The sequence below is a fragment of the Salarias fasciatus genome, unplaced genomic scaffold, assembly GCF_902148845.1.
Source record: "Salarias fasciatus unplaced genomic scaffold, fSalaFa1.1, whole genome shotgun sequence".
NCBI classification, from domain to species: Eukaryota; Metazoa; Chordata; class Actinopteri; order Blenniiformes; family Blenniidae; genus Salarias; species Salarias fasciatus.
The window spans coordinates 1-70,314 of NW_021941383.1; the positions used below are offsets into that span (position 1 = coordinate 1).

Below are 70,314 nucleotides of genomic sequence, written 5' to 3' on the forward strand. Positions count from 1 at the left end.
AACTAGCTGGTGAGTATAACTAGCTGATTAGTATGACCGCTAGCTGGTTAGTATTATCACTAGCTGGTTAGTAGGACAACTTCCTGGTTAGTAGGACGACTAGCTGGTTAGTAGGACAACTAGCTGGTTAGTAGGACAACTAGCTGGTTAGTAGGACAACTTCCTGGTTAGTAGGACGACTAGCTGGTTAGTAGGACAACTAGCTGGTTAGTAGGACAACTTCCTGGTTAGTAGGACAACTAGCTGGTTAGTAGGACAACTAGCTGGTTAGTAGGACAACTAGCTGGTGAGTATAACTAGCTGATTAGTATGACCGCTAGCTGGTTAGTATGATCACTAGCTGGTTAGTAGGACCGCTAGCTGGTTAGTAGGACAGCACAGCTAGCTTGTTAGTATGCCAGCTAGTTGGTTAGTATGATTACTAGCTGGTTAGTATGACAACTAGCTGTTTGAGAATTTAGAAGCTGTTCTATGCAGGGCCTGATGAGGAACCTGGGGAGTGTGAGTCACTTTGAGATGATTACCTGGTTAGTCTGAGATAACTAGCTGGTTAGGGTGGCACTGACCTGGTTAGAATGAGATAAGTAGGGAGAGCGGGGTCATTTGTGCCGAGGGGCAGGTAGTGCCGCCCCTGTTATTTAGAAAACCGCGGTGGTTCTGGTCATGTGACCTCGGGCGTCACGTGGCCGGAGAGGTGAGCACGTTTAGGTTCAAAAACATTTTTTTTGCCTTCCAAAGTAAAATTTCCATGGTTGAGGTTGTTTGATTGCTGTGTTTGAACAATTATAGAAAACTTTGAAAACATTTCACAGGTTTTACTGCTTCAGTGAGCTGCTTCATGAGTCTGTACAGCTCACATGATGCTCGCTCAGAGCAGCTTGTTTTCAAGATGGTGGGCCTGGGGTCATTTGTGCCGAACGACCTGCCAGCGGCACAACTTAACCCAACTGATGATGATCTACTATATATGACTTTATTGTATTTTACTGTTATTGTACATCTTATTCTTCCATTTGATCACTAAAACTATGAGTCATTCTTCATTTCAGATCAGAATCCATCATGTCACAGATACAAACGGAGACAGACAGGGATCCGACTTTTCAGAGTTTCTGAAGCGAAGTGATGAGGCCTGTTGATGGAAAGTCCATCTTCACATTTAGAGAGAATGATGAAGGAGCGTGTTGATAGAGCCAGAAGGGAGCGCAGGTTCATGTTCCACTGCAGCAGCGACCAGAGGAACGTCCAGGAGGTCCAGTCTGTGAAGACATGCAGACGCAGTCCGCTGCTCATTTTAGATTCTTGATTTTGTTCTTGGCAGGTGTTCGTGTGGCGCTGGGCCTTGTTGAAGCAAACTGGCCTTTGATGATGTTAAAACTTTAAATTAACATTAAACAAGTACTTTTGTGTTGAATTTGTCTTGTTTTTATCCAGCATTGTCATTTTTGATATTAAAATGATCTTTTTCACTTCAGTTATCAGCGGCACAACTTACCCCGCACTCGGGGTAAGTTGTGCCACAAAACCACTTTTTTTCCAAAGCTGTATTTCTCACACAGTTAATTTCAGATCCACAGTGACAGCTCCCAGGATGCACAGCGTCCTGAACCACAGGGACATTTTCTCGCTGCAGGCGTCCTGTGATCCCCGGCTGTTAAAGGCACTTTAAGTGAAAACTGGCACGACTTCCCCCACTATGTGATCAGTGTCACAATGACTTGGTTATTGTGGGATAACTAGTTAATAAGATAATTACCTGCTCAGTGAGATAGCTGTCTAGTTCATGTGGTAACTACCTGGTTAATGAGATGACTACCTGGTTAGTGTGAAATCACTTCCTGGTTACTGGAACTGGAACGGTCCATGTTGCATTGCAGCCTTCTCTGTGGAGTGCTGACAGTAATCTGATTACTTCTGCAGTACCTGGTAATGGATTACTACGTGGGCGGAGACCTGCTGACGCTCCTCAGTAAGTTCGAGGACCGCCTCCCGGAGGACATGGCCCGGTTCTACGTGGCCGAGATGGTTCTGGCCATCAGCTCCGTCCACCAGCAGCACTACGTCCACAGGTACTGCCCCGGTCCCGGTTCTGCTCCCGGTTCTGCTCCCGCCCGACCTGCTCCCGGTTCTGGTTCTGGTTCTGGTTCCGTACTTGTCTTCTCCCTCCTTCCCACAGGGACATCAAACCGGACAACGTCCTCCTGGACGTCCACGGACACATCCGCCTGGCGGACTTCGGCTCCTGTCTGCGTCTGATGGAGAACGGAACGGTAAGCTGACCGGCTCACCCCGGACCGGTTCAGGTTCCCGGGGGGCCTGGGGGTCCAGGGGGACAGGGGGTCTCTGGTTGGTGGCAAAATGGACCAATCAAAAGCCTCCTTTCCACCGAGCTGGTTCCAGGTCTGTTCCAGATCCAGGTCCTGCCTCAGATCCAGGTCTTCGTGTTTTAAGATTTGTCTCAAAACTTTACCTCACGAGTCATCGTCTGGGGGCGGAGTCATCAGCTGGGGGCGGGGCCATCGGCTGGGGGTGGAGTCATCTGCTGGGGCGGGGCCATCAAGACAAATGACAAGACACATCAGATCCAGGAACAGATCCAGGACAGACCCATGGACAGATCTCGAGACCGAAGGAGGACCTGGTCCCAGAAGTTCAGCTGGGACATCACAGAAAGACCAGGATGAGTGGACGAGGACTTCACTGGTCTGATTAGGGGGACGGTTCTGACCGTTCCGGATTAGAGGCTTGTTAGTTCAGATCAAAGGCTGGAAACTGGTCAGCTGTGTTAGTCTGGGTCCAGGTCCGGTCCTGGGTGGGTTCAGCTGTCGGGTCTGGGTCCAGGTCCGGTCCTGGGTGGGTTCAGCTGTCGGGTCTGGGTCCAGGTCCGGTCCTGGGTGGGTTCAGCTGTCGGGTCTGGGTCCAGGTCCAGTCCTCGGTGGCGGTCGGGACCCCGGACTACATCTCCCCGGAGATCCTGCAGGCCATGGAGGACGGGCAGGGCCGCTACGGGCCGGAGTGCGACTGGTGGTCTCTGGGGGTCTGCGTCTACGAGATGCTGTACGGAGAGACCCCCTTCTACGCCGAGTCCCTGGTGGAGACCTACGGCAAGATCATGAACCACCAGGTCAGAGGACCCCAGTAATCTGATTACTCTGCAGCTCTGTGTGTATGTGTGTGTGTGTGTGTGTGTGGTGTGTGTGGTGTGTGTGGTGTGTGTGTGTGTGTTGTGTGTGTTGTGTGTGTTGTGTGTGTGTGTGTGGTGTGTGTGTGTGTGTGTGTGTGGTGTGTGTGTGTGTGTGTGTGGTGTGTGTGGTGTGTGTGGTGTGTGTTGTGTGTGTTGTGTGTGTGTGTGTGGTGTGTGTGGTGTGTGTGTGTGTGTGTGTGTGTGTGGTGTGTGTTGTGTGTGTGTGTGTGTGTGTGTTTGTGTGTGTGTGTGTGTGTGTGTGTGTGTGTGTGTGTTGTGTGTGGTGTGTTGTGTGTTGTGTGTGGTGTGTGTGGTGTGTGTGGTGTGTGTGTGTGTGTGTGTGTGTGGTGTGTGTGTGTGTGTGTGTGTGTGTGTGTGTGTGTGTGTTGTGTGGAACTAACATTGAAGAAGAGGTTAAAGGTCTCTGTTGAATGAATGAATGAAATTTATTGAATACATGCTTCTGTTTTGTACAATCACTATATTCCACAATTAACACATATATGTATATATATATGTGTGTATATATGTGTGTATATATGTGTGTATATATGTGTGTATATATGTCTCTATATATTCAAAAGCAATGGCCGGAGTTTCAGCGTTCAGCCGCTCCCGAACATATTTCATGTTACGCTGAAGTCGCATCCAGTTCCAGTTCTTTTTTTGTTTTTCTTTTGCGAAGCTGCTCCTGCGATGTCATAATATAGATGTATGTATATACATACATACACATACATACATGAACATATAAATACACAAACATATCTATTATAATTATTAATACTATGACTACCATTATTATTAACATTATACCGTAATTATTAGGGGTGTAACGATACACAAAAATCTGGGTTCGGTCCGTACCTCGGTTCTGAGGTCAGGGTTCGGTTCGGTTCGGTTCGGTTCGGTTTCGATACAGTAGGGAACAAAATGCAGAACCTGAATGTTCCTGTTGTTGTCATGCTCCCCGTGTCGGTGTCGGTGTCGGCTGTGCGGCACATCACCGACGCCAACGCTCCTCTCTGCTGCTGCATTTGGGCTCAGCTGTGCACGTTCCATGCAGCGCACTGAAAACATGATTTGTGAAATTTTGGGGGGGGCCTAAATATTGGAAAAATGCTGTTTCCCCATGTATTTAATTAATTTATTATTATTGGTTTAGTATGATCATAATCACGGATTATATGCAGAATTAGGCCAGTTTTAATGGATGATTTGAGCATCACTATTTCACTTAATAAAGATGGCGACCTGCATGCAGTACTGGTCCTCACCATTGGAGCGTGGGGGCGCTATGCCTTAAGCGTCACTTAAAGCAGACATGTTCCCTCCGAGGCACGCGCCCCCCCCAGTGAGCCCCCCGCCAGCCGGTACGGTTCCACACTGCTTCTCTTCAGTGCCAGCCCTCCTCCTCCTCCTGACAGTCTGCTCTCTCCTCCTCCAGCTTCTCTCTGAGTTTCTTCAGACGGAGTTGCAGCCTGTTCGCTTCAGACTCACTTTTCAAAGTTCGCGTCTGTCGCGGTTTGTTTGCTGTGGCGCTCTGGCGCATGCGTGTACCGGCGCGACGTGCGCATACGCGCAACGCGGTCACAGAATCTGTTCTGCGCGCGGACGTCCGTGGACAGAAGTTGATGACGTGACGTCCCAGGGACCAATGCGCCACGCGGACATGTGGAGCCTGGAGGAAGCTGCTAGCAGCAGCAGTCATGGCTGCAGGTGTAGCTGCTCATGCTAGCGGCAGAACGTAAACACACGCACCATCCGGCCGTGAGCGGGAAAAAACAAACTTTGGCCCGTGAACTCACCCGGGGACAGTCCTGTACCGAACCGAACGGCCCGGACCGGAACGGTTCAGTACAAATACATGTATTCTTACACCCCTAGTAATGATCATAATCATGATATTTTTCTTCTTTATTGAAGAATACTTACTGAGTAGTAGATCCGTATTGCCTTCTGAACTCCACCACATCACCATCAGCAGCAAGACTCTCTTTATAAATTATTATTAACAGTTACTTACTTTTAACTATGTATAATTTAGATGTACTCATTAGACAGACTGGTATTGATGGTTACAGTTACTTGCAGTTGTGAGTGGTGCTGAGGAAGGCCTGGACCGTGTCCGATACTGCGCTTTAAAGGAATACTCCGAAGATTTTGGACCCCCGCCCCATCCCGATCATCACAGAGTGAGATCAGCTCATAAATACCTTTTTATGTCCGTTGGTCCAGTGCCTGGCTAACAGCTGTTAGCATCAGAGTTAGCTTAGCTCCACTGCTGCAGGTGAAGAGGAGACAGAGCCAGACTGAGAAAGTGGACAAAATCCTCCTTCCAGTGGTCCAGGGGACGGCGTGTTAGCACGCCAAGTAAATCTGAATGGTTATAAAACTTTATAAAAGACGTGTTTTCTTTTCAATCCCTTAAAGTAGCGTTTTGATCCACAGACCTGCACAAGCATCGTGCGCTGCGGGAGGATATACCGGCGCCCAGCGGCTGAGTCTGAGCTGCCGCTGTGCTCCGGTGTATCCTTCCAGAGCGCCGCCATGCGCAGGTCTGTGGATCAACACGTTATTTTCACGGATTGAAAAGAAAAACTTGTCTTTTAAAATGCTTTATAACCATTCGGATTTACTTGGCGTGCTAACACGCCGTCCCCTGGACCGCTGGAAGGAGGATTCTGTCCACTTTCTCAGTCTGGCTCTGTCTCCTCTCCACCTGCAGCAGTGGAGCTAAGCTAACTCTGATGCTAACAGCTGTTAGCCAGGCACTGGACCAACGGACATAAAAAGGTATTTATGAGCTGATCTCACTCTGTGATGATCGGGATGGGGTGGGGGTCCAAAATCTTCGGAGTATTCCTTTAAGAGAGACGAGGTCTCTGGAGGCCTGCAGCCAGAAGGCGGTGGCCTTGGTGCAGCAGACCCCCCACTGGCCCGCCCTACACTAAATTTTATTTATTTATTTATTTATCTTTAATGTCCACCAAAGACACCATCATGTCCATGAAACAGTTAATCCAAAAATATCTGAATTCAGCATATAGGTAGGTGTATTAAAGTATTACTCTGTTTGCATTTCTGAACCTCATTCTGGTCTCTGCTCCTGGTCTCTGGTCCCGGTCCTGGTCTCAGGAGCGGTTCCAGTTCCCCTCCCATGTGACTGACGTGTCCCTGGAGGCCCGGGACCTGATCCAGAACCTGCTGTGCTCCCGGGACCGCCGCCTGGGTCTGAACGGGATCTCGGACTTCAAGAGCCACGCCTTCTTCTCAGGGATCGACTGGGACCACATCCGGTCCGCCGAGGCCCCCTACGTCCCCGACGTGTCCTCCCCCACCGACACGTCCAACTTTGACGTGGACGACGACGTCCTGAAGAACCCCGTGAGTCTGACCTCTGACCCCTTTATTTTTGACCCTTGTCCGTGACCTCTGACCTGTCCGTGACCTCTGACCTGTCTGTGACCTCTGACTCCTGTCTGTGACCTCTGACCTGTCTGTGACCTCTGACCCCTGTCTGTGACCTCTGACCTGTCTGTGACCTCTGACCTCTGTCCTGCAGGAAGTGTCTCCTCCTCCGTCGCTCTCCGGCTTCACCGGGCAGCACCTCCCCTTCGTGGGCTTCACCTTCACCACCGGCAGCCGCTTCTCCGACCGCAGCCAGGGGGCGGGGGGGGCGGGGGGGGCGGCAGAGGAGGGCGGGGCAGGGGGCGGGGCAGGAGGCGGGGCAGGAGGAGGGGCAGGAGGAGGGGAGGTGGAGGCTTTTGAGAAGAGGATCCTCCGACTGGAGAAGGAGAAACAGGAGCTGCACCAGAAACTACAGGGTGAGAGCAGGAGTGTGTGTGTGTGTGTGTGTGTGTGTGTGTGTGTGTGTGTGTGTGTGTGTGTGTGTGTGTGTGTGTGTCAGTGACCCAGTTTACATGGTGTTTTTTCAATCTGATAAACGCCTGTGCAAACATGGACGGCAGACAAAGCGATCCACCATGAATCCTGGTCCTCCAGGGTCCTGGTCCTCCAGGGTCCTGGTCCTCCAGGGTCCTGGTCCTCCAGGGTCCTGGTCCTCCAGGGTTCTGGTGAAGCGGATTATCCAGCATCCTGGGACATGAGGACAGGGTCTCTGGAGGACCTTCCAGGTCTTGGTCTCTGCAGGAGCTGCTGCTGCAGGAGCTCCTCCCGGCTGGAGCGCCGCCGCCGAGCGCCACGTCTCGGTGCAGCTCTGCTGCTGATGCTTCTAATGAACTGGCGCTCGTGTTAAAGCTCGGGTCGGCAATCTTGGAAAACTAGCATGTAGCACGAATGTAGCGTCTCCTCAAGGCTCCGCCCAGCTCCCGCCCCATTGGAGGAGCTCCCGTTGGGAGCGAACGCCCTGGACGCGGGAGCGCCACTCGCACGGAGTTTGTGACGGCCTCCAGTGTTCTGAACCTTCCTGACTGCTGCGCACCACGCTCCCAGCAGCGCAGCGCGCCGCGCCGCTCCCTTCCTTCTGTTTCTCACGCGAGCGGCGAGCGGCGAGCGCGGCGTGGCTCTGAGCCAGGGCCGGAGCACGCCACTGAAATGAACGCAGGGGGCTGGTAGAACGGAGAAGGGATTTGATTGGCTCCTGAAGAGCGGTCCGCGCCTTACGATTGGTCGGAGTTTTTACTGTCCTGTGGCCGCGACAGCGGTCAGATTTTTTCCGTCCACATAAAGCATTGACTTCTCCCAGGGGGGGGGGGGGGGGGGGAGCGTTTCACTCAGGATGACAGGAAGTGCTGCTGGACAACACCGTCTACCGTCTACCTGAGCTTTAGCTGGTGACCAACAGACTGAAACGTGGTCGTTGTGGCGAGCGTGGGCTCTCTCCAGCTCCAGTGACTGAACACGTTCAGAGTCTTTCGTGAGTCTGACTGTCACAGCTGCTGTTATCAGCAGGTGTTCACACAGAACGCCGCCGCCACTCGTTAACACGGGAACCAGTTAGTCCATAACACCGGCCGGACATCGCTGCGTTCTGCCACGGAGCTCTTTCTACAACTCGCTGTCGCGCGATTTGGTTCCATCTCGCCGCTCCACGGATTTTTAATAAAAACCCCGAGAGAACAAAGTGTTTTTCAGCCACCGTCGTGTTCTTCTGTCTTCCTGTTTCCTGTTTCCTGCTTCCTGTTTCCTGCTTCCTGTTTCCTGTCACGTCATCACGTCACTACGTACGAGGGAACGCATGGCGGAACAAATAAACCCGTTTAATCCGCTCCGCTGTCAGGCGGCGTTTACATGAACCACGGAGCGGATCCTGGACCGGTGTAGACCAGCTGGTACAGCCGGATCCGACTGACGCAGATCCTCTCGGGGTGTGTGTGTGTGTGTGTGTGTGTGTGTGTGTGTGTGTGTGTGTGTGTGTGTGTGTGTGTGTGTGTGTGCAGACCTCCCTCAGGAGAAGGAGGTGAAGAAGCTGAGTGAGGAGATCGAGCGGCTGAAGAAGAAGCTGGCAGGTAGAGTCTGGACCGGTTTACAGTCTGGACCGGTTTACAGTCTGGACCGGTTTACAGTCTGGACCGGTTTACAGTCTGGACCGGTTTACAGTCTGGACCGGTTTACAGTCTGGACCGGTTTACAGTCTGGACCGGTTTAGAGTCTGGACCGGTCGAACTAGTTAAGCACTAGTTCGACCCGGGCCCGGCTGACCCCGGCTGACCCCGGCTGACCCCGGCTGACCCCGCCCCCTGTGCCGTGGCAGACTCTGATAGGCTGGAGACCCAGCTGGAGGAGGCGGTCTCCCTCAGGCAGGACTACGAAAGCTCCGCCTCCAGAGTGAAGACACTGGAGAGACAGGTGAAGACGCTGCGGCAGGACAAGGACGACGTCCACAAGGTGAGGCCGTCCCACCCGGTCCCACCCGGTCCCACCCGGTCCCACGAGGTCCCACCCGGTCCCACCCAGTCCCACCCGGTCCCACCCTGACGTCCCCCTGTCCCCGAGCAGCAGCTGACCGAGTCCCTGGACCGGCTCCGGACCCAGACCCGGGAGCTGAAGGAGGCGCACTCCCAGAGGAGGCGGGCCCTGCAGGAGTTCTCGGAGCTGTCGGAGAACCTGGCCCAGCTGAGGGGGGACCGGACCCGGCTGAGCCGCCAGCTCCGGGACAGGGAGGACGAGAACCAGGTCCTGGTCCAGAGGGCCGAGGCCAGCCGGCAGGAGGCCCGCGGCGCCGAGGAGGACCGCAAGGAGGTGAGGGGGCCGGCGCCGGCGCCGGACCGGGTCCTGGTCCTGCCGGTCCCGACCCTGACCCGGTCTGGCTCTGGCAGATGGAGGTCCGGCTGGATGCGGTCCAGGCGGAGGTCTTGAAGGAGCGGAAGCTGAGGGAGCACAGCGAAGTCCAGAACCAGCAGCTGGAGGCGGAGCTCCAGAGCCTAAAGGTCAGAGGTCACCGGCGTCCTGGGCCCACTGAGGACCAGGTCCAAGAACCAGGACCACCAGAGAGAGAAGGACCAGGACCACCAGGGACTGAAGGACCAGGACTACCTTAGACTGAAGGACCAGGACTACCAGGGACCGAAGGACCAGGACTACCTTAGACTGAAGGACCAGGACTACCAGGGACCGAAGGACCAGGACTACCAGGGACTGAAGGACCAGGACTACCAGGGACTGAAGGACCAGGACTACCGGAGACTGAAAAACCAGGACTACCAGAGACTGAAGGACCAGGACTACCAGAGACCGAAGGACCAGGACTACCAGGGACTGAAGGACCAGGACTACCTTAGACTGAAGGACCAGGACTACCAGAGACCGAAGGACCAGGACTACCAGGGACTGAAGGACCAGGACTACCTTAGACTGAAGGACCAGGACTACCTTAGACTGAAGGACCAGGACTACCAGAGACCGAAGGACCAGGACTACCAGGGACTGAAGGACCAGGACTACCAGGGACTGAAGGACCAGGACTACCAGGGACCGAAGGACCAGGACTACCAGGGACTGAAGGACCAGGACTACCAGGGACTGAAGGACCAGGACTACCAGGGACTGAAGGACCAGGACTACCAGGGACTGAAGGACCAGGACTACCAGGGACTGAAGGACCAGGACTACCTTAGACTGAAGGACCAGGACTACCAGGGACTGAAGGACCGGGACTACCAGGGACCGAAGGACCAGGACTACCAGGGACTGAAGGACCAGGACTACCAGGGACCGAAGGACCAGGACTACCAGGGACTGAAGGACCAGGACTACCAGGGACTGAAGGACCAGGACTACCAGGGACTGAAGGACCAGGACTACCAGGGACTGAAGGACCAGGACTACCAGGGACTGAAGGACCAGGACTACCGGAGACTGAAAAACCAGGACTACCAGAGACTGAAGGACCAGGACTACCAGAGACTGAAGGACCAGGACTACCAGGGACTGAAGGACCAGGACCACCAGGGACTGAAGGACCAGGACTACCAGGGACTGAAGGACCAGGACTACCAGGGACTGAAGGACCAGGACTACCAGGGACTGAAGGACCAGGACTACCAGGGACCGAAGGACCAGGACTACCAGAGACCGAAGGACCAGGACTACCAGGGACTGAAGGACCAGGACTACCAGGGACCGAAGGACCAGGACTACCAGGGACTGAAGGACCAGGACTACCAGGGACTGAAGGACCAGGACTACCAGGGACTGAAGGACCAGGACTACCAGGGACTGAAGGACCAGGACTACCAGGGACTGAAGGACCAGGACTACCAGGGACTGAAGGACCAGGACTACCTTAGACTGAAGGACCAGGACTACCAGGGACCGAAGGACCGGGACTACCAGGGACCGAAGGACCAGGACTACCAGGGACTGAAGGACCAGGACTACCAGGGACCGAAGGACCAGGACTACCAGGGACTGAAGGACCAGGACTACCAGGGACTGAAGGACCAGGACTACCAGGGACTGAAGGACCAGGACTACCAGGGACCGAAGGACCAGGACTACCAGGGACTGAAGGACCAGGACTACCAGAGACCGAAGGACCAGGACTACCAGGGACTGAAGGACCAGGACTACCAGGGACTGAAGGACCAGGACTACCAGGGACCGAAGGACCAGGACTACCAGGGACTGAAGGACCAGGACTACCAGGGACTGAAGGACCAGGACTACCAGGGACTGAAGGACCAGGACTACCAGGGACTGAAGGACCAGGACTACCAGAGACTGAAGGACCAGGACTACCAGGGACTGAAGGACCAGGACTACCAGAGACTGAAGGACCAGGACTACCAGGGACTGAAGGACCAGGACCACCAGGGACTGAAGGACCAGGACTACCAGGGACTGAAGGACCAGGACTACCAGGGACTGAAGGACCAGGACTACCAGGGACTGAAGGACCAGGACTACCAGGGACCGAAGGACCAGGACTACCAGAGACCGAAGGACCAGGACTACCAGGGACTGAAGGACCAGGACTACCAGGGACCGAAGGACCAGGACTACCAGGGACTGAAGGACCAGGACTACCAGGGACTGAAGGACCAGGACTACCAGGGACTGAAGGACCAGGACTACCAGGGACTGAAGGACCAGGACTACCAGGGACTGAAGGACCAGGACTACCAGGGACTGAAGGACCAGGACTACCTTAGACTGAAGGACCAGGACTACCAGGGACCGAAGGACCGGGACTACCAGGGACCGAAGGACCAGGACTACCAGGGACTGAAGGACCAGGACTACCAGGGACCGAAGGACCAGGACTACCAGAGACCGAAGGACCAGGACTACCAGGGACTGAAGGACCAGGACTACCAGGGACTGAAGGACCAGGACTACCAGGGACCGAAGGACCAGGACTACCAGGGACTGAAGGACCAGGACTACCAGGGACTGAAGGACCAGGACTACCAGGGACTGAAGGACCAGGACTACCAGGGACTGAAGGACCAGGACTACCAGAGACTGAAGGACCAGGACTACCAGGGACTGAAGGACCAGGACTACCAGAGACTGAAGGACCAGGACTACCAGGGACTGAAGGACCAGGACTACCAGGGACTGAAGGACCAGGACTACCAGGGACTGAAGGACCAGGACTACAGTCTTTCACCCCCCTTCAGGGTCCATCGGTTCTGTGTTCTTGAGGGTCCGTTCAGGTTCTTTCAGCCCACGTCCCTGACCCCCTTGGTCCTGGTTCTGGTCTGGGCCTGCAGGGTCGGGGAGCGGCCTCGCGGGGCAGCGAGGTCCAGCCGGAGCTGTCCCGCCTGAAGGCGGAGCTGGACCAGAAGGTCCGGTTCTACGAGGAGGAGCTGCTGAGGAGAGACTCCGCCCACATGAGCGAGATCAAGACCCTCCGCAAGGACCTGCAGGAGTCCCAGGAGGCCCAGCTGTCCACCAACCGGGACCTGCTGCAGCTCCGGGACAAGCTGGACCAGGCCAGGACCGACAGGTGAGGGTCTCCGTCCCGGGCGGGTCCCGGTTCTGCCTCTGGACCTGCAGGACGGACTCTGGTCTGTGGTCCTTCGCAGTAGAACGTCTGTAGACCTCTGAGCAGAGGAACCGGAACCCAGTTCAGGACAGGGTCTACTGCAGAGACCCTCAAACATCCCCCCAGGTCTGAGTCCAGGTCTGTTAGTCCAGGTCTAAGTCCAGGTCTAAGTCCAGGTCTAAGTCCAGGTCTAAGTCCAGGTCTGTTAGTCCAGGTCTAAGTCCAGGTCTGTTAGTCCAGGTCTAAGTCCAGGTCTGAGTCCAGGTCTGTTAGTCCAGGTCTGAGTCCAGGTCTAAGTCCAGGTCTGTTAGTCCAGGTCTGTTAGTCCAGGTCTGAGTCCAGGTCTGAGTCCAGGTCTGAGTCCAGGTCTGAGTCCAGGTCTGAGTCCAGGTCTGAGTCCAGGTCTGAGTCCAGGTCTGGACCCTCCAGATGAGACTCGCTGCTGATTCAGACCTTCAGCTGTTTTCATGCAGTCCTCCTGGATCTGGTCTGAGCGGCCCTGCAGGACTCGGGTCTTCACGTCACACCGGCTCGTCCGGCGGGCGGACGGCGCAGCGACCCCTGCTGGCCGCCCGCCGCTCCACGCCCGCAGGCATTGTCCAATATTTAGTTTCCTCTTTTTCCATTTTTTTCAATCCCGCCCTGTGCAGACCATCACCCTGCTGGGGCCACGGCTCCCCCTGCTGGTCGGGTCGCTTCCTGTGAAACCAGTTGATCCTTTCTAACCTTTAACAACAATAATAATAATAATAATAATAATGATAATAATAATAATACATTTCATTTCAAAGCGCCGTTCTGGGCAGTCAGGACGCCTCACAATAGAGATGAAAACATTACAGATGAACAGAACAGCAGAACAGACGAGACGGAGCGGCTGACGCAGGAGGCGGAGTCTGGACTGAGGAGGAGAGTCCAGAGCGGCGGAAAGCTCTGCTCCGCATGGAGCTGAGGGGGGGGGGGGACCTGAGGGGGCCGGGGGGGCGATTAGACGGGGGGGGCTTTAAATGTCGCCTTTGCAGACGGACCGCCGCGGCTTTGCGTGCCACGACTCCATGCTGGTTAAAAGTCACTTGTCAAATCATTTCTTTAACACAGGCTGTGCCAGCCTCCGCACACCCGGCGAACAGCCGCCATGCCGCCACCGTCAGCCCCCCCACCGTCACACCACAGCCCCCGCCCACCCCGAGCCAGCCTTCACGTCCACACTCCAGACTCCCAGCGTGCCGCATCATATACTTAAAGGTTACTGGAGGATCCTTGGAACCAATCAGAATGGTCTGGTTCCAGATCGTGATTGGCAGAGTTGGGTGTGTAACGACAAGTAACGAGCGTTACAAGTAGTTAAATTACTTTTGATGGGAACGAGTAGTGTAACGCATTACTCCTTCTAGACTGGTAGTTAAACTGGCGTTACAAATGAAACGCTACGATCGTTACTTTTACTATGACTGCAAACAGAGCAACCAGAATATTATTATTTAAGCGGAGTTTTTTTATCACCAGCAGCAGATGAACGGCGGCCGTTCGAGCAGCTGCTGGCTCTCTCTCTCCTCCGGGTCGGGGCTGATGGAACCGTCACAGGAAAACTGGTTGCCTGATATAAACCTGTGCCCCACTGACACACTGCACTCCCTCCGGCTGTAAACGCCGCTTTTAAAGGAACACTCCGGAGGTCAGGGCCCCGCCCCCTTCCCCTGTCACTGACAAAGTCAGACAAGCTCAGAATCCCTGTGTCTCTGGCTCCCAGCCGTTAGCATCGCAGCAGCTTAGCTCGAAGCTCAGCTGGAGGTCAGTCAGAGCCGGACTGCGCAGTGGACAGAATCCTCCTCCCGGTGGTCCAGGGGACGGCGTGTCAGCACGTCAAGTCAATCCCAGTGGCTATAAGACATTTTAAAAGGCGTGTTTTCTTTTCAATCCATTAAAAAAAAAGCGTTTTGAGACACAGACCTGGCATGGCGGCGCTCCGCGGAGGGATGTACCGCAGCACAGCTCCGGAGCGCTATGCAGTGACGAGGAGTGTAACTTCGTTACTATTTCCATGGAGTAATCAAGTAGTGTAAGGCACTACTTTTTTCAAAAGTAACTAGTAACGGGTAACTCTTTACTTTTTTGAGTAACGGACCCCAGCTCTGATTGGGCAGTCGTAAAGCCAGTCCATGTGGGAAGGCGCCAGCGTGACGACGCGTCCTGTGGACTCGCCGCCTCTGGCGCTCTGGTTCGGAGCTCCGTGCGCAGAGCGTCGTTCAGGAAGCGAAGCAGGGAGCGACCAGCGCGCCTCGCTCAGCAGCGGCGTGCTCCTCCGGAGGTCGCCAGCCGCACAGAAAGAACATTGTCTGAGACGGCAGAGGGGAGAAGGAAGGCCGCAGAAAAGAAGGCAGAGCGAGTTTCTCTGGGAGGTTCCTGTACGAGGCGGCGGACTTCTTCTTTTTTTTTTTGGTTTGGTTTATTTGGGCATATCCCGTTACAAACATCTCGGACAACAGCGTGCAGCCGATCAGTGAGGCCGAAAGGAGCAGGCTGAGCAGAGGCGTGTCGCCAGGTGTGTCTGCCTGGACGCGGACTGTAACGTTCACCATACAGAACCATTCTTCATCACTATTCAGGCCGAGCAAACTAAATGACGTATTATTCCAGCGTTCCCGGTAGTCAAGCTGTGTCTGACGGCTTTCAAAGCAGGAAGGATTCAGGCGGATCAGGAGGAGGGGCTTCCTGCTGCACAGGCGACCTGCTGGTCGTCCCGTTCAGACGGTTCTGCTGCGTGAACGCGTCAGACGCTGCCGTACGGGCCGTGTTCTGATGTGCGAGAGGAAGAAGCGTCGACGTGATTACAGATGTTTTAATCCTGTGAAAGACGACGCTCCGGCTGCGCCGATGGAAACAAAGTGCCGTGCGGCTGCCGTGCGCGCTCCCACAGGCCTCATGGAGGCCGCCGCGCACGGCAGCGCTCCGGAAGGCAAGTCGGCCATGTTGTACGAAATCGGTGGAGAATCCTCGAATATGTCTTTGAATTCAAACAAGAACAGTCCACAGTCGCACACACCGGAGTTCTACACTGTTTTCACACGTGTTCCGAGCGAATATCGTTTCTTGTACCTTGATTTGAACCGATGAATATTAGGACGTTGCTGAGCTCTAAACTCAGTCAGTTCCAGAGCTTCACGCCTCTGATAGAAACAAACACTCTTCCTCGTAGTTCTCACTGCTTGGACCTTAAAGTCCTCAAACCCCCTTAGATTATGTCCACCTTCCCTCTGCGTGAAGCGTTCTGGAAGATTCAGAGGAAGTACATTTGTACTTGCTTTATGTACAAGTTGGACACTGCAGAAGTCGATCAAATCATTCGGTTTTCAAGCTTTGACTTCAGGAACAGAGAATTGGTGTGATCGTAACGACCTGCGCGGTGCGTCACTCACTGCTCGTTTCTGGAGTTCAACGAGGGAATGCAGGGAACTTTTGTAAGTGTTGCCCCAACTCTCTATACAGGAAGTGGAAGTGAGGTGGGGTAATGTTAGTGAGCAGCACAGAGTTCTGAGCGCATCATGATCAAGAAACATGTTGACTTTGTTTAGAACTGCAATACTTCTGGAGATTTTAGATTGTTTGTGTCTTCTATGTGACTTCCAGCTGAGCCTGTTATCAACCGTCACGCCTGAAAACTTCTGTTCAGACTCCATTTCCATTTGAACGCCTTCCGGATTTAATATTGATTCAGTTTATTTTGCTGTTCCCAAAAACCACGGCTGTAGTTTTGTTTGGATTCGCTGATCGTTAGGTTTTGTCCGTCCAAGCGGTGATTCCGCTTCGCTCCGTGTCCACAGCATCGAGTGGAGGAACGATCGTCCCAGCAGGACGGGTCGGTGGCGTCTGCACATGAGACCAGTTTTAAAAGATCAGACTCGTTGAAAATGTCATTAATATATACATGAAACAACTGAGCACCCAGAACAGAACCTTGGGGGACACCACGGGACGTCTTCACACTACTAGATTCATTCTCACCCACTTTCACAAACTGTCTTCTCTGTCAAAAAGCTTTCTGTCCATTTCAGAGTCTCTCCTGAGACACCTTAAAGTCCTCATTCTGTTAACAATAGTCCAGGGTCTGAAACCAGGGTCTGCTGGTCCAGCTTCACAATCCAGGTCCAGAATCCCGGGTCTGTTCTACTGTGTCCTCTGTCTGTCCTCTGAGAGTCCTCTGTCTGTCCTCTGTCTGTCCTCTGAGTGTCCTCTGAGTGTCCTCTGTCTGTCCTCTGAGAGTCCTCTGTCTGTCCTCTGTCTGTCCTCTGAGTGTCCCCTGTCTGTCCTCTGAGTGTCCTCTGAGTGTCCTCTGTCTGTCCTCTGAGAGTCCCCTGTCTGTCCTCTGAGTGTCCCCTGTCTGTCCTCTGAGTGTCCTCTGAGTGTCCCCTGTCTGTCCTCTGAGTGTCCCCTGTCTGTCCTCTGAGTGTCCCCTGTCTGTCCTCTGAGTGTCCCCTGTCTGTCCTCTGAGTGTCCTCTGTCTGTCCTCTGAGTGTCCCCTGTCTGTCCTCTGTCTGTCCTCTGAGTGTCCCCTGTCTGTCCTCTGAGTGTCCTCTGAGTGTCCCCTGTCTGTCCTCTGAGTGTCCCCTGTCTGTCCTCTGAGTGTCCTCTGTCTGTCCTCTGAGTGTCCCCTGTCTGTCCTCTGAGTGTCCTCTGAGTGTCCCCTGTCTGTCCTCTGTCTCCAGGCAGTGGGAGTTGGACGAATCAGTTTCTGCTTTGAAAGAAAATCATGATCGAGAAAAGAAACTTCTGATAGAAGAAAACCGGAAACTAACGACAGAAAGTGACAAGGTGAGAAACACTGTAGTCTGACTGTAGTCTGACTGTACTCCCCCTGACTGTAGTCTGACTGTAGTCTGACTGTACTCCCCCTGACTGTAGTCTGACTGTAGTCCCTCTGACTGTAGTCTGACTGTACTCCCCCTGACTGTAGTCTGACTGTAGTCCCTCTGACTGTAGTCTGACTGTACTCCCCCTGACTGTAGTCTGACTGTAGTCCCTCTGACTGTAGTCTGACTGTACTCCCCCTGACTGTAGTCTGACTGTAGTCCCTCTGACTGTAGTCTGACTGTACTCCCCCTGACTGTAGTCTGACTGTAGTCCCTCTGACTGTAGTCTGACTGTACTCCCCCTGACTGTAGTCTGACTGTAGTCCCTCTGACTGTAGTCTAACTGTAGTCTGACTGTACTCCCCCTGTACTCCCCCTGACTGTAGTCTGACTGTAGTCCCTTTGACTGTAGTCTGACTGTACTCCCTCTGACTGTAGTCTGACTGTACTCCCCCTGACTGTAGTCTGACTGTAGTCTGACTGTAGTCCCTCTGCCTGTAGTCTGCCTGTAGTCTGACTGTACTCCCCCTGACTGTAGTCTGACTGTAGTCCCTCTGACTGTAGTCTAACTGTAGTCTGACTGTACTCCCCCTGTACTCCCCCTGTCTGTAGTCTGACTGTAGTCCCTTTGACTGTAGTCTGACTGTACTCCCTCTGACTGTAGTCTGACTGTACTCCCTCTGACTGTAGTCTGACTGTAATCCCTCTGACTGTAGTCTAATCGTAGTCTGACTGTACTCCCTCTGACTGTAACTGTACACGCTCTGACTGTACTCACTCCGGCTGTAGTCTGACTGTCCTCTGGGCGACCCCCACAGCTCCTGTCCCTGGTGGACTCCCTCACCGTTCAGACCCAGCAGCTGGAGGAGCAGCTGCAGCAGATCTCCTCCAAGAAGGAGAGCGTGGCGCACTGGGAGGCGCAGATCACCGAGATCATCCAGTGGTGAGGGGGCGGGGCGTGGGGCACTGGGAGGGGGCGGGGCATGGGGAGGGGGCGGGGCACGGGGAGGGGGCAGGGCACAGTCTGACACTGGTGTGTGTGTGTGTGTGTGTGTGTGTGTGTGTGTGTGTGTGTGTGTGTGTGTGTGTGTGTGTGTGTGTCTCCAGGGTCAGTGATGAGAAGGACGCCCGGGGCTACCTCCAGGCTTTGGCCTCCAAGATGAACGAGGAGCTGGAGACCCTGCGAGGCTCCAACCTGGGGAGAACAACGGTAACACACTCATACACACACTCTCACACACTCACCCCGCCCCCCTGCAGCACCCCGTTCCCCCCTGAGACCCCTGAGACCCCTGTGGCCCCCCAGGACCCGCTGTGGAAGCTGCGGCGCAGCCAGAAGCTGGACATGTCGGCGCGCCTGGAGCTGCAGTCGGCGCTGGAGGCGGAGCTCCGGGCCAAGCAGCTGGTCCAGGACGAGCTGCGCCGGGCCAAGGAGGCCGGCCTGGGCCTGGAGAGGTCAGAGGTCGCCGCCGCAGCCGCCCGGGCCCGCTCCCGCTCCCGCCCGGCCCGTCTCACCCCGTCTCACCCCGTCTCCCCCCGTCTCCCCGTCCCGCAGGAAGCTGCAGGAGTCGGAGCAGCAGCGCCGGCGGGCGGAGCAGCAGCTGGACAGCCTGAGGAGGGAGGTGGAGGACGGACAGCCGGCCAGAGGTCAGTGCTGCTGCCGGCCTGCAGGGGGGGCTGCTGCACCGCAGCCAGGCCAGCTCCGCTCTGGCAGCTCATCCCCCCGTCCCCCCGTCCCCCCGGTCTTCACTGGTCTCCGGTGTGTCCTGGTCCCCCCCGTCCCTCCCTGTCCCCCCGGTCTTCACTGGTCTCCGGTGTGTCCTGGTCCCCCCCGTCCCTCCCTGCCCCTCCGGTCTTCACTGGTCTCCGGTGTGTCCTGGTCCCCCCCGTCCCTCCCTGTCCCCCCGGTCTTCACTGGTCTCCGGTGTGTCCTGGTCCCCCCCGTCCCCCCGTCCCCCCGGTCTTCACTGGTCTCCGGTGTGTCCTGGTCCCCCCCGTCCCTCCCTGTCCCCCCGGTCTTCACTGGTCTCCGGTGTGTCCTGGTCCCCCCCGTCCCTCCCTGTCCCCCCGGTCTTCACTGGTCTCCGGTGTGTCCTGGTCCCCCCCGTCCCTCCCTGTCCCTCCGGTCTTCACTGGTCTCCGGTGTGTCCTGGTCCCCCCCGTCCCTCCCTGTCCCCCCGGTCTTCACTGGTCTCCGGTGTGTCCTGGTCCCCCCCGTCCCCCCGTCCCCCCGGTCTTCACTGGTCTCCGGTGTGTCCTGGTCCCCCCCGTCCCTCCCTGTCCCTCCCTGTCCCCCCGGTCTTCACTGGTCTCCGGTCTGTCCTGATCCCCCCCGTCCCTCCCTGTCCCCCCCTGTCCCCCCGGTCTTCACTGGTCTCCGGTGTGTCCTGGTCCCCCCCGTCCCTCCCTGTCCCCCCGGTCTTCACTGATCTCCGGTGTGTCCTGGTCCCCCCCGTCCCTCCCTGTCCCCCCGGTCTTCACTGGTCTCTGGTGTGTCCTGGTCCCCCCCGTCCCTCCCTGTCCCCCCGGTCTTCACTGGTCTCCGGTCTGTCCTGATCCCCCCCGTCCCTCCCTGTCCCCCCCTGTCCCCCCGGTCTTCACTGGTCTCCGGTGTGTCCTGGTCCTGCAGGTCTGAAGCTTCCGGACTTTAAGGACTCCATCTTTGAGTACTTCAACACGTCTCCTCTGGCTGCAGACCTGAGCTTCAGGGTAAGCCCCGCCCACTCCGTGATGTCACACGCTCTCCTCCAATCACACTGAGGACGCACGAGGACTCATGTGTCTCTTGTCTTACAGGCGGGTGACTTTGACTCCTCCCCACCGAAAACAGAGACGCCGTCCCCGTCCTCTGCTGCTTCTGAGCACGAGGTGTGTCCCCAGTGTCCCCTCAGGTCCCCAGTGTCCCCTCAGGTCCCCAGTGTCCCCTCAGGTCCCCAGTGTCCCGTCACGTCCACTTTGTCCAGAGTGTCTTCCTGTCTCATTCTGGTGTCTTGGATCCACAGGAGGTTCAAGCCCCGCCCCCCCCTGCTGCCCCGCCCACCAGTGTCCAGAACTCAGCAAAGGTACCAGAGTCCAGTCCAGCTTTATTCATACAGCAGAACCTGCAGAACCAGGTCCAGAGGAGAACCTGCAGAACCAGGTCCAGAGGAGAACCTGCAGAACCAGGTCCAGAGGAGAACCTGCAGAACCAGGGTCAGAGGAGAACCTGCAGAACCAGGTCCAGAGGAGAACCTGCAGAACCAGGGTCAGAGGAGAACCTGCAGAACCAGGTCTAGAGGAGAACCTGCAGAACCAGGGTCAGAGGAGAACCTGCAGAACCAGGTCCAGAGGAGAACCTGCAGAACCAGGGTCAGAGGAGAACCTGCAGAACCAGGTCCAGAGGAGAACCTGCAGAACCAGGGTCAGAGGAGAACCTGCAGAACCAGGTCTAGAGGAGAACCTGCAGAACCAGGTCCAGAGGAGAACCTGCAGAGCCAGGTCCAGAGGAGAACCTGCAGAACCAGGTCTAGAGGAGAACCTGCAGAGCCAGGTCCAGAGGAGAACCTGCAGAACCAGGTCCAGAGGAGAACCTGCAGAACCAGGTCTAGAGGAGAACCTGCAGAACCAGGTCCAGAGGAGAACCTGCAGAACCAGGTCTAGAGGAGAACCTGTAGAACCAGGTCTAGAGGAGAACCTGCAGAGCCAGGTCCAGAGGAGAACCTGCAGAACCAGGTCTAGAGGAGAACCTGCAGAGCCAGGTCCAGAGGAGAACCTGCAGAACCAGGTCTAGAGGAGAACCTGTAGAACCAGGGTCAGAGGAGAACCTGCAGAACCAGGGTCAGAGGAGAACCTGCAGAACCAGGTCTAGAGGAGAACCTGCAGAACCAGGTCTAGAGGAGAACCTGCAGAACCAGGTCCAGAGGAGAACCTGCAGAACCAGGGTCAGAGGAGAACCTGCAGAACCAGGTCTAGAGGAGAACCTGCAGAACCAGGTCCACAGGAGAACCTGCAGAACCAGGGTCAGAGGAGAACCTGCAGAACCAGGTCTAGAGGAGAACCTGCAGAACCAGGTCTGGAGGAGAACCTGCAGAACCAGGTCCAGAGTAGGAGAAACTGTCCTCAGGCTGTCCTCAGGCTGTCCTCAGACTGTCCTCAGGCTGTCCTCAGGCTGTCCTCAGCCTGTCCTCAGGCTGTCCTCAGCCTGTCCTCAGCCTGTCCTCCTGTCTCCGGGTGTCTTTCAGCCTCGCTCTCACCAGCTCAGCATCCGGAGCTTCTCCAGTCCTGCTCAGTGTTTCCACTGCAGCTCTCTGATGGTCGGTCTGACCCGGCAGGGCTACGGCTGTGAGGGTGAGTGACCCGCTGCTACACCTGCTGCTGCTCCACCCTCTGCTGCTCCACCCACTGCTGCTCCACCCCCCGCTGCTCCACCCCCCGCTGCTCCACCCCCCGCTGCTCCACCCACTGCTGCTCCACCCCCTGCTGCTCCACCCCCTGCTGCTCCACCCCCCGCTGCTCCACCCACTGCTGCTCCACCCACTGCTGCTCCACCGCCCGCTGCTCCACCCACTGCTGCTCCACCCCCCGCTGCTCCACCCCCCGCTGCTCCACCCACTGCTGCTCCACCCACTGCTGCTCCACCCCCCGCTGCTCCACCCACTGCTGCTCCACCCACTGCTGCTCCACCCCCCGCTGCTCCACCCCCCGCTGTTCCACCCCCCGCTGCTCCACCCTCTGCTGCTACTCCTCTTCCTCCTCCTCTTCCTCCTCCTCCTCCTCCTCCTCCTCCTCCTCCTCCTCCTCCTCTTCCTCCTCCTCCTCCTCCTCTTCCTCCTCCTCCTCTTCCTCCTCCTCCTCCTCTTCCTCCTCCTCCTCCTCCTCTTCCTCCTCCTCTTCCTCCTCCTCTTCTTCCTCGCTGCAGTCCCTGACCTCTGTCCTTCTTCGTCCTCAGTCTGCTCCTTCGTCTGCCACGCCTCCTGCAGAGGCCACGCCCCCCCGGTCTGTCCAATCCCAGCAGAGCAGAGCAAGCGGCCGCAGGGCGTGGACGTCCAGAGGGGCATCGGGACGGCCTACCAGGGCTACGTCAGGGTGAGCCGTCCCCCACCCCGTCCCCGCTCCCTCCGCCCGTCCGTCCTCGTCTGTCCCCGTCCGTCCCCGTCCCCTCCCCTCTGATGGACTCTGTCCCCTCAGGTCCCGAAGCCCAGCGGAGTGAAGAAAGGCTGGCAGCGCGTCTTCGCCGTCGTCTCCGACTGTAAACTCTTCCTCTACGACGTCCCGGAGGGGAAGTCCTCCCAGCCGGGGGTGGTGGCCAGCCTGGTCCTGGACCTGAGGTAGACCGGGGCGGAACCACCACCAGGGGTGGGGGCAGGTGTCTCGTGGCCTGGGGCAGCTGTCTCGTGGCCTGGGGCAGTTGTCTCATGTGTCGTCTCTCTCAGGGACGAGGACTTGTCTGTCAGCTCGGTTTTGGCCTCTGACGTCATCCACGCCACCAGGAAGGACATTCCCTGCATCTTCAAGGTAGGACACCCCTGACCCCGCCCCTTCACCATGACCCCGCCCCTTCACCATGACCCCGCCCCTTCACTCTGGCCCCGCCCCTTCACCATGACCACATCCCTTCACTCTGGCCCCGCCCCTTCACTCTGGCCCCACCCCCTCACCATGACCATGCCCCTTCGTTCTGATCCGGCCCCGCCCCTGCACTCTGGTCCCGCCCCTTCACAATGACCTGACCCCGCCCCGCCCCTTCACTCTGGCCCCACCCCCTCACCATGACCACGCCCCTTCACAGTGGCCCCGCCCCTGCACTCTGGCCACGCCCCTTTGACCCCACCTCTCCCCCCTGGCCACGCCCCTCCCCCTCCCCTGCTGTCTGCAGGTCAGCCGGTCCCCGCCGCTGTCCCCCCTGGGTTCCGTGTCGCTGCTGGTTCTGGCGGAGAGCGAGCTGGAGAAGCGGCGCTGGGTCCGGGTCCTGGAGAGCCTGCAGAACCTCCTGACCCAGAACCGGCTGCGGAACCGGCAGGTCCACGTCATGCAGGAGGTGTACGACGCCTCGCTGCCGCTCATCAAGAGCACGCTGTCCGCCGCCGTGCCGGGTCAGTACCGGAACCAGAGGAACCAGAGGAACCAGAGGAACCACCGGAACCGCCTCCTGACCGCTGTGTCTCTCTGCAGATCGAGAACGGGTCGTCATGGGAACCGAGGACGGGCTGTTCGTGGTGGAGCTGAGCAGAGACGGTGACGCACCGACACGCTGACGGGTTCTGCTGACGGGTTCTGCTGACGGGTTCTACTGACGGGGTTCTGCTGACGGGTTCTATTGACGGGTTCTGCTGACGGGTTCTATTGACGGGTTCTGCTGACGGGTTCTATTGACGGGTTCTGCTGACGGGTTCTGCTGACGGGGTTCTGCTGACGGGTTCTGCTGATGGGTTCTATTGATGGGGTTCTGCTGACAGGGTTCTGCTGATGGGTTCTATTGACGGGTTCTGCTGACGGGTTCTGCTGACGGGGTTCTGCTGACAGGGTTCTGCTGATGGGCTTCTATTGACGGGTTCTGCTGACGGGTTCTATTGACGGGTTCTGCTGACGGGTTCTACTGACGGGTTCTGCTGACGGGTTCTGCTGACGGGGTTCTCCTGAGAGGGTTCTATTGACGGGGTTCTGCTGACGGGTTCTGCTGACAAGGTTCTGCTGACGGGGTTCTCCTGAGAGGGTTCTAGTGACGGGGTTCTCCTGAGAGGGTTCTAGTGACGGGGTTAGCTGCAGTGTGTGGTTCCACAGTTTCATTTCAATCAGTTCTACATGTTCCTCATGGTGAAAAGTATTTTCTCTGAAGAACCAGAAGAACCAGAAGAACCGGACTCCGAGACGTTCTGCAGACTAATTTAATGTGGGAGTTGAAGGAGAAGTTCTGGTCCAGAGTTCCTTCAGGTTCCTGTCTGTGGTTCTGGTTCTGGTTCTGGTCCAGATTTTACTTGCAGAACAGAACGTGTCCCTGAAGCAACACGTTCCATCTGAAGATGAAGGTTCTGTCCCGGAGTTCTGGAATACCACTCATACGTTCCGGGTTTGTCGTGGTCTGCGTGAACCTGGTCCTGTGCCCGGGTTCAGGAGGTTCCATGCGGTTCTGTGAGGTTCTGTGCGGTTCCCTCTGCTGCTGGCCGTATGGAACATGCTGTTAACACACAAACAGGACTGAGCGGAACGTTCTGGTCTGGAGCGGCGGAGAACCCAAAGTCCAGACCGCTCAGGGTCGACGGGGTCCCGGGTTCTCCGAGCGCCGACCTTTGGTTGCAGAAGGTTCTAGCTGGTCCTGCTGGGTCCAGCTGGATTTCAGTCGGTTCTTTTGGTTTCAGTTGGTTCTCAGTTGGTTCCAGTCGGGTCCACTTGGCTCCGCCGGTTCCGCCGGTTCTGCCGGTTCTGCCGATCCCGGTCCTGACGGTTCTCTCCCTGCAGTGATCGTCCGGGCCGTGGACTGTAAGAAGGTCCACCAGGTGGAGCTGGTCCCCCAGGAGCAGATGGTGGTCCTGCTGTGCGGCCGGACCCGGCAGGTCCACCTCCACCCGTGGGCGGTGCTGGAGGGGGCGGAGCCAGCCTTCGACGTCAAGCTGCCCGACACCAAGGGCTGCACGGCGCTGGCGGCGGGGGCGCTGCGGCCCGGCGGCCCCGCCTGCCTGCTGGCCGCCGTCAAGCGCCAGGTCAGGACCCGGCCCGGCTCTGCTCCCGGTCCCGCTCCGGGTTCTCCCCCCTGACGGTCCGGTTCTCCCCCAGGTCCAGTGCTACGAGATCTCGCGGGCCAAGCCGCACCAGCGGAAGCTGTGGGAGGTGCAGGCGCCGGGCCCGGTGCAGTGGATGGGCCTGGTCCGGGACCGGCTGGGTCTGGGGTACCCGTCCGGGTTCGCCCTGCTGGGCCTGCAGGGGGAGACGTCCCCCGTCAGCCTGGTCAGTCCCGGGGACGCCTCGCTGGCCTTCCTGGCCCAGCAGCCGCTGGACGCCCTGCACGCCGCCGAGGTCGGGTCCGGGACCGGGTCCGGGACCGGGTCCGGGACCGGGGAGCTGCTGCTCTGCTTCAGCCAGCTGGGACTCTACGTGGACGGACAAGGACGGCGCTCCCGGTCCCAGGAGCTGATGTGGCCCTCAACTCCGCTGGCCTGCTGTAGGTCCAACACTGTCTGTCCCCTGTCCCTGTCCCTGTCCCCGTCTCCGTCTCTTGTCTCCTGTCTCTGTCTCCTGTCCTCCAGGCTCTCACTCGTCCTCTGTCTGTCTCCTGTCCTCCAGGTTCTAACTCGTCCCACCTGACGGTCTACAGTGAGTACGGGTTGGACGTCTTTGATATTCAGACTTCTGATTGGGTCCAGACTGTCCCACTTCGTAAGGTAACCAATCAGCAAGAGGCATTCCTCAGAGGAGCCAATCCCAGTGCAGGAAAGTGTCAAGGTGTCTCTGTCCCTGTCCCTGTCCTCAGGTCCGTCCTCTGAATGTTGAAGGGACGTTAAACCTCCTGAGTTCAGAACCTCCTCGTCTCGTCTACTTCAGCAGCAGCTGCTCAGGTACCGGCTCCGTGTCCGTCCCCCACGTCCCCTGGTCCTATCTCTCCCTGTGTCCGTCTCCTGCGTCCATGCTGTCTGTTTTGTCTGTCCCCTGTTTCTTTATTGTGTGTGTGTGTGTGTGTGTGTGTGTGTGTGTGTGTGTGTGTCCACAGATGGGGACCTCAACATCCCTGAGACGAGTGACCACAGCAGGAAGTTGATGGTTCGAACCCGGAGTAAGAGGAAGTTTCTCTTTAAGGTTCCTGAAGAAGAACGACTCCAGCAGCGGAGGTGAGTCAGCAAAACACACCCCGAGTCAGCAGAACACCCCATGACTCAGCAAAACACACCATGAGTCAGCAGAACACACCACGAGTCAGCAGAACACACCATGAGTCAGCAAAACACACCATGACTCAGCAGAACACCCCATGACTCAGCAAAACACACCATGAGTCAGCAGAACACACCACGAGTCAGCAGAACACACCATGAGTCAGCAAAACACACCATGACTCAGCAGAACACACCATGACTCAGCAAAACACACGAGTCAGCAGAACACCCCATGACTCAGCAAAACACACCATGAGTCAGCAGAACACACCACGAGTCAGCAGAACACACCATGAGTCAGCAAAACACACCATGAGTCAGCAGAACACACCACGAGTCAGCAGAACACACCATGAGTCAGCAAAACACACCATGACTCAGCAGAACACCCCATGACTCAGCAAAACACACCATGAGTCAGCAGAACACACCACGAGTCAGCAGAACACACCATGAGTCAGCAAAACACACCATGACTCAGCAGAACACACCATGACTCAGCAAAACACACGAGTCAGCAAAACACACCGTGAGTCAGCAAAACACACCATGAGTCAGCAAAACACACCATGAGACAGCAAAACACACCATGACTCAGCAAAACACACCACGAGTCAGCGAAACACACCATGAGTCAGCAAAACACACCATGAGTCAGCAAAACACACCATGAGTCAGCAAAACACACCATGACTCAGCAGAACACACCATGACTCAGCAAAACACACGAGTCAGCGAAACACACCATGAGTCAGCAAAACAGACCATGAGACAGCAAAACACACCGTGAGTCAGCAAAACACACCATGAGTCAGCAAAACACACCATGAGTCAGCAAAACACACACCATGAGTCAGCAAAACACACCATGATTCAGCAGAACACACCGTGAGACAGCAGAACACATCATGACTCAGCAAAACACACCATGAGTCAGCAAAACACACCATGAGTCAGCAAAACACACCATGAGTCAGCAAAACACACCGTGAGTCAGCAAAACACACCATGAGTCAGCAAAACACATCATGACTCAGCAAAACACACCATGAGTCAGCAAAACACACCATGAGTCAGCAGAACACACCACGAGTCAGCAGAACACACCATGAGTCAGCAAAACACAGCCCATTTAGCTGTGTTTGACGCTCTCGTCCCCCCAGGGAGATGCTCAGGGATCCGGAGCTCAGATCTAAGATGATTTCTAATCCGATCAACTTCAACCACGTGGCTCACATGGGACCAGGAGACGGCATGCAGGTCCTGATGGACCTCCCCCTGGTAACTGCTCCTCCTCCTCCTCCGCCTCCTCTTCCTCCTCTTCCTCCTCCTCTCCTCCTCTTCTCCTCCTCCTCCACCGAGGCCTCTGTCCATCACAGTGACTCCTCTTTTCTCCTCCCTCCCTTGTTCCATTCTCCTCCTCCTCTCCCTGCACCTCTTCCTCCTCCTCCTCCTCCTCCTCCTCCTCGGTGTGAAGGTTTGTGATGCCGCCTCCTCCTCCTCCTCCTCTTCCTCCCGACACGCCCTCATTTCTCCTCCCTCCAACTTTGAGCACATCTATCACATGACCTCGGCGTCGGCCGGCGCTTTCTTGCAGAAAGACGCCTCCTTCTCCTCCTCCTCCTCCTGCTCCTCCTCCCAGCAGAGCCTCCTGCAGCCTTCCTCCTCCTGCTCCTCCCCCTCTGCATCTTCTCTGGGAAGGGTAGGCCGCTCCTCTTCCTCCTCCTCTTCCTCCTCCTCCTCCCCTTCCTCCTCCTTCCTCTTCCTCTTCCTCCTCTTCCTCTTCCTCCTCCTTCCTCTTCCTCCTCCTTCCTCTTCCTCCTCTTCCTCCTCCTCCTCAGTTCCCTGTTGTGAAATAAATCAACCAATCAGAGCGAGCCTGTGACTTCCTGTCATCACCAAAGGCGTGTGTGTGTGTGTGTGTGTGTGTGTGTGTGTGTGTGTGTGCAGAGTGTGATGTCTTCCTCTCAGGAGGACCCGGTTAAAGATAAGCCCCGCCCACTGTCCATTGTCTCTCGACAGCAGAGGAGCAGGACCAACATGTCCCGCACAACGTCAGGTGAGAGACACACTGAGGGACACACTGAGGGACACACTGAGGGACACACTGAGGGACACACACTGAGAGACACACTGAGAGACACACTGAGGGACACACTGAGGGACACAGAGGACAGAGGACAGACAGGTGTGTGTGACTCTGGTGTTTGATGTGTCTCAGATTTTGTGGGCGGGGCTTCAGTCCGCAGCCTGGGTGATCCAGACCAGGACCAGGACCAGGAGCAGGACCTGGACCGAGAGGTATCTGTCCCTCACCCTGAGAAAGCCGTCTCTGAGTCCAGAGTGTCCGTCTCCTGATGGACGTGTCTTCTGTCTCTTGTCTTCTCTCAGCCGGACTCCGACTCCACCAAACAGTCCACCGCCTCCAACAGCTCCAGCAGCCCCCCCAGTCCCAACTCCCCCCCCCCACCGGGGCCAGCTGGACCCGGAGCCCTGACCCCCCACCGGCCCTGACCCCCCGCCGGGGCCAGCTGGACCCGGAGCCCTGACCCCCCACCGGGGCCAGCTGGACCCGGAGCCCTGACCCCCCACCGGGCCCTGACCCCCCGCCGGGGCCAGCTGGACCCGGAGCCCTGACCCTGACCCCCCGCCGGGGCCAGCTGGACCCGGAGCCCTGACCCCCCAGCGGGGCCAGCTGGACCCGGAGCCCTGACCCCCCACCGGGCCAGCTGGACCCGGAGCCCTGACCCCCCACCGGGGCCAGCTGGACCCCCCCCCACCCCTGTGTGAGTGTGTGTGTGTGTGTGTGTGTGTGGGTGTGTGGGTGTGTGGGTGTGTGGGTGGGAGTGTGTGTGTGTGTGTGTGTGTGTGTGTGTGTGTGTGTGTGTGTGTGTGTGTGTGTGTGTGTGTGTGTGTGTGTGTTTTAGAGGGAGTGTGTGTGTGGGGGGTGTCCTCCTTCACCCCTTCCGCTGCTTTTAGCTCTGCCCTTGGTTTTAGCCCCGCCCCTGATTTTAGCTCCGCCCCTGGTTTTGGCCCCGCCCTGGTTTTGGCCCCGCCCCCTCCTGCCCGCTGGGACCAGGCGTCGACAGGACGTCTCACTCTGATGGAAAAACACTGAAACTTTCTGATGTTGATAAAGTTGCACATTTAACTGTTCTGTAGGTGAAACTGTCTTTGACTCTGTGTCTGATGACCCCCAATGACCCCCCCATGACCCCCCATGACCCCCGCCCCCCCGGCCGGGGGGTCACACTGGAACACTACTGCTTCGTCACGGTTTGAGGATCTTTGTAACTTAAAAAGACAAAATAACAATAAAGCTTCCTGAAGCAGCACCGAGTCTCTTATTCTGACCTCTGACCCCACAGTCCAGCCAAGGCCCCTGACCTCTGACCCCACAGTCCAGCCAAGGCCCCTGACCTCTGACCCCACAGTCCAGCCACGGCCCCTGACCTCTGACCCCACAGTCCAGCCACGGCCCCTGACCTCTGACCCCCACAGTCCAGGAAAAACCTCTGACCTCTGACCTCTGCAGAGGGACACACTGCTTCACTTCCCTCTCAGCATCCTGGTCCAACTGACCCCGTCTGACCAATCAGGACTCCAGCTCCTCACAGAACCCAGGAGACCAGACCCTCCTCCCCCTCCAGACCCTCCTCCCCCTCCAGACCCTCCTCCCCCTCCAGACCCTCCTCCCCCTCCAGACCCTCCTCTTCCTCCAGACCCTCCTCTTCCTCCAGACCCTCCTCCCCCTCCAGACCCTCCTCTTCCTCCAGACCCTCCTCCCCCTCCAGACCCTCCTCTTCCTCCAGACCCTCCTCTTCCTCCAGACCCTCCTCCCCTTCCAGACCCTCCTCCCCCTCCAGACCCTCCTCTTCCTCCAGACCCTCCTCCCCCTCCAGACCCTCCTCTTCCTCCAGACCCTCCTCTTCCTCCAGACCCTCCTCCCCCTCCAGACCCTCCTCTTCCTCCAGACCCTCCTCCCCTTCCAGACCCTCCTCCCCCTCCAGACCCTCCTCTTCCTCCAGACCCTCCTCTTCCTCCAGACCCTCCTCCCCTTCCAGACCCTCCTCCCCCTCCAGACCCTCCTCTTCCTCCAGACCCTCCTCTTCCTCCAGACCCTCCTCTTCCTCCAGACCCTCCTCTTCCTCCAGACCCTCCTCCCCTTCCAGCCCTCCTCCCCCTCCCGACCCTCCTCTTCCTCCAGACCCTCCTCCCCCTCCAGACCCTCCTCTTCCTCCAGACCCTCCTCTTCCTCCAGACCCTCCTCCCCTTCCAGACCCTCCTCCCCCTCCAGACCCTCCTCTTCCTCCAGACCCTCCTCTTCCTCCAGACCCTCCTCTTCCTCCAGACCCTCCTCCCCTTCCAGACCCTCCTCCCCCTCCAGACCCTCCTCTTCCTCCAGACCCTCCTCCCCTTCCAGACCCTCCTCCCCCTCCAGACCCTCCTCCCCCTCCAGACCCTCCTCTTCCTCCAGACCCTCCTCTTCCTCCAGACCCTCCTCTTCCTCCAGACCCTCCTCCCCCTCCAGACCCTCCTCTTCCTCCAGACCCTCCTCTTCCTCCAGACCCTCCTCTTCCTCCAGACCCTCCTCTTCCTCCAGACCCTCCTCCCCTTCCAGACCCTCCTCCCCCTCCAGACCCTCCTCCCCCTCCAGACCCTCCTCTTCCTCCAGACCCTCCTCTTCCTCCAGACCCTCCTCCCCCTCCAGACCCTCCTCTTCCTCCAGACCCTCCTCTTCCTCCAGACCCTCCTCTTCCTCCAGCCTCTGGACAGACGGATCCGGTCAGGTTCTTGTCTCCAGACTCTGGGACCACCTGTCCCTCTGTCGGAGTGGCTGGGGACGTCTCCAACAACAACTTTTGACGAGTACTTTCAATGAAGACTCAAGAAGTCCAGTGAGGACCGTCTCCAGTGAGGACCGTCTCCAGTGAGGACCGTCTCCAGTGAGGACCGTCTCCAGTGAGGACCGTCTCCAGTGAGGACCGTGTCCAGTGAGGACCGTCTCCAGTGAGGACCGTCTCCAGTGAGGACCGTCTCCAGTGAGGACCGTCTCCAGTGAGGACCGTCTCCAGTGAGGACCGTCTCCAGTGAGGACTGTCTCCAGTGAGGACCGTCTCCAGTGAGGACTGTCTCCAGTGAGGACTGTGTCCAATCAGGACCGTCTCCAGTGTTTTGCCAAAGTTCTCCGATCCAGGACCCGGAATGATTTGAAATATTTTGATCCAGCATTATTTTAGACCGAGACGTCCAGTCCTGGTCTGGAGGACCACCAGTCTTATGTCCCAGAGGACCACCAGTCCCAGTTCTGGTCCTGCTCCAGCAGACCTGGACCGGTTCACTTCTTGTCTTGTCTTTGTTGCAGCTTCGCTGAGTTTTAGAATAAAAGCAGAGGTGAGTGTGGAGAGTTTTACTGTGACGGTTCTCCGGTGTTCTGCGGTTCCGTCTGTTTATGACCAGGTCATCCAGTTCTTCATTAACAGAACATCCATCCGTCTTCCACCGCTGATCCGGGACCAGGTCCCGGGGACACCCGTCTCAGCAGAGATGCCCAAACGTCCTGTTCCCGCACTTTCTGTCTCCAGACTTCCTGTCTCCAGACTCTTCCTGTCTCCAGACTCTTCCTGTCTCCAGACTCTTCCTGTCTCCAGACTCTTCCTGTCTCCAGACTCTTCCTGGAGGATCCCGAGGCATTCCCAGTCCAGCCCAGAGACATAGTCCCTCCAGAGTGTCCTGGTCTTCCCCGGGTCCTCCTCCCGGTGGGACATGTCCAGATGTCCTCCCAGGGAGGCTCCAGGAGGTTCCGTCCTGAAGAGGAGCCGAGACTCACTGCTCCTCTCCATGTGGAGCAGCGGCTCTACTCCCAGCTCCTCCCTGGTGACGTAGCTCCTCCCCCTGGTGACGTAGCTCCTCCCAGGTGATGTAGCTCCTCCCTGGTGACGTAGCTCCTCCCTGGTGACGTAGCTCCTCCCTGGTGACGTATCTCCTCCCCCTGGTGACGTAGCTCCTCCCAGGTGATGTAGCTCCTCCCCCTGGTGACATAGCTCCTCCCCCTGGTGACGTAGCTCCTCCCTGGTGATGTAGCTCCTCCCCCTGGTGGCGTAGCTCCTCCCAGGTGATGTAGCTCCTCCCCCTGGTGACGTAGCTCCTCCCTGGTGACGTAGCTCCTCCCTGGTGACGTAGCTCCTCCCCCTGGTGGCGTAGCTCCTCCCAGGTGATGTAGCTCCTCCCCCTGGTGACGTAGCTCCTCCCAGGTGATGTAGCTCCTCCCCCTGGTGACGTAGCTCCTCCCAGGTGATGTAGCTCCTCCCTGGTGACGTAGCTCCTCCCCCTGGTGGCGTAGCTCCTCCCAGGTGACGTATCTCCTCCCCCAGGTGACGTAGCTCCTCCCAGGTGATGTAGCTCCTCCCTGGTGACGTATCTCCTCCCCCTGGTGACGTAGCTCCTCCCCCTGGTGACGTAGCTCCTCCCAGGTGACGTAGCTCCTCCCCCTGGTGACGTAGCTCCTCCCAGGTGACGTAGCTCCTCCCCCTGGTGACGTAGGTTCACATGTCGTTGCTTTTCCCTGGTTCCACTCCCCCCCTCCGAGCTCCTGTTCCATGATTTGACGTTTCCGCGGGAGCCGGGAACCTCTCGGTCTGTGTAGCACTTCTTTTTTGTTTGCATGTGCTTCTTGGACCCGTGTCCTCATTTCTTCTTCATTCACCTCCTTCATCGTCTTCTGTTTCTTCTTCTTCTTTCACGTTGTCTCCTCCTTTCCTCCGCCTCCTCGTGTCTTGCCGCTCTCTTCATTTCCGTGCGCTCCCGTAGCAGTCATCATGTGTTTCGGCTTCCGGTTTGTTCATATTCCCCTGTTCCTGAAACTTTCCCTGTATTTTCACCACTGGCGCCATCTTGTGGCCCTCAGCGGGATCATCAGGAGGCGAGTCAGATGGAGGTCTCGCCAGACCCTCCTGCTTCTCCTTCCTCCCTGTCGAGCTCCCAGCTGTCTCTCATCACTCCACAGGGCTCCTGTTTGGCCTCGCCCTCCAGGACGCTTGCAGCAACGCATTCATAAACGACAACGCTTCTTCACATCTTTCCCTCTGTTGGAGCCTGTTGATCAAATTATTATTATTTAAATGACGATGATGATGAGTCTGAATCTGAAGTCATGGCGCTATTCTTTGTTCTGATTGGTTGCTAAAAACCACTCACCTGCCTCCTCCTCCGGGCTGCCGGCCCTCTCCAGTAATTAAGAGAGAGGGATCAGCTGTTTTGGCCAGGTGATGCCCTTTGTGTGGAAGGAGTGAGGAGTAACAGTTTTTTCAACCACTCTAAACACATTATTTATATATTTTCTTTGGAAAGTCGACCACGGAGAGCCGATATGATTTTGGTTGGAAATAAATATAATCTCTTTTGACATATAGATCTCCGCGAGTGCTTTTTGTTTAAGTGAGTCACAAACCTCCTCCATGAAGACGAGACAACTCTTTTGACGTCTTTTTCCAAGACTACAAGGGCCGTATCAAGTTGAAAAAACTCCACTAAAGACTCGGAGGAAACGGGGAACGTGGGCGAGTTTGGATTATCGCTCATCAGGAACAAGAAACAACCGGCAGGTCGTGAGTAAAGTCAGCTGATCGAATTTATGAATGGATGCGCTGCTGCGCGCTAAAGAAGCCGATCAAGACAGCGGAAAGCAAAGTTGCGAATGACGGATTGTGGACACGGACTGCTCGATGCCGGATGTTTGAGATCTGAAGGACTTTAAGGATATTGAAGGAAACCGTGTGGTGATTGCAGTGATGTTCGGCACGGAAGAGACCGCAGCTGAGGCGGAGGAGACGTTGAGAGCGCGCATTGCGTCACGTCGAGCCAAGCTGGGCGCGTGCACGAGGAAACTGAACGAAATAAAGGCTTTGATGACTGACGATGGAAATTTGGATAAAGTAAATGACATGTTTAAAATGTTTGAAAGAGCTGTGGAAGAGTTCAAAGGTGCTCATAGGTCTGTGCAAGAACTCTTATCAGAAGAGGAAAGTGGAAATGATTTCGTTGACTGGTATGAACCCAGAATAACTAACCTGGATTATTTTAAGAAAGATGTTGAAACATGGAAAGAGAAAATTGCACAATCTCGAGTTAAACCTTCTGACAGCATATCGAATGTGTCTCTAAAATCAAAGTCCACCTCCACTGGATCAAGAACCTCCAGCTCGTCCTCAGTCTCCTTGGAGTTAAAAAAGGCCAAAGCCGAACAAGCTGCTGCGCTGAAAGAAAAGCACAATTTACAACTAGAAGAAACGATACTGAAAATCAAGATGGAGCAAATGGAGCTGGAGGCAGATCTTGCAGCATCAACTGCTAAAATAAAAGTCCTTCAGTGTGTGGATACTGCTCAGGAGGGCGATGGTATGGATGCATACTATGACTCTCACCATCAACCTGAAATTGTGGAAAGCAACGTGGAATCAGCACCTGCTAGGGTCACCAACACACAAGATGATCCAAATGGACCTCAGAACCGGACTAGAACTGTGGATCCCCCTCAGACTAGACGCCGTGCTGTACAAGTTGACATGAATACGGTTGTCGATACTGCACACGATAGCATGAATACAATTATTCAAAGACAAAGTGACATTGCGGAGCTTATTGTTTCACAGCAAAAGCTGTCTTTGTTACCTGCCAGAGAGATCTCTGTGTTTGATGGCAATCCACTGGAATATCAGTCTTTTGTTCATGCGTTTGAACATTTAATCGAAGACAAGACTAAAAACAATCAAGACAGACTTTACTATCTTGAGCAATTTACTTCAGGTTTGCCAAGAGACCTGATCCGTAGCTGTTTACATATGGAGGCCAGTAGGGGCTATAAAGAAGCAAGACATCTCTTAAAAGAACATTTCGGGAATGAAATGAAAATATCTGATGCTTACCTGGAAAAAGTTTTGAACTGGACAGCCATTAAGGCTGAAGATGGAAAAATGTTGCAGGAATATGCCCTGTATTTGAGAGGTTGTTGCAATGTCATGCAGGATTTACAGTATTTGGAAGAACTTGATATCCTGTCCAACTTAAGACTCATGGCTTCAAAACTACCCTATAAACTGAGGGAAAGACGGCGATCCACGGCTTATGAGATACAACAACAGACTGGCAGGAGAGTCGGATTTCAGCACTTCGTGGAGTTTGTGGAAAGAAATGCTAAGATGCTTATGGATCCATTGTTTGGAGATATTCAAGACCAAGTGACAACTAAGAAGTCTTTTCCAAGAAGCAAGATGGAACAAAAATCACTGAGAAACAAAAACAGCAGTTTTGCTATATCAGTTGGAGTGAATACTGAGATGTTAGGGAGCACCGCAAAACCTTCATTAGTTCCACAACAGCATCAATCTGCACTCAATGCTGTCATTTCTGCATGTGGATTCTGCGAGGGGAAACATGCTCTAGTTGACTGCTCACAATTCAAGAAGCGGCCACATGACGAAAGGGTTGAATTTTTGAGAAATCGGGGTTATTGTTTTGGTTGTCTACTGAGAGGTCTTGTCAGCAAAAACTGTAAACGCCGTTTAACATGTCCAGTTTGTCAGATGAAGCATCCTACTATTCTTCATATTGTTAAAAGATCTAGGCAGGAAAATCAGTCAAAACCTACCACTGATACAGAAGAGACACCCATAAGTAGCGCTCTTGTGTCAGCAGGGGGCGCAACTGGGGCCGGAAAAGACTGTGCACTTGCCATTATCCCAGTCAGAGTGAAGGTGGCAAAAGGAAGCAAGTATGTCCAGACATACGCTTTCCTGGATCCAGGAAGTACGGCTACATTCTGCACTGAAAACCTCATGAACCAACTGAATGTAAAGGGGCGCAAAACTGAGATCCTCTTGCGAACAATGGGGCAGGAAACTCTTACAGGGACCTATGACGTCAAAGGACTGGAGGTGGGAGATTTAGAGGGAAAGATGTATCTAAATCTGCCAAAGGTTTACACCCAAAATAAAATCCCGGTGTCAAAAGAAAACATCATCACACACGCTGATTTGAGACGGTGGCCTCATCTCAGTGGCATCCAGCTGAAGGAAATTGAAGCAGACGTTGAGCTCCTCATTGGGACTGATGTTCCACGGGCATTGGAGCCCTGGAATGTGATCAACAGTCAGGGAAATGGGCCTTATGCAGTCCAAACCTTATTGGGATGGGTGGTGACTGGACCACTTGGTGTTGATGGTACTGATGGACATGAAGGACCCATTGCAGTTTCTACGAATAGGATCTCAGTGGTGGAGCTGAAGGATCTCCTCATCAAACAGTATAATCAGGACGTCTCTGAGAACATGTATGAGGAGAAAAATGAAATGTCAGTTGAAGATAAACAGTTTATGAACATAGCTTCCACCTCGGTATCCCTTCAAAATGGCCACTATCATCTGCCGCTGCCCATCCGGGACAAATACAAGGTTATGCCGGAGAACTACGGACCGGTTAGAGAACGCACATTGCTCCTTCAGAAAAAATTCAGGAAGGACAAAGCGTATGCTGAGGAGTATACAAAGTTCATGGAGGACATTCTGAAGAAGGGGTATGCAGAACAGGTTCCATCTCAGCAGCTTAATAGGAAAGATGGACATGTGTGGTACATCCCCCATCACGGGGTTTACCACAAACGAAAACACAAACTGAGAGTGGTGTTTGACTGCACGTCTTCGTTCAAGGGAACATCCCTAAACAAGGAGCTCCTCCAAGGACCAGATTTAACAAACACACTTATAGGAGTCCTCCTAAGGTTTCGTCAGGAGAACATCGCAGTCATGGCAGACATTGAAGCGATGTTTTATCAAGTTCGTGTTGACGAGAGGGACAGAGACCTTCTGAGGTTTTTATGGTGGCCACAAGGTGATATCAGCAAACCACTGGAGGTTTACAGGATGAAAGTCCACCTGTTTGGAGCTGCATCATTTTGCCCTGCATCAAACTGCCAATGACAACCGAGAGCATTACTCGGATGAGGTCATTAAAACAATCAAGACTAACTTTTATGTGGATGACTGCCTCAGGTCTGTGCCAACCAAGAATGAAGCAATTCAACTCGTAAAAGATCTGACAGAAGCCTACTCCCAGGGAGGTTTCACATTAACAAAATGGGTCAGTAACAACTGTGAAGTTTTGGCAAGTGTTCCTGAGTCGCACAGAGCGAAGACAGTCAAAGTGACGGTGAAGTAAAAGCTCAAGCTTCAGTAGAGCCAGCACTTGGAATCCAGTGGGACGTTCACAGTGACACCTTCAGTTTTAAAGTAGCTGTAAAGAGCCGTCCTGCAACAAGAAGAGGTATTCTCTCTACAGTAAGCTCAATTTACGACCCATTAGGTTTCCTGTCTCCATTTGTCTTAACAGCCAAACAGATACTCCAAGAGCTCTGCAGATCCAGGTATGGATGGGATCAAGTCATTCCATGGGAGGTTGCAAAGCCTTGGCAGAGATGGGTGAAGGAGTTGAATCAATTGGCAGGATTTCAAATAAGAAGATGCATCAAGCCTGAAAACTTTGATCCGGTAGAAACTATTGAACTGCATCACTTCTGTGATGCAAGTGAGTCAGGTTATGGCATGGTGAGCTACCTCAGACTCACAAATGGCCAAGGAAAAATCCATGTCTCTTTCATATTTGGAAAGGCCAGAGTCTCACCTCTCAAGCAGATCACAATACCCAGGCTTGACCTGACTGCAGCAACACCAGCTGTGAAAGTGGATCGGATGCTAAGGAAGGAGTTACAGCTCCCGCTTACTGATTCCGCCTTTTGGACAGACAGCACATCTGTGTCAAAATACATCCACAATCAAACGAAGAGATTTCACACATTCGTATCAAACAGAGTCGCAATGATCCATGATCTGTCTCGGGCGAATCAGTGGAGACACATTCATTCAAGAGACAATCCAGCGGACGATGCGTCGCGAGGGCTGCACGTGGAATCCTTTTTAAGATCAAGATGGCTGAAAGGTCCTGAATTCCTGGGTAAAGACGAGAAGACATGGCCGAAGAGTTCACAAGACCTGGGAGAAATATCAGCACAAGACCCTGAAGTGAGAAAGGAAGTCGCAGTTCACAGCGTGAGTGTCGATAACCAAGACCCTGTATGGAAACTGATCAAATATTTCTCTTCATGGAAACGACTTCAGAGAGCGGTTGCATGGATATTAAAGGTGAAAAAATTCCTCCAACTTCTAAGTCAACAGCGAAGAGATCAAACACATGTGTCTCTGAAGAAGAAGAGAAAACTCAAACATGGACAACAAACTTTATCAGTAGAGGAAATGCAAGAGGCAGAAAATGCTCTTATTTGTTTTGAACAAAGGCGCTATTACAACGATGAGTTTCTGAGTCTGACAAACTGTAAAAAGGTCAGTGCAAAAAGTCCTCTTCGCAAACTGGATCCAGTCATTGATCATGGCCTCTTGAGAGTAGGTGGCAGAATAAACAAAAGTGCCACGCCAGTGAACCAGAAGAATCCAGTCATTCTTCCTAAAGGTTCTCACATATCCCATCTGATTCTGCAGCATACCCATCACCAAGTCGGGCATTCAGGAAGGAGCCACATGCTTTCCAGGTTACATCAACGGCATTGGCTCCCTCATGCAAATTCCTCCGCCAGAAAAATCATCAGAAACTGTGTTTTCTGCAGACGCATGCAGGCAAAACCTGGAGAACAGAAAATGGCGGATCTTCCTGAGGAGCGTTTGTATCCTGACCTACCACCTTTCAGTCACGTTGGCGTTGACTACTTTGGTCCCACTGAAGTGAAGAGAGGCCGATCCATGGTGAAACGCTGGGGCGTCATCTTCACCTGCCTAGGAAGTCGAGCTGTCCACCTGGAGATGGCAAACTTTCTAACTACAGACTCGTGCATAAACGCAATACGCAGATTTGTGTGCAGAAGAGGACCAGTTCTAAGCATCAGAACAGATTGTGGAACTAACTTTGTTGGAGCTCAAAAAGAACTAAAGGAAGCATTGAAAGAGCTGAATCAGCAGAAGATCCATAACACATTGCTAGCTGAAGAAGTGGAATGGATCTTTAACCCACCTTTTGGAGCCCACCATGGCGGAGTCTGGGAAAGATTAATCAGGTTAGTCAAAAAGATCCTCACGTCGGTTCTAAAAGAACAAACACTGGATGATGAAACCCTGTCAACGGCACTATGTGAAGTCGAAGCCATCCTGAACGATAGACCGATAACCACGGTATCAAATGACCCCGATGATTTAGAGCCATTAACCCCAAACCACCTGCTTCAACTTAAGGCGAAGACAATCATACCGCCAGGTGTATTTGAGAAAAGAGATCAATATTCCAGAAAGAGATGGAGGCAGACCCAGTATCTCGCTGATCTCTTTTGGAAGCGATGGACGAGAGAGTATCTTCCGCTGCTGCAAGAAAGAAACAAATGGCACAACACAAAAAGGAATGTGGATCCTGGAGACCTGGCTATCATCGTTGATGACACGGCACCAAGAAACTCCTGGATCATGGGACGTGTGGTAAAGACATTTCCGGATGCCAAAGGCTTTGTGAGGAGTGTTCTGGTTAAGACAAAGAACAACATAATCCAGCGACCAATAGATAAAGTGTGTCTGCTGATGGAGGCAGCGGGATAAACTGAACCTGAAGCTGGGATTCTCCAGCTTCTGTGGACATTATCATGGACTGTGAAAAGAATGGTCATTGAATGAATGGAACTAGGACATAAAAATTCTAAGTTTATTTACCCGTTCTTGTTATTTGTTTGGCTCCTTTTGTTTGTGTAATTGTTCCGCTAAGGCTAACAATTAGGGGCCGGAATGTTGGAGCCTGTTGATCAAATTATTATTATTTAAATGACGATGATGATGAGTCTGAATCTGAAGTCATGGCGCTATTCTTTGTTCTGATTGGTTGCTAAAAACCACTCACCTGCCTCCTCCTCCGGGCTGCCGGCCCTCTCCAGTAATTAAGAGAGAGGGATCAGCTGTTTTGGCCCTTTGTGTGGAAGGAGTGAGGAGTAACAGTTTTTTCAACCACTCTAAACACATTATTTATATATTTTCTTTGGAAAGTCAACCACGGAGAGCCGATATGATTTTGGTTGGAAATAAATATAATCTCTTTTGACATATAGATCTCCGCGAGTGCTTTTTGTTTAAGTGAGTCACAAACCTCCTCCATGAAGACGAGACAACTCTTTTGACGTCTTTTTTCAAGACTACAAGGGCCGTATCACCCTCGTTTTTCTAATCTTTCCCTTCTTCAGCCGTCCAGCAGCCTGTTCCTCTCTCATCAGCTCGCCTTTCTTTTCCTTCAGCTTTGTTAGCGTTTCTCTACACCAGTGACAGACTCACAGCATCTTCGTTCGGCGGGCAGCAGTTAGTTTCCTGCCACACTCTGATCCTTTCTTTCGCCTGTTTCCCGTACTTTACTTGTTGCTCCCTTGTGGCCCCTGCGGCACTTTCCAGAAATCTCCACACATTGTTACAGTATTTTCCAAATGGGAACACACGTCCGGCGTGATCCTCAACCCATTTCACACCCAACTCCTTTATAACGTCATCAAGTTCACCATCCATTTTATCTTTGAACCTTTAACCTACCCTGACGTCCCTGAAGACGCAGGTAAAAAATGAGACCTCGCACAGCAACACAATTTGCCTCGACAACGTTTAAACCGCAGGTGCCAACACAAACAGCTTCACAACCGTCGGTGTAGTTGTTGCCAATTGATAGTTTTACAACAGGTAGTACCTTACCTTTCAGTTGCTGGCCAGCTGGTTGTGGCGTCGGTGCCTTCTCCGCCTCCTTATTCCGCCTCCGGGATCCTGTTCGTGACGCCAGTTGTCAAGGACGGAGTTTCCTCCCTCCGGCGCCGGGCGGGCTCCCCTCCCATCGCTCCTCCTACCCTACAGATTCTTTCTTGATCCCAAATCGAGTGCAGAAACAAAGAGTCCCGATGCAGATTTCCAACGCTGATTACAGTTTATTTGTGCGAAGCCTCAGGACAGAATTCTGTCCTCTGTGTCCCTGGTCTGTCCTCCAGCAGCCTCACTGGCAGTCAGAGCAGAGGCCATGTCTGATCTAAAGTGTGTGTATTGATGGAGTCTTCGCTCGCAGGCGGGGTGATATCTCACTCTTCTGGAGCTGGTCTGGGCTGGTCGGGTCTCTGCCGCTTCACGCTGATGTGGACCCGGTGTTCCTCCTGCTGTCCAGCACAGCCGCTCCGCCTGATCAGGAGTCGTCTTTCTGCACAGAGACACTCAAACATTCCTTGAACATGAGCGTATGTCTGAGGCGAGCAGGATGATGAGTCACCAGCTGCGTTTCTCCGTCGGTCAGCAGACGGTAGAACAGCGGTAAAGCTCTGCCGTCCCTCCTGACCGGCGCTGGTCTGAGGTCAGTGAAGCAGCATCAAACAGAGCAGGAAGCAGTCAGAACACAGGAAGTTTGTAACAGGAAACAGTAACATTTCACACAGACCACCTTCTTCTGGTCCAGGACCAGGACCAGGGCCTCGGATCTGGAGGTGCTGATCTTCATCCCTGTCTCTTCACACTTGGCTGTGAACCGCCCCAGTGCATGATGGTCCAGGTTCCATGGAGCCAACAGGACGACATCATCTGCAAAAAGCAGAGATGGAATCCTGTGGTCCCCAAACCAGACCCCCTGCGGCCCCTGGTCCCTGAACCAGACCCCCTCCGGCTCCTGGTCCCTGAACCAGACCCCCTCCGGCTCCTGGTCCCTGAACCAGACCCCCTCCGGCTCCTGGTCCCTGAACCAGACCCCCTCCGGCTCCTGGTCCCTGGACCGGACCCCCTCCGGCTCCTGGTCCCTGGACCAGACCCCCTCCGGCTCCTGGTCCCTGGACCGGACCCCCTGTGGCTCCTAGTCCCTGAACCAGACCCCCTCCGGCTCCTGGTCCCTGAACCGGACCCCCTCCGGCTCCTGGTCCCTGGACCAGACCCCCTCCGGCTCCTGGTCCCTGGACCGGACCCCCTGTGGCTCCTAGTCCCTGAACCAGACCCCCTCCGGCTCCTGGTCCCTGAACCAGACCCCCTCCGGCTCCTGGTCCCTGGACCGGACCCCCTGTGGCTCCTGGTCCCTGAACCAGACCCCCTGCGGCCCCTGGTCCCTGAACCAGACCCCCTCCAGCTCCTGGTCCCTGGACCAGACCCCCTCCGGCTCCTGGTCCCTGGACCGGACCCCCTGTGGCTCCTAGTCCCTGAACCAGACCCCCTCCGGCTCCTGGTCCCTGAACCAGACCCCCTCCGGCTCCTGGTCCCTGGACCAGACCCCCTCCGGCTCCTGGTCCCTGGACCGGACCCCCTGTGGCTCCTAGTCCCTGAACCAGACCCCCTCCGGCTCCTGGTCCCTGAACCAGACCCCCTCCGGCTCCTGGTCCCTGGACCAGACCCCCTCCGGCTCCTGGTCCCTGGACCGGACCCCCTGTGGCTCCTAGTCCCTGAACCAGACCCCCTCCGGCTCCTGGTCCCTGAACCAGACCCCCTCCGGCTCCTGGTCCCTGGACCGGACCCCCTGTGGCTCCTGGTCCCTGAACCAGACCCCCTGCGGCCCCTGGTCCCTGAACCAGACCCCCTCCAGCTCCTGGCTGCTCCTAGAACCAGTCCAAAGTTCAGTCCAGGACCAGGTTTGACTTACTGCCTTCCATGTGGACCAGAATCCCGCTCCGGTCCTACAGAGACCGGACGGCCCTTAACAAGGGGCCCCGCACTCCGTACTCCCAAATCCCTCACAGGACACCAGGAGGGACGTGGTCCAACGTCTTCTCCAAGTCCACAAATCTCATGTGGACTGGACGGGCGAAGTCCCACGAGCCTCGAGCCCCTATGGAGGGTCTAGAGCTGGTCCAGGGTTCCAGGAACAGGACGAAAACCACATTGTTCCTCCTGGATCCGAGGTTCCACTACTGGTGGGACCCTCCTCTCCAGAACCCCAGGACTGTCCCAGGGAGGCTGAGGAGTCTGACCCCCCTATAGCTGGACCACATCCTCCAGTCCCCCTTTCTTACAAAGGAGAACCAGCACCCTGGTCTACCAGTCCAGAGGTTCTGTCCCCGACCGCCACGCCCTGGTCCAGAGACAAGTCAACAAGACAGTCCCTCATCTGGAGACTGAAGGGACCTCGTCCACCCCCAGTGCCTCGAGACCAAGGACCTGACCAACCACCTCTGAGTCCTCAGTCCTCCTCTGAGACCTCAGTCCTCCTCTGAGACCTCAGTCCTCCTCTGAGTCCTCAGTCCTCCTCTGAGACCTCAGTCCTCCTCTGAGACCTCAGTCCTCCTCTGAGACCTCAGTCCTCCTCTGAGACCTTGTCCTCTGCGTCCTCCAGGAAGACGTGGGACGGACTGAGGACGGATTAATATTTAACTGCTCTAATTAACAGAAGAGGTCGTTCTGTTCAGACGTGATGGAAAGTCCCCGATACTGAACTCTAGAACCTCAGTGGAACCCTGACCTCTGACCTCTGACCTGGTGTCTGGGACACTCGGATGCAGACTCTTGGACCTGCTGGCGGACGAGGAACCCGGACAGACTGAGCAGAACCAGAACCACTGTGTTGTGAGGGTCTGCAGGGACCCAGAGGAGGAACGAGGTCTCAGAGGAGGACTGGTCAAGGCACCGGGTTTGGACGAGGTCCTCCCTGAGTCCCTTCAGTCTCTGGATGTTCAGGACTGTCTTGTTGGACACGTCTCTGTAGCACTGTGTGGCAGTCGGGGACAGAACCTCTGGAGTGGCAGAACTGGCTTTTAGAAAGGGGACAGGAGGCTGAGGACAGGAGGTCTGAGGACAGGAGGTCTGGAGACAGGAGGTCTGAGGACAGGAGGTCTGGGGACAGGAGGCTGAGGACAGGAGGTCTGGGGACAGGAGGTCTGGAGACAGGAGGTCTGGAGACAGGAGGTCTGGAGACAGGAGGCTGAGGACAGGAGGTCTGGGGACAGGAGGTCTGGAGACAGGAGGTCTGGAGACAGGAGGTCTGGGGACAGGAGGTCTGGGGACAGGAGGTTGAGGACAGGAGGTCTGAGGACAGGAGGTCTGAGGACAGGAGGTCTCTGAGCTGCTGTCTCTCTGCTCCACCCTGGACAAGCGGTTGTCTCTCAGTCTTGTTGTCCTGGTTCCTGCTTTGTGGTCCTCAGCAGGACGGATAGGAGTGTGTCTCAAAGTCCACTGTGAGCAACGTGATCTGATTGGCTGTCTCTCTGGGACTCTGTCCTGTGATCGGCTGTCTCTCTGGGACTCTGTCCTGTGATTGGTTGTCTCTCTGGGACTCTGTCCTGTGATCGGCTGTCTCTCTGGGACTCTGTCCTGTGATTGGCTGTCTCTCTGGGACTCTGTCCTGTGATTGGTTGTCTCTCTGGGACTCAGTCCTGTGATTGGCTTTGTCTCTGGGACTCTGTCCTGTGATTGGCTGTCTCTCTGGGACTCTGTCCTGTGATTGGTTGTCTCTCTGGGACTCAGTCCTGTGATTGGCTGTGTCTCTGGGACTCTGTCCTGTGATTGGTTGTCTCTCTGGGACTCTGTCCTGTGATTGGCTGTGTCTCTGGGACTCTGTCCTGTGATTGGCTGTGTCTCTGGGACTCTGTCCTGTGATTGGCTGTGTCTCTGGGACTCTGTCCTGTGATTGGCTGTGTCTCTGGGACTCTGTCCTGTGATTGGCTATCTCCCGGGGACTCTGTCCTGTGATTGGCTGTCTCCTGGGGACTCTGTCCTGTGATTGGCTGTCTCCCGGGGACTCTGTCCTGTGATTGGCTGTGTCTCTGGGACTCTGTCCTGTGATTGGCTATCTCCCGGGGACTCTGTCCTGTGATTGGCTGTCTCCTGGGGACTCTGTCCTGTGATTGGCTGTCTCCCGGGGACTCTGTCCTGTGATTGGCTGTCTCTCGGGGACTCTGTCCTGTGATTGGTTGTCTCTCTGGGACTCTGTCCTGTGATTGGCTGTCTCCCGGGGACTCTGTCCTGTGATTGGCTGTGTCTCTGGGACTCTGTCCTGTGATTGGCTATCTCCCGGGGACTCTGTCCTGTGATTGGCTGTCTCCTGGGGACTCTGTCCTGTGATTGGCTGTCTCCCGGGGACTCTGTCCTGTGATTGGCTGTCTCCCGGGGACTCTGTCCTGTGATTGGTTGTCTCTCTGGGACTCTGTCCTGTGATTGGCTGTGTCTCTGGGACTCTCCGGTGGACCGTCTGTCCCGGTCAGGCTTCTGGACTCTGCTGCTCTGAAAACCGAGGAAGAACATCTGGAGGTAGGTCAACGCTCTGCCCAACGGCATCATGGGAAACTTTGTCGGGAGCTGAGGACACACACACACACACACGCACGCACACACACAAAGTTTGAAGTTGTTTTTGTCTGAGAACAGGGTGATCGTTGAGTGTGTGTGTGTGTGTGTGTGTGTGTGTGTGTGTGTGTGTGTGTCTGTGTGTGTGTGTGTGTGTGTGTGTGTGTGTGTGTGTCTGTGTGTGTGTGTGTGTGTGTGTGTGTGTGTGTGTGTCTGTGTGTGTGTGTGTGTGTGTGTGTCTGTGTGTGTGTGTGTGTGTGTGTGTGTCTGTGTGTGTGTGTGTGCGTGTGTGTGTGTGTGTGTGTGTGTGTGTGTGTGTCTGTGTGTGTGTGTGTGTGTGTGTGTGTGTGTGTGTGTGTGTGTGTGTGTGTGTGTGTGTGTGTGTGTGTGTGTGTGTGTGTGTGTCCAGCCGCCCGGTTCTCAGCCTGTCAATCAGTTACAGAACAGCAGATCTCATTGAGAGCAAAACTTAGACTCTCTGCTCCTGGTCCTGGTCCTGGTCTTGGGTCTCTGTTCCTGGTCCTGGTTCTCTGGTCCTGGTCCTGGTCCTGGTCTTGGGTCTCTGTTCCTGGTCCTGGTTCTCTGGTCCTGGTCCTGGTCCTGGTCTTGGGTCTCTGTTCCTGGTCCTGGTTCTCTGGTTCTCTGCTCCTGGTTCTCTGGTCCTGGTCCTGGTCTTGGTTCTCTGGTTCTCTGGTCCTGGTCCTGGTCCTGGTCCTGGTCCTGGTTCTCTGGTCCTGGTTCTCTGGTCCTGGTCCTGGTCCTGGTTCTCTGGTCCTGGTCCTGGTTCTCTGGTTCTCTGCTCCTGATTCTCTGCTCCTGGTCTTGGTCTTGGGTCTCTGTTCCTGGTTCTCTGGTCCTGGTCCTGGTTCTCTGGTCCTGGTCCTGGTCCTGGTTCTCTGGTTCTCTGCTCCTGGTCTTGGTGTTGGGTCTCTGTTCCTGGTCCTGGTCCTGGTTCTCTGGTCCTGGTCCTGGTTCTCTGGTTTCAACACAGGACCTCCACCGTCCTCACCAACACTTCATGTGTCTCACAGGGACAGAAGACACCGTCCAGTCATGCTGTCCTCCATGGTCCGTCCAGTCCTGCTGTCCTCCATGGTCCGTCCAGTCCTGCTGTCCTCCATGGTCCGTCCAGTCCTGCTGTCCTCCATGGTCCGTCCAGTCCTGCTGTCCTCCATGGTCCCTGGTCTCGGTCCGTCCGGTTCTTTGACAAACAGACGTTTCATCGCAACCGTTATTTCTGGAACCAAAACCTCAAAGTGAGTCAGTCTGTCCCCCAGTCTGTCCCTCAGTCTGTCCCCCAGTCTGTCCCTCAGTCTGTCCCTCAGTCTGTCCCCCAGTCTGTCCCTCAGGCTGTCCCCCAGTCTGTCCCTCAGTCTGTCCCTCAGGCTGTCCCCCAGTCTGTCCCTCAGTCTGTCCCTCAGTCTGTCCCCCAGTCTGTCCCTCAGTCTGTCCCTCAGGCTGTCCCTCAGTCTGTCCCTCAGGCTGTCCCTCAGGCTGTCCCTCAGTCTGTCCCTCAAGCTGTCCCTCAGGCTGTCCCTCAGTCTGTCCCTCAGGCTGTCCCTCAGTCTGTCCCTCGAGCTGTCCCTCAGTCTGTCCCTCGAGCTGTCCCTCGAGCTGTCCCTCAGTCTGTCCCTCAGTCTGTCCCTCGAGCTGTCCCTAGAGCTGTCCCCCAGTCTGTCCCTCAGTCTGTCCTCCAGGCTGTCCCCCCAGCTCGTCCCTCTGTGGACTAACCGGACGATGGACTGTGTCTCTGTCCTCAGATTGGTCAGAGACAGGCTGAAGACGGAGGTGGACAAGATGAAGAACCAGTTCTCAGGATTCAGACCCAGTCTGGTTGTCCTCCAGGTGAGTCTGGCTGTCTAAGACCAATGACCTTTGACCTCTGTCCCTCCACCTGCCTCTGGGTCAGTGACCTCAGTGACCTCAGTGACCTCAGTGACCTCGTGACCTCATCCACCCAAACCGCTCCATCATCCAGCATGGAGGTAGAGGACCTCTACAGGTCTGAGGACCAGCTGTCTCCTGTAGAGGACCTCTGCAGGTCTGAGGACCAGCTGTCTCCTGTAGAGGACCTCTACAGGTCTGAGGACCAGCTGTCTCCTGTAGAGGACCTCGACAGGTCTGAGGACCAGCTGTCTCCTGTAGAGGACCTCTACAGGTCTGAGGACCAGCTGTCTCCTGTAGAGGACCTCTACAGGTCTGAGGACCAGCTGTCTCCTGTAGAGGACCTCTGCAGGTCTGAGGACCAGCTGTCTCCTGTAGAGGACCTCCGCAGGTCTGAGGACCAGCTGTCTCCTGTAGAGGACCTCTGCAGGTCTGAGGACCAGCTGTCTCCTGTAGAGGACCTCTACAGGTCTGAGGACCAGCTGTCTCCTGTAGAGGACCTCTACAGGTCTGAGGACCAGCTGTCTCCTGTAGAGGACCTCTACAGGTCTGAGGACCAGCTGTCTCCTGTAGAGGACCTCCGCAGGTCTGAGGACCAGCTGTCTCCTGTAGAGGACCTCTGCAGGTCTGAGGACCAGCTGTCTCCTGTAGAGGACCTCCGCAGGTCTGAGGACCAGCTGTCTCCTGTAGAGGACCTCTACAGGTCTGAGGACCAGCTGTCTCCTGTAGAGGACCTCTGCAGGTCTGAGGACCAGCTGTCTCCTGTAGAGGACCTCTGCAGGTCTGAGGACCAGCTGTCTCCTGTAGAGGACCTCTACAGGTCTGAGGACCAGCTGTCTCCTGTAGAGGACCTCTACAGGTCTGAGGACCAGCTGTCTCCTGTAGAGGACCTCTGCAGGTCTGAGGACCAGCTGTCTCCTGTAGAGGACCTCTACAGGTCTGAGGACCAGCTGTCTCCTGTAGAGGACCTCTGCAGGTCTGAGGACCAGCTGTCTCCTGTAGAGGACCTCTGCAGGTCTGAGGACCAGCTGTCTCCTGTAGAGGACCTCTGCAGGTCTGAGGACCAGCTGTCTCCTGTAGAGGACCTCCGCAGGTCTGAGGACCAGCTGTCTCCTGTAGAGGACCTCTGCAGGTCTGAGGACCAGCTGTCTCCTGTAGAGGACCTCTACAGGTCTGAGGACCAGCTGTCTCCTGTAGAGGACCTCCACAGGTCTGAGGACCAGCTGTCTCCTGTAGAGGACCTCTACAGGTCTGAGGACCAGCTGTCTCCTGTAGAGGACCTCCGCAGGTCTGAGGACCAGCTGTCTCCTGTAGAGGACCTCTACAGGTCTGAGGACCAGCTGTCTCCTGTAGAGGACCTCCACAGGTCTGAGGACCAGCTGTCTCCTGTAGAGGACCTCTACAGGTCTGAGGACCAGCTGTCTCCTGTAGAGGACCTCTGCAGGTCTGAGGACCAGCTGTCTCCTGTAGAGGACCTCTACAGGTCTGAGGACCAGCTGTCTCCTGTAGAGGACCTCTGCAGGTCTGAGGACCAGCTGTCTCCTGTAGAGGACCTCTACAGGTCTGAGGACCAGCTATCTCCTGTAGAGGACCTCTGCAGGTCTGAGGACCAGCTGTCTCCTGTAGAGGACCTCTACAGGTCTGAGGACCAGCTGTCTCCTGTAGAGGACCTCCACAGGTCTGAGGACCAGCTGTCTCCTGTAGAGGACCTCTACAGGTCTGAGGACCAGCTGTCTCCTGTAGAGGACCTCTGCAGGTCTGAGGACCAGCTGTCTCCTGTAGAGGACCTCTGCAGGTCTGAGGACCAGCTGTCTCCTGTAGAGGACCTCTGCAGGTCTGAGGACCAGCTGTCTCCTGTAGAGGACCTCTGCAGGTCTGAGGACCAGCTGTCTCCTGTAGAGGACCTCTGCAGGTCTGAGGACCAGCTGTCTCCTGTAGAGGACCTCTACAGGTCTGAGGACCAGCTGTCTCCTGTAGAGGACCTCTGCAGGTCTGAGGACCAGCTGTCTCCTGTAGAGGACCTCTGCAGGTCAGTTCCGGCCGTCCCCTCAGGGAGGCGCTGCAGGACTGAGCAGACTGGAGAACATTCCAGACTCCAGAGCTGCTGAAGGGACTGATGAAGGCCAGCAGACTGATGATGATGATGATGGAGGTGGAGGAGGTGGTAGTCATGGAGGAGTGACGGAGGTGGAGGAGTGATGGTGGAGGAGTGACGGAGGTGGAAGAGTGACGAGGTGGAGGAGTGACGGAGGTGGAGGAGTGACGGAGGTGGAGGAGTGACGGAGGTGGAGGAGTGACGGAGGTGGAGGAGTGACGAGGTGGAGGAGTGATGGTGGAGGAGTGACGGAGGTGGAGGAGTGACGAGGTGGAGGAGTGATGGTGGAGGAGTGACGGAGGTGGAGGAGTGACGGAGGTGATGTGTTGCAGGTGGGAAACCGAGACGACTCCAATCTGTACATCAGCACCAAACTGAAAGCTGCAGCCGAGGTGAGGAAGACTGGTCCACTGCAGGACAGACAGAGAGGACCTTCACAATAAGAGACCTTCACACTCATAGAGGACCTTCACAATAAGAGCTGACTCTCAGTCTCATGAAGACGCTGAAGGACGTCTCCTGTCTCTGGTCCTTCTTGTGGAGGACTTCAGTCCAATCACGTCTCCTGTGCTTTCCGGACTCACTCCCTGTGACTCCGCCCCTTCCTGTCGGTCACTTCCTGTCTGTCCTGGACTGTCTCCGTCTGCCGTCTCTGACACTTTGTCTCTCGTCTTCAGATCGGGATAGAAGCCAAGCATGTGCGTCTGCCGAGGACGGCCACACAGGAAGAGGTGGGAGGGGCCTCGTGACCTCTGACCCCTGACCTGCTGACCCTCTGACCCCTGACCTGCTGACCCTGCTGACCCTCTGACCCCTGACGTGCTGACCCCTGACCTCTGACCCTGCTGACCCTGTGCTCGACCTTTAGGTGCTGCAGAGCATCTTGTCGGTGAACCAGGACCCGGCGGTCCACGGTCTGATCGTCCAGCTGCCGCTTGACTCCGCCCACCACGTCCCCAGCCAGCTGGTCACCAACGCCGTCTGTCCAGAGAAGGACGTGGACGGGTCGGTGTCCCGGAGACGGACAGCAGGACGCTGCCGCCACACACTGACCGAGCATGTGTGTGCTTCTGTGTGTGTGTGTGTGTGTGTGTGTGTGTGTGTGTGTGTGTGTGTGTGTGTGTGTGTGCAGTCTGAGCTGTATTAACGCAGGCCGGTTGTCTCGTGGCGACCTGGACGACTGTTTCCTGCCGTGTACACCCAACGGCTGCATGGAGCTCATCAGACAGACCGGTACACAGCATCTTCCTCCTCTTCATCAGATTATAGAGCATCTTCCTCCTCTTCATCAGATTATAGAGCATCTTCCTCCTCTTCATCAGATTATAGAGCATCTTCCTCCTCTTCATCAGATTATAGAGCATCTTCCTCCTCTTCATCAGATTATAGAGCATCTTCCTCCTCTTCATCAGATTATAGAGCATCTTCCTCCTCTTCATCAGACTATAGAGCATCTTCCTCCTCTTCATCAGACTATAGAGCATCTTCCTCCTCTTCATCAGACTATAGAGCATCTTCCTCCTCTTCATCAGATTATAGAGCATCTTCCTCCTCTTCATCAGACTATAGAGCATCTTCCTCCTCTTCATCAGACTATAGAGCATCTTCCTCCTCTTCATCAGACTATAGAGCATCTTCCTCCTCTTCATCAGACTATAGAGCATCTTCCTCCTCTTCATCAGACTATAGAGCATCTTCCTCCTCTTCGTCAGACTATAGAGCATCTTCCTCCTCTTCGTCAGACTATAGAGCATCTTCCTCCTCTTCGTCAGACTATAGAGCATCTTCCTCCTCTTCGTCAGACTATAGAGCATCTTCCTCCTCTTCATCAGACTATAGAGCATCTTCCTCCTCTTCATCAGACCATAGAGCATCTTCCTCCTCTTCATCAGACCATAGAGCATCTTCCTCCTCTTCATCAGACTATAGAGCATCTTCCTCCTCTTCATCAGACTATAGAGCATCTTCCTCCTCTTCATCAGACTATAGAGCATCTTCCTCCTCTTCATCAGACCATAGAGCATCTTCCTCCTCTTCGTCAGACTATAGAGCATCTTCCTCCTCTTCATCAGACCATAGAGCATCTTCCTCCTCTTCATCAGACCATAGAGCATCTTCCTCCTCTTCATCAGACTATAGAGCATCTTCCTCCTCTTCATCAGACTATAGAGCATCTTCCTCCTCTTCATCAGACCATAGAGCATCTTCCTCCTCTTCGTCAGACTATAGAGCATCTTCCTCCTCTTCATCAGACCATAGAGCATCTTCCTCCTCTTCATCAGACTATAGAGCATCTTCCTCCTCTTCATCAGACCATAGAGCATCTTCCTCCTCTTCGTCAGACTATAGAGCATCTTCCTCCTCTTCATCAGACCATAGAGCATCTTCCTCCTCTTCATCAGGCTATAGAGCATCTTCCTCCTCTTCATCAGACTATAGAGCATCTTCCTCCTCTTCATCAGGCTATAGAGCATCTTCCTCCTCTTCATCAGACTATAGAGCATCTTCCTCCTCTTCATCAGACTACAGAGCATCTTCCTCCTCTTCATCAGGCTATAGAGCATCTTCCTCCTCTTCATCAGACTATAGAGCATCTTCCTCCTCTTCATCAGACTATAGAGCATCTTCCTCCTCTTCATCAGACTATAGAGCATCTTCCTCCTCTTCATCAGACTATAGAGCATCTTCCTCCTCTTCATCAGGCTATAGAGCATCTTCCTCCTCTTCATCAGACTATAGAGCATCTTCCTCCTCTTCATCAGGCTATAGAGCATCTTCCTCCTCTTCATCAGACTATAGAGCATCTTCCTCCTCTTCATCAGACTACAGAGCATCTTCCTCCTCTTCATCAGGCTATAGAGCATCTTCCTCCTCTTCATCAGACTATAGAGCATCTTCCTCCTCTTCATCAGACTACAGAGCATCTTCCTCCTCTTCATCAGGCTATAGAGCATCTTCCTCCTCTTCATCAGACTACAGAGCATCTTCCTCCTCTTCATCAGGCTATAGAGCATCTTCCTCCTCTTCATCAGACTACAGAGCATCTTCCTCCTCTTCATCAGGCTATAGAGCATCTTCCTCCTCTTCATCAGACTATAGAGCATCTTCCTCCTCTTCATCAGACTACAGAGCATCTTCCTCCTCTTCATCAGACTATAGAGCATCTTCCTCCTCTTCATCAGGCTATAGAGCATCTTCCTCCTCTTCATCAGACTATAGAGCATCTTCCTCCTCTTCGTCAGGCTATAGAGCATCTTCCTCCTCTTCATCAGACTATAGAGCATCTTCCTCCTCTTCATCAGACTATAGAGCATCTTCCTCCTCTTCATCAGATTATAGAGCATCTTCCTCCTCTTCATCAGACTATAGAGCATCTTCCTCCTCTTCATCAGGCTATAGAGCATCTTCCTCCTCTTCATCAGACTATAGAGCATCTTCCTCCTCTTCATCAGACTATAGAGCATCTTCCTCCTCTTCATCAGACTATAGAGCATCTTCCTCCTCTTCATCAGACTATAGAGCATCTTCCTCCTCTTCATCAGATTATAGAGCATCTTCCTCCTCTTCATCAGACTATAGAGCATCTTCCTCCTCTTCATCAGACTATAGAGCATCTTCCTCCTCTTCGTCAGACTATAGAGCATCTTCCTCTGAACAGGTGTGTGTGTGGAGGGGAAGCACGCTGTTGTGATTGGTCGCAGTAAAATCGTGGGTTCTCCGATGCACGACCTCCTGCTGTGGAACCACGCCACGGTGACCAGCTGCCACTCCAAGACCAGAGACCTGCCTGAGCAGGTGAGCAGAGAACCTGCTGTGTTCTCCTGAGGAACCTCCTCTGTTCTCCTGAAGAACCTCCTCTGTTCTCCTGAAGAACCTCCTCTGTTCTCCCGAAGAACCTCCTCTGTTCTCCTGAGGAACCTCCTCTGTTCTCCTGAAGAACCTCCTCTGTTCTCCTGAGGAACCTCCTCTGTTCTCCCGAAGAACCTCCTCTGTTCTCCTGAGGAACCTCCTCTGTTCTCCCGAGGAACCTCCTCTGTTCTCCTGAAGAACCTCCTCTGTTCTCCTGAAGAACCTGCTGTGTTCTCCTGAGGAACCTCCTCTGTTCTCCTGAAGAACCTCCTCTGTTCTCCTGAAGAACCTCCTCTGTTCTCCCGAAGAACCTCCTCTGTTCTCCTGAGGAACCTCCTCTGTTCTCCTGAAGAACCTCCTCTGTTCTCCTGAGGAACCTCCTCTGTTCTCCCGAAGAACCTCCTCTGTTCTCCTGAGGAACCTCCTCTGTTCTCCTGAGGAACCTCCTCTGTTCTCCTGAAGAACCTCCTCTGTTCTCCTGAGGAACCTCCTCTGTTCTCCCGAAGAACCTCCTCTGTTCTCCTGAAGAACCTCCTCTGTTCTCCTGAAGAACCTCCTCTGTTCTCCTTTATGTAGATGAAAATCTGCACAGTAAAGTCATTGAAATGAAAACTGTAATTATTCCAAACCTAATGGAAGTGCTGGCAGTTGAGACCATCACTGGCAGAAACATACTTGTTAGTTGTGTTAGTAGACGGCCTGGGCCCGGTACAGAGCTGCTCACAGACAAAACTCTTGAATTGTTTGCAGATGTTAAAAATAAATCAGTTACAGTCTGTGGTGACTTCAACATTGATCTGGGTAACAATGCAGCGTCAAATGACTTTAAACACTATATGCAGATGGCAGGACTGTGATGACCTATGACCTATGACCTATGATGACAAAGCCAACTAGAAGTACTACCCATAGCGCCGCCATCATTGATAACATACACAACTTTACATGGAGACATAATTAGTGGCATCCTTATGACCGATGTGAGTGATCACCTACCTGTATTTACTATTTTTAAAAAAATTGTGCATTGAAGCTGCTGTCGGCAGGATTCTGCTAGTCAATGCTATTTTTTCTGTTTTCTTTGGATTAAATGTTAGAGTATCATTGATAATCCTTTAGGAGTGTAGCATCACTGCTCTACCACCAGGGCGCAGCGTTTCCATCTGTCTCTGTTCTGAGCTGAAAAGGAATCTCACAGCTCCAGGTATCTTTGACCAATCAGAAGAGCCCCTGAGCCCTCTAACCGTGATTGGTCGAGAGGCGTTCGTTGCACGTTCTTGTGGGAGGGGCTTAACTTGCGGAAGGGCGTGATGTCAGAGAAAACAGGACAGGATTGGCTGTGCTGGGTTTCAAATCGCCATCTTGCTGAGGTAAACCTAAGCAAGATGGCGGAGATGCTTAATCCTGCCTACAGCACCTTTAAACCTGAACGAGAAAAAAACTTCAATTTCTATACGAGACAAATCCAATAAAGCCACTGAGGCCTTCAGAGAGGGTTTGAAGAAACAAAATTGGGATCAAGTTTATACAGGAGATTTAAATACTGCCTACAACTCCTTCATGGAGACACTTTTTAATTTATACAACAAAAATTGCAAAATAACCAAAGTTGCTTGTGTCGAGAAAAATACTATTAATAACCCATGGATGACAAGCGGTCTGAAAACCGCCTGTAAGAAAAAAAATATCTCTACGGAATGTTTCTCAAACTAAGCACAAAAGAAGCCGAGGTTCGGTATAAAAAATATAAAAATAAACTGATATCAATTCTGAGACAACAGAAAAAGGATTACTACACAAAATGAATAGAGAAAAGCAAAAATAGTACAAAAAACACATGGAGTGTAATTAACACAGTCCAGCACAAAGGCAAGGTTAAACCCACAATTCCAAACCATATAACCAAAAACAAAATAGACATTTTTGAAAAACAGGACATTGTAGAGGAATTTAATAATTACTTTGTGAATATAGGAAAAAATCTATCTCAAAATATCCCAGACGAAAACATAAATAGTGGAATAATACAAAATAATGAACGTAGCATCTTTCTTGAGCCTGTACAAGCAAATGAAATATTCAGTATTGTTCATAAATTTCCAAATAAAAATTCCAGTGACTACACAGACATGAACATGTCACTGATAAAACAAATAATAGATGTCGTGATTGAACCCTTTAAATACATCTGTAACTTGTCATTTACCACAGGAACATTTCCAGAGAGCATGAAAATAGCCAAAGTAATTCCACTTTTCAAAAAAGGAAATAAAAATGATGTCTCCAATTACAGACCCGTATCGTTACTTCCTCAGCTCTCAAAAATTTTAGAAAAATTATTTGTGATCAGATTAAATAAATTCGTTGATAAACACAACATTTTAAGGAACAATCAATATGGATCTCGGACTAATCACTCAACCGCCACAGCAATTATGGAACTGGCAGAAGAAATTACAAATGCAATGGACAAGAAACGTTTCTTAGTAAGTGTCTTCGTAGATCTTCAAAAAGCATCTGATACTCCAGATCATGACATATTGCTGTATAAATTATATAAGTACGGTATAAGAGGTGTTGCTCACGAATGGGTCAAAAGCTGTTTAAAAGACAGAAAACAATTTGTTCAAATCAACGACATAAAATCTAAAAATCGTAACGTAACTTGTGGGGTTCCTCAAGGATCCGTCCTTGGACCAGTACTCTTTCTTCTCTATATCAATGACATTGACGCTGCTTCCAGCTTATTGAAATGCATCTTGTTTGCAGATGATACTACTCTGTATTATGCTGGAGACAATATAAATGAAGTATTAGAAATTGTAGAAAAAGAGCTTCAGAATGTTATGAAATGGTTCAACGCTAACAAACTATCTTTGAACATCAGTAAGACCAAATATATGACTTTCAGTTACAGAAGGACAGACGTTGACTCAACACTGACAGTGGAAGGTATAGAGATCGAGAGAACAAAGGAAATGAAGTTCTCAGGTGTATTGCTGGATGAACAACTAACATGGAAATCCCATATAGAGCACGTCAAAACTAAGATTTCTCAAACCATTGCTGTTCTGTACAAATTGAAAGAGTCACTTCACAATAACTCTTTGTTTCTGTTGTACAGTTCATTGATCATACCATATCTGACCTACTGCGTTGAAGTCTGGGGAAATGCTTGAGAGACCTACACTGAACCACTCTTCCTCTTACAGAAACGAGTGGTTCGTGTGGTGAATGGAAGTGGCTACAGAGACCACACTAACCCAATATTTATAAAATTGAAATCCTTAAAACTTAATGAATTGGTAGAACTCAACCTTCTTTAAACAATGTATAAAGCTCACCGGAAAAAATTACCATTTAATTTACAGAATAGATTTGCAAAGCGAGACAGTCAGTATAGATTAAGAGGAGCTGAAGTTTTCAAACGACCGGAGTCAAGAACCAGATTGAAGGAAAGATGCATCACAACAAAAGGAATCCGTTTATGGAATAAACTGGACAGTGAAATGAAGAGTTCTCAGTCCATTCACATCTTCAGGAAATGTTTAGAAGCACAGTTATTGGGAGGGAACGACTCTGTTTTAAAGAATGGTCAAACTTAGAATGATTGTTTCTTTAGAAAATATTTCATTAAGGTTTTTTTTTTTGTGTTTACATTTTGGGAAATGGTTGTATTTGATCTGTAATTATTTGTGAAATGGTCGTATTTGATCTGTAATTATTTGTGAAATGGTCGTATTTGTATTTTGATTTAGTGAAATGGTTGTATTGAATTTTGTATTTTTTTTTGTGATATGTTCACAAATCTTGACAAATTGTCATTTATTTTATGTTGATAGTTGCAGACATCATAAGTCTCACAAATAAAATCAATCAATCAATCAATCTTGAGGAACCTCCTCTGTTCTCCTGAAGAACCTCCTCTGTTCTCCTGAAGAACCTCCTCTGTTCTCCTGAAGAACCTCCTCTGTTCTCCTGAGGAACCTCCTCTGTTCTCCTGAAGAACCTCCTCTGTTCTCCTGAAGAACCTCCTCTGTTCTCCTGAGGAACCTCCTCTGTTCTCCTGAAGAACCTCCTCTGTTCTCCTGAAGAAGAACCTCCTCTGTTCTCCTGAGGAACCTCCTCTGTTCTCCTGAGGAACCTCCTCTGTTCTCCTGAAGAACCTCCTCTGTTCTCCTGAGGAACCTCCTCTGTTCTCCTGAGGAACCTCCTCTGTTCTCCTGAGGAACCTCCTCTGTTCTCCTGAAGAACCTCCTCTGTTCTCCTGAAGAACCTCCTCTGTTCTCCTGAAGAACCTCCTCTGTTCTCCTGAAGAAGAACCTCCTCTGTTCTCCTGAGGAACCTCCTCTGTTCTCCTGAGGAACCTCCTCTGTTCTCCTGAGGAACCTCCTCTGTTCTCCTGAAGAACCTCCTCTGTTCTCCTGAGGAACCTCCTCTGTTCTCCTGAGGAACCTGCTGTGTTCTCCAGGTTCTCCGGGCTGACATCCTGGTGGTGGGCGCCGGCCGGCCTCAGATGGTTCGTGGTGATTGGCTGAAGGACGGAGCGGTGGTCATCGACTGTGGAATCAACTACATCCCAGGTACCTAGAACCTTCAGTGCTGCAGGGGAACCGTCCTGCAGAAGCAGGGTCAGAGGTCGAGCAGACGGTTCTTGAACCAGTGAGTCAGAACCTTGTGGTTCTTCTCTGGAACGTGAAGAACGTTCCGCAGATCATCATCTCTCCGTCCGATTGGTGTTTTGAAAACTGCCAGTCGCCCCACCTCTGACCTGTGACCTTTGACCTCTGTGAAGACGAGACGAAGGCCGCAGGGCAGCGAGTGGTGGGGGACGTCCACTACGCCTCGGCCTATCAGAGAGCGGGATTCCTCACCCCGGTTCCAGGAGGGGTGGGGCCGATGACGGTGGCCATGCTGATGGAGGTAAAGCTGTCATCATAATAATAATAATACTTTTTATTTGTAATGTGCTTTACATTTCAAAAGAAATCTCACAGTGCTACAGAAACAAGATTAAAAACAAATCTCAAGGCAGAAGAAAAAAAAAAATATATACATATATTAAACATAACATATTAAACATATTAAAACTTCAAGTCACTATGAGGAGAAGACAGAGGATCCAACAGGCCTTTTTTAAAGGTCTCCACCCTGAGCGGGGCAGCAGGGGGGGGGGCCGCTGCCTGGAGGAGGGGGCAGCAGGGGGGGGGGGCCGCTGCCTGGAGGAGGGGGCAGCGGGGGGGGGGCCGCTGCCTGGAGGAGGGGGCAGCGGGGGGGGGGGCCGCTGCCTGGAGGAGGGGGCAGCAGGGGGGGGCCGCTGCCTGGAGGAGGGGGCAGCAGGGGGGAGGGCTGCTGCCTGGAGGAGGGGGCAGCAGGGGGGGGGGGCCGCTGCCTGGAGGAGGGGGCAGCAGGGGGGGGGGCCGCTGCCTGGAGGAGGGGGCAGCAGGGGGGGGCCGCTGCCTGCAGGCCCCGCCTCCCAGGGTGGAGAGTTCAGTCCTGGGTTGTTGGAGGCAGAAGGTGGAGGAGGAGGAGGAGCGGAGACTGTGGCCAGCAGGGGGCAGCAGGGGGGCAGCAGGGGGGAGCAGGGGGCAGCAGGGGGCAGCAGGGGGGCAGCAGGGGGGAGCAGGCTCTGCCTGGTCTGGTCTCTCTCTCACAGGCACAAAGTAAAAAGTTCCTTTGGAGTTTTGTAGCTGTTTCTATCATGGCAGCACCGCTTGTTGGTGTAGTGTGTGGTTGTTGTGGTTGTTGTTGCTGTTGCTGTTGCTGTTGCTGTTGCTGTTGCTGTTGCTGTTGCTGTTGCTGTTGCTGCCGTTGCCGTGGCAGCGCTGCTTGCTGGTGTTGACCGGTCCGGCGGTTCTTTCAGAACACGGTGCGCAGCGCTCAGCGGTTCCTGCGTCTCAAACACTCAGGATCCTGAAGCAGGTGAAGCAAGTTCTGCTTTTTACAACCCGACAAGGAGGGACGCACTCCTCACCGTCCGTCCCTCCGTCCCTCCGTCCGTCCCTCTGTCCGTCCCTCCGTCCGTCCCTCCGTCCCTCCGTCTCTCCGTCCATCCCTCCATCCGTCCGTCCCTCCGTCCCTCCGTCCGTCCCTCTGTCCGTCCCTCCGTCCCTCCGTCTCTCCGTCCATCCCTCCATCCGTCCCTCCCTCCGTCCCTCCGTCCGTCCCTCCGTCCCTCCGTCCCTCCATCCGTCCCTCCGTCCGTCCCTCCGTCCGTCCCTCCATCCCTCCATCCGTCCCTCCGTCCGTCCCTCCGTCCGTCCCTCCGTCCCTCCGTCTGTTTGTTTGTTTGTTAGCAGGGACCGGAGAGGACGCCGCTGTGACGTGTGGACAGTTTGTTCTTCACCTTCTGAGAGGCGGGACGTTTGAAACAACACAACAAACTCCAGATGAAAATCAGCAGGGAGACACCAGGACGTCCAACAACCACAACAACAAGGACACAACCAGAGGAACAACTAAACAACACCTCAAAGACAAACAACCAAAGAAAATCCTCACTAAGAGGAAGCAGCAGCACACTGTCCTCAAACTGTCCTCAAACTGTCCTCAAACTGTCCTCAAACTGTCCACACACCGTCCTCACACTGTCCACACACCGTCCACACACCGTCCTCAAACTGTCCACACACTGCCCACACACCGTCCACACACCGTCCACACACTGTCCTCACACCGTCCTCACGCTGTCCACACACTGTCCTCACACCGTCCTCAAACCGTCCACACACCGTCCACACACCGTCCACACACTGTCCTCACACTGTCCACACACTGTCCTCACACCGTCCTCACACTGTCCTCACACCGTCCTCACACTGTCCACACACTGTCCTCACACCGTCCTCAAACTGTCCACACACTGTCCACACACCGTCCACACACCGTCCACACACCGTCCACACACTGTCCTCACACTGTCCACACACTGTCCTCACACCGTCCTCACACTGTCCTCACACCGTCCTCACACTGTCCACACACTGTCCTCACACCGTCCTCACACTGTCCTCACACCGTCCTCACACTGTCCACACACTGTCCTCACACCGTCCTCAAACTGTCCACACACCGTCCTCACACTGTCCTCACACCGTCCTCACACTGTCCACACACTGTCCTCACACCGTCCTCAAACTGTCCACACACTGTCCTCACACCGTCCTCACACTGTCCACACACTGTCCACACACCGTCCACACACCGTCCTCAAACTGTCCACACACCGTCCTCAAACTGTCCACACACCGTCCTCACACTGTCCACACACTGTCCACACACTGTCCTCACACTGTCCACACACCGTCCTCACACTGTCCACACACTGTCCATCCACACACCGTCCTCACACTGTCCATCCACACACCGTCCTCACACTGTCCACACACTGTCCTCACACTGTCCATCCACACACCGTCCTCACACTGTCCACACACTGTCCTCACACTGTCCACACACCGTCCTCACACTGTCCACACACTGTCTGTCCACACACCGTCCTCACACTGTCCACACACTGTCCTCACACTGTCCACACACTGTCCTCACACTGTCCTCACACTGTCCACACACTGTCCACACACCGTCCTCACACTGTCCACACACTGTCCTCACACTGTCCTCACACCGTCCACACACCGTGACGCTCCTGTCCAATCACAACGTGAAGAAACTGTAAACACTGTGTCCAGAGACAAAAGTGAAAAATAAAATCAGAACGTACAAATCATGTCCGTCCCGCCTCTGTCCTTCTGTAACGTCTCTCCTTCTGTCCATGTCTCCCCGTCAGTCCCGTCCCTCCCTGCCTGTCCCCCCTGTCAGGTTCTGAAGCTGTGGGGGTCTTCATGGGTCCTCATGGGTCCTGATAGGGACTGTGGACCAAGATGGCGGCAGGTGCAGAGGTTCCTCTGCGGACTGACGAAGACCTCCTGGTGGATAAAGATCCCAGTGAATCAGGTCCTACTGTATCCAGATCCCGGTGGATCAGGTCCTCCCGGATCCAGATCCTGGCGGATCGGGTCTGCTTGGATCCAGATCCCGGTGGATCGGGTCTGCTTGGATCCAGATCCCGGTGGATCGGGTCTGCTTGTCACTGTGGCTCCACATCAATCCAGAAATATCTTGCATTTGCAAACGAATGTTTGCTCAGAATTCCGGAACGTTGCTCAGAATTCCGGAACGTTGCTCCCATTCTCAGCTTGCGTTCGTCAGTTTTGTGTTCTGTGAAGCAGAAAAGGATGAAGATCACAGCAGGGAGGCTTTGTTCGGTGCAGCGTGTTCTAGCGGCGACTTCAGCTGAAATCTTTCGCTGCAGATCAGGTCTCTGAGCAGCACACAGGTTTATATTCTGCTTCCTGTTTCACCTGGAAGACTCGGTTTTCCCGCTCTAGTTTTCTTTTTCCCTCGTTCTTCGCCGCTCATGTCTCTCAACGCCGCTGGAAAGAAGAGCGTCTCGATGCATGCTGCCACCCGGTGGCCACAGTCTGTCATTACACCTGAATCAGTGCAGCAAAGACGTTTTCATCATTTTCAAAAATCAGTTTAAGGGCCGTACGGAGTGGGGGTGCGGCCCGTACGTGGCCCGCGGGCCACCAGTTGCACATCCCTGTACTATAGCCTTACCACAGTTTTAAAGTGGATATTGAGATTTTTTTTCAATTTTCACCAGTGTTGTCACAGATTACTTGAAAAGGTAATCTAATTACTGATTACTCATCAAAAAGGTAATCTAGTTACTTTACTGATTACTTCAATATCAAAGTAACTAAGTTACTTTAAAAGTAACGGAGGTACTTTTTACCGATTTCCTCCCTTTGCTGCCTCAACATAAGAAGGACAGCTGCTTGTTTAAAGCTCGGGTAGACGGTGTTGTCCAGCAGCACTTCCTGTCATCCTGAGTGAAACGCCCCCCCCCCCCCCCGGGAGAAGTCGATGCTTTATGTGGACGGAAAAAGATGCAGAAAAAATCTGACCGCTGTCGCGGCCACAGGAGTGTAAAAACTCCGACCAATCGTCAGGCGCGGACCGCTCTTCAGGAGCCAATCAAATCCCTTCTCCGTTCTACCAGCCCCCTGCGTTCATTTCAGTGGCGTGCTCCGGCCCTGGCTCAGAGCCACGGCGCTCTCGCCGCTCGCCGCTCGCGTGAGAAACAGAAGGAAGGGAGCGGCGCGCTGCGCTGCTGGGAGCGTGGTGCGCAGCAGTCAGGAAGGTTCACAACACTGGAGGCCGTCACAAACTCCGTGCGAGTGGCGCTCCCGCGTCCAGGGCGTTCGCTGCCAACGGGAGCTCCTCCAATGGGGCGGGAGCTGGGCGGAGCCTTGAGGAGACGCTACATTCGTATCGTTGCATCTGGATTTTAAAGTTGTTCTAAAACAAACACTGGGTGTCAAAGTGCAGCTGGAGCAGAGCAGGATTCAGGCCCCGCCGTGCCCCTGGGCAAGTTCTCTCAAAGTCCCCCTCTAAGCTAAAACTCTGATGCCTACAACATCCTGAAGCACTTATTGCCCCCAAAACACACATTTAGTGTCAGAACAGGAGCAAGTCCCCGACAATTCTACAGTTTCATTCAGCAGACGCTTTTGTCCAAAGCGACGTCCAACACAAGCAAGAATACAGACATAAGAAAGAAAGAAACCATCAGGAAATGCTTCAACTGCTTCAAGTGCGATTGGTCAAGGGAGTTGCCATCAAGTTGCAGAAGAGGAGCCACTACCCCCCCCCTTTTTTTTTTTTTTGTGTGTGTCAACTTAGTCAGTGGTCCATAAGTGCTGGTTTTAGAACACCTGACCTATTCTTCCCCGAACATGGGGTCGGATTAAGACCCTAGGTGTTCTCTGAACGATTGAGTCTTCAACTGTCTCTTGAAAGTAGAAAGGGACTTGGTAGAACCAGAGTCTGGGAGTTCGTTCCACCATTTGGGAACAACAGAGGAGAAGAGTCTGGCTGGAGGTTCAGAGCCGAGCTGGGCTGGAAGCTCCAGACGTCTCTCACATGCAGAGCGAAGAGGGCGTGAAGGAGAGCAGACCTGGATCAGGGAGTCCAGGTCGGCCTGGATCAGGGAGTCCAGGTCGGCCGGAGCCGTTCTTGTAAGCGTTTTGTAAGCCAGGAGGAGAGATTTGAATTTGATCCTGGCTGCAACTGGAAGCCAATGAAGGGAGATGAACAGAGGAGGACCTGAGCTCTGTGGGCTGGTTGAAGACCAGACCTGCTGCATTCTGGGTCCTCTGTAGAGGTTTGACTGGACCTGCAGGGAGACCCGCCAGAAGAGAGACATCACGAGAGCCTGGACCAGAAGCTGGGGGGCCTGTTGGGTCAGGAAGGGTCTGATCTTCCTGATGTTGTAGAGAGCATAACGACAAGACCGAGAAACTGAGGCCACATGAACCTTAAAGGTCAGCAGGTCATCCATCATGACACCCAGGTTTCTGGTTGAGTTAGTGGCACAAAGAGGCTGGAGTGAAGTTGGACACTGATCTGAGGCTGGACAGATGGACAAGCTGGACAGACCATGAGTTCAGTCTGAGACAGATTTAGCTGAAGGTGGCGTTCCTTCATCCAGGTGGAGATATCAGCCAGACCTGCTGATCAGCTGAGACTGTGGTGTCATCAGGTGGAAAAGAGAGGAAGAGCTGAGTGTCGTCATCATACAGTGGTAGGAGAAGCCATGGGAGCGAATCACTGCACCAGGTGAGGTGGTGTACAGAGAGAAGAGTAAGGGGCCAAGCACCGACCCCTGAGGGACCCCTGTTGATAGGCCATGTGACCTGGACTCCTCCCCTCGCCATGACACTCTGAAAGATCTGCCTGTGAGGTGGACCTGAACCACAACAGGACGGAACCTGAGAGGCCGAGGTCAGAGAGTGGAGAGGAGGATCTGATGGTCTCCGCTGGTCTGTGAGCCTCCGGCTGCACAGAAAGCAACACACTGTCTGACTCAAAGAAAGCAGCCGCTCTGAAAACTTCAAGTACGTATAAAAATCTTTATTTGGGTGAACATATAAAGGAGGCTGAATAACAGGGACAGTGATGCTGAAAGCAGTTCAGAACTTTTTGCTTTAATTATTTCATTGCATGTGGACAAAAAAAAAGATAAAATCTGAAATAATCAGCAGTTTGCCTGAAAATGCTCAAAGTGTCTTCATGACCAACAAAGTCTCACAGCAAGAAAAAGGACGAGTTCAGAATTCTAAGAGAGACAATTATTTTTACATGTCCGTGTTTCTGAAGTGCAGTTTTGCAGTAAATAATAATAATAATAATAATAATAATAATAATAATAATAATAATCACGAGTTAACAGATGTATGGGAAACGCTCATAAGTGCAGACATACAGCCCGTGACATGTGGACCGTTGTTGTTTACAACCAGTTTTTCTGGGTTCAGCCCGGGTCCAGGAGGAACTGGTTCACTTCTTCTCTTTTACTGAAAAACGCTGCATCGCCTCACTGAACACGTCGCCTCGTCCTCAGGGTGCGAACTATGGGGGGCCAGGGGGGTCTCAGCCCCCCTTGATGAGACATGAGCCCCCTGAAAACATGATTTGTGAAATTTTGGGGGGGGTGGGGGGGGGGCCTAAATATTGGAAAAATGCTGTTTCCCCCATGTGTTTCCTTAAATGTATTATTCTTGGTTTAGTATGATCATAATCATGGATTATACGAGGGGTTTCCCAAAAAAAAACCCGAATTTGGTCAGAAAACAATAATAATAATGAGTTCTGACTTCTGGCCGTCAGATGTGCTGCAGGTAAGCCTCGTGCACATCTGTGAGAATTCTGAGCTCCCAGAGTGACACTGACGCCTGTCAGGAGCTATTTATAGTAACAGAGTGCAGCTGCGTCTTTGATTTTTCCAAAATGGCGACATTGACTGTGAAGCCAGAGCAGAACATTAAATTCTGCTTGTTGCTGGAAAAACAGCAGCAGAAACACTCAGCTTGTTGCAGCAAGCCTACAAGGATGCTGCTCTGGGAAGACTCAGGTCCAGGAGTGGTCCGGGGGTCTGAGAAGGGCCAGATGTCGGCGCGTCAGGTCCGCTCAGCGTGAAAACAACGCTGAGCTGCTTCTCGGCTGTCCAGGGTCTCGTCCACAGCGAGTCCGTCCCTCCAGGTCAGACTGTAAACCAGGACTACTACAGGAAGTCCTCAGACGCTCCGTGAGGATGTGAGGAGGAAGCAGAGCGTCGTGGCGGAGTGGAGCCGGTTGATCCACCACCACAGAGCGCCAGCGGACACGGCGCTGCGCCTCACGCCGTTTCTGGAGGAGAATGAGATGAATCTCCTCTCCCATCCGCCTGATTCTCCAGATGAAGCCTCCAGGGACTTTTTCTTGTTCCCCAGGTTGAAGAAGCAGCTGAAGGGACAGCGGTTTGCAGATGTGGAGGAGCGGACAGACAAATCACAGCCGGGTCTGACGACGCATTGGTGAAGTGGGAGACACGGCTGGAGCGCTGCATTAATGCGGATGGAGATTATTTTGAAGGCGACGGTGGTGTTTTATTTTGAAATGTCAGAAATAAAAAGTTACAGTCACATTCCGGGAACTTTTGGGTCCGCCCTCGTATGCAGAATTAGGCCAGTTTTAATGGATGATTTGAGCATCACTATTTCACTTAATAAAGAGGCCGACCTGCATGCAGTACTGGTCCTCACCATTGAAGCGTGGGGGCGCTATGCCTTAAGCGTCACTTAAAGCAGACATGTTCCCTCCGAGGCACGCGCCCCCCCCCCCAGTGAGCCCCCCGCCAGCCGTGGTATGGTCCACACTGCAGTCCTGCTGCTTTTTCTCACAACATGCAGAGAGGCTGCGCTTCAGGGTCCTTCAGTGCCGTCCGCCGTCTGTCGGGGCCCCCCTACCAGCAACTAACCGCTGAGCACTCGGAAAGGGCCCCATGAGGGGGACTTTCCACACGCTGTCGTTGCAGCGTCTAGCGTTGCGCCTTTAATTTGTCTTTGAAATGGTCTGATGTCAGCCGTCCCTCGGGGCCCCCTTCAGCTCGGGGCCCTAGCCAGTAGCGGCGCCTCTGGCTGGAGAGAAGCAGCTGCTGCTCATTCCGCCTCCATTTAAACAAACAAACAAACAAACAAACAAACAAACAGAAATCCTCGGCAGTGGATTTCACCAGAAGAGGGCCCGGGGGTTTTCATAACCCACCACCCCCCTGCAGCGACGCCTCTGCTCTGGTTATGCGGCTCCTGCCGTGCGCCCCTGTGGGTCTCGGGCCCCTGCGGGTCTCGGGCCCCTGCAGGTCTCAGGCCCCTGCAGGTCTCGGGCCCCTGCTGGTCTCGGGCCCCTGCTGGTCTCGGGCCCCTGCGGGTCTCGGGCCCCTGCTGGTCTCGGGCCCCTGCGGGTCTCGGGCCCCTGCTGGTCTCGGGCCCCTGCGGGTCTCGGGCCCCTGCTGGTCTCGGGCCCCTGCTGGTCTCGGGCCCCTGCGGGTCTCGGGCCCCTGCTGGTCTCGGGCCCCTGCTGGTCTCGGGCCCCTGCAGGTCTTGGGCCCCTGCTGGTCTCGGGCCCCTGCGGGTCTCGGGCCCCTGCGGGTCTCGGGCCCCTGCAGGTCTTGGGCCCCTGCTGGTCTTGGGCCCCTGCGGGTCTCGGGCCCCTGCAGGTCTCGGGCCCCTGCTGGTCTTGGGCCCCTGCGGGTCTCGGGCCCCTGCAGGTCTTGGGCCCCTGCTGGTCTCGGGCCCCTGCTGGTCTCGGGCCCCTGCTGATCTCGGGCCCCTGCTGGTCTCGGGCCCCTGCTGGTCTCGGGCCCCTGCTGATCTCGGGCCCCTGCGGGTCTCGGGCCCCTGCGGGTCTCGGGCCCCTGCTGGTCTCGGGCCCCTGCAGGTCTCGGGCCCCTGCTGGTCTCGGGCCCCTGCTGGTCTCGGGCCCCTGCTGGTCTCGGGCCCCTGCTGGTCTCGGGCCCCTGCAGGTCTTGGGCCCCTGCTGGTCTCGGGCCCCTGCGGGTCTCGGGCCCCTGCGGGTCTCGGGCCCCTGCAGGTCTTGGGCCCCTGCTGGTCTTGGGCCCCTGCTGGTCTCGGGCCCCTGCTGATCTCGGGCCCCTGCTGGTCTCGGGCCCCTGCTGGTCTCGGGCCCCTGCTGATCTCGGGCCCCTGCGGGTCTCGGGCCCCTGCGGGTCTCGGGCCCCTGCTGGTCTCGGGCCCCTGCTGGTCTCGGGCCCCTGCGGGTCTCGGGCCCCTGCTGGTCTCGGGCCCCTGCTGGTCTCGGGCCCCTGCGGGTCTCGGGCCCCTGCTGGTCTCGGGCCCCTGCTGGTCTCGGGCCCCTGCGGGTCTCGGGCCCCTGGCCAGTTGCACTCATGGTTAACCCGGCCTTGGGCTGCAGCCTCAGGCAGTGACATGAAGGCTTCTGGTTTGAGACACAACTGAAAGAAAACGTCCAGGCAGCACTTCGGTCCTTCCGGCAGCCGGTGACGTGGCGCGCAGCTGTCGGTCCGTCGGCCGAACGGATTAAATAAATGAATTAAATGAAATCATAGTCGTGATGCGTGACCGGCGTTCTGTCCTCCCCTGGGAGAACGTGACTTGCGGCGTCACTCCCAAACGCAGGAGAAACATTCACTCCTACATATATAATGAGGCAGTAAGGCACAGCCACTTAGGAAAGTAATCAGATTACTGGTTTGGAAAGATGAACGCGTTAGATTGTTCGTTACTGAAAGAAAGTAATCAGATTAAAAAAACGCGTTAATTCGTAGCGCGTTAGGGACACTGCTGCTGAGACACTTTGGTTTTGGATCTACTTTTGGAAAATGTTCTCGTTCACTGTCTTTACATCAACCACAGGAACTTTAACAATCAGAATGTCTCTAAACCTGTGTTCATGACACGCGGCTGTCGTCAGGGCTGCCTGTGTGCCCTTTAGCAGCGGAACCCTTCGCTGTGAGGAGATCCAGATGTCGCTGGAATCGGTCGTCAGGTGGAACACAGACTTCCGGTACACGCCGATGACATCATTCTGTTCCTCGCACATTTAAATTCATCGATTCCTGCTTTGTTAAAACTGACAGATGAGTTTGGTCACATTTCTCTCTCTCCTCCCTCTGACATGCACCATCACCCCTTCCTCTCTCTCCTCTGGTTCCCTCTTCATTTAAACCAGGATCTGTGACACCCCCCCCCCCCCCCCCCCCCCAGCTGGTTCCACTCAGACCTCAAAGGCCGCCCTCAGTTCACTCAGCTTCAGTCATTTAACTCAGACCCTCCCCAGTCACCACAGGTGTCCCCCAGGGCTCCGTCCTGGGGCCCCTCCTCTTCATCATCTTCTCTTGACTTTATTTGTATTATTATTGTTCTTGTCGTTGTTGTTTTAATCTTGTAAAGTGTCCTTGAGTTCCCTGAAAGGCGTTTTGAAATAAAATGTATTATTATTATGATTATTGTTTCAGGATATACAATTAACAGATTAGAATCGTCTATAGTACTACTAGATAAAGAAGATGGAGAACGTCCACCCTCAGCTGTTTCCCGGCTCCAATCAGTTCCTACATTTACTTACTTAGGGAAACAAATTCTTCCACATTTAGACTTGATTGTTCAGCAGAATTATGATTCAGTAAGTAAAGAAATTGCAGAAGATGTCAAACGATGGATGCTTCCTCCTACGTCTCTAATTGGACAAATTAATATTTATAACATGAATATACTCCCAAAACTACTGTCTGTCTTTCAGAAAATTCCTCCAGCCCTGCTGACTGCTTCAAACGGTTCAAAAAGCTGCTGATTCAATTTTTATGGACAAAGAAACGAGCTGGAATAAGACTGTCTTCACTCCAGCAGGACCGACGTGTCCAAACAGCTGGGTTCTGCCGGGCGCCCGGCTCCGCTCCACGAGGCGCTGTTTGAAAACGAAGGCTGACCCCCAGTGGACCGAAACGAAAGGAACATCTGAAGTCCTTCGTTACCTTTATACCTTTTTCTGATACAGAAGTTAATTGAATTAAGACAGCTAGCAACCCAGCAGCCAGAGGCTTGGTTCAGGTCCAGAGTGAAAAGGCAGATCGAAGCACCAGCTGCTGTTTCAGGGCCGACCCCGACCGGGGGGAGGAGGCCTTCAGCCCCGAGAGCCGATGCAGTGTGTGAGCAAAGGGCTCGGCATGGTCCTGAGAAAACACAGATCTGTGCTTAACGAGCTCAGGTTACATGGTGCCATTCGACCAGTTACAGTATAGAGAAGAAATGTTTCTTCAAATGTCTTCAACGAAGACGTTACTTTGGATCAAAACCACCCAGTTAGAAGAAATGATCAGTAAAGACAGTTCAAAAAAGGGAGCAATATCAGAATTCCATAAATTATTACAATCTAATTTCAAAGATAATTCAGCCTCAAAATTAGAATCATGGAAGATTTAGAATGAAATTTGTCGTTGGAGGAATGGGAAGTAGTCTGTTCGGTGAAAAGCCCAGAACCAAACGGTTCGTTCTCGGCTGAGGTGGTTACAGTACAGGTGGCGTCGGCGTGTTGATGTTACATCAATACAATCCAGATGTTCCAGACGCACGAACAACATGTGGAGAAGAAAAGGGAACTCTGCTACGCTGGATTTGGGAATGTAGGGAAATCAAGATTTTCTGGGCTTTAATAAACCGAAGTGTTAAATGTATTATTTTCAAAGAGCCGCCACTGGATCCGTCTTTTATTATTTTAGGTTTTTATCCCAAGAACTGTAGAGTAACAAAAAGTGAAAGACTTTTTATTGATTTTTGTTTATTACAAGCGAAGAAACTGACTGCATTGCATTGGAAAAACGTGAGTAGGCCGAGTGTTGGGGAGCGGCTGAACGGTGCTGCTCCGCTCTGGAGCAACAAGCGGACCGACTGACAGGAGAAAACAGCCGCTTCGCTGTATTTAAAGACC

At 54.0% G+C, this 70,314-nt stretch overlaps 1 protein-coding gene across 1 annotated transcript; it reads left to right on the forward strand.

Annotated features, from left to right (window-relative positions):
• Window positions 1–80: 80 nt before the first annotated feature.
• Window positions 81–29,654, forward strand: cdc42bpb (CDC42 binding protein kinase beta (DMPK-like)). The gene is made up of 34 exons (XM_030087370.1): window positions 81–86; window positions 1,921–2,069; window positions 2,177–2,270; window positions 2,924–3,124; window positions 6,323–6,571; window positions 6,750–7,011; window positions 8,587–8,655; window positions 8,901–9,034; window positions 9,146–9,388; window positions 9,466–9,576; window positions 12,364–12,599; window positions 17,342–17,447; window positions 18,304–18,428; window positions 18,593–18,695; window positions 18,792–18,940; window positions 19,041–19,132; window positions 20,115–20,194; window positions 20,282–20,353; window positions 20,488–20,547; window positions 21,706–21,811; window positions 22,413–22,549; window positions 22,652–22,791; window positions 22,897–22,978; window positions 23,340–23,556; window positions 23,636–23,698; window positions 24,920–25,161; window positions 25,235–25,619; window positions 25,742–25,839; window positions 25,929–26,013; window positions 26,166–26,283; window positions 27,492–27,609; window positions 28,279–28,387; window positions 28,550–28,629; window positions 28,720–29,654. Exons 2-34 carry the CDS (start codon window positions 1,930–1,932, stop codon window positions 28,840–28,842), a joined length of 4,629 nt encoding a protein of 1,542 aa, XP_029943230.1. The 5' UTR covers window positions 81–86; window positions 1,921–1,929; the 3' UTR covers window positions 28,843–29,654.
• Window positions 29,655–70,314: the final 40,660 nt, after the last annotated feature.

What these genes read in the sequence shown, in the direction of transcription:
- cdc42bpb (XM_030087370.1), top strand. Translation starts at nt 1,930, where the DNA reads ATGGATTACTACGTGGGCGGAGACCTGCTGACGCTCCTCAGTAAGTTC. An exon ending in CGGAGCTCCAGAGCCTAAAG is followed by an intron (nt 9,577 to 12,363) that starts GTCAGAGGTCAC and finishes CTGGGCCTGCAG; the next exon opens with GGTCGGGGAGCGGCCTCGCG. An exon ending in CATGTCCCGCACAACGTCAG is followed by an intron (nt 28,388 to 28,549) that starts GTGAGAGACACA and finishes GATGTGTCTCAG; the next exon opens with ATTTTGTGGGCGGGGCTTCA.